The following is a 71,240-nucleotide window of genomic DNA, read 5'->3' as shown; positions in this document are numbered from 1 at the left end:
GTAAGGAGGTCATCAGGAACAAAATCCGTGCCATTGGCAAAATGGCCAAAATGTTCTCAGTGTTACGGTGAGTAGAGCTTGAGTGAAGACTGACTTACTGTATACTTCAGCATTAAGGTGCTTTTGAATCACTAGAGGAAGGAGATGCACACCAACATAACTCTATCAGCACCCTGAGCTGTGAGCCAACACGCCTTCAGATGGACACTGATTGGTCGGTTGAAGGGAGGTGTGTCTAATGATTAGTGAAGAGATGTTGTGAGGTTTATCCAGAGTTTCAGAGTAACATTGACATAAACTCTGTGACTCGCTCATGACGAGTGAGTGCTGATGTGCAACAAGATCCATCCATCCATCCATAATTCCATTTATCCTTCTACACAAGTTTGCTTACTGGTCATCCATCTATCCATCCATCATCCATCTGTATACACCTACTCACTATCTATCGCACCCGCTATCTGTGCATCATCTACACATATACTTATCTTCTTACTTTATTCTGAGAATCTTCTTACTCTATTCAAAATGAAAACTATGACTCACATTTGATAATCTTTTTTTTTTTTAATATTACATGAAATAATGTTTTGGCTCTAAAACGTTGTGGTAAACCAAACCGTAAAAGCACAGTACCGATCCGCTTAGTCGTCTCTATTCAAACGTCTATTCAGACTTTCATGAGATTTCATGAAGTATTTTAGGAAGATGTTATCCTCCGTGTGTGTGTGTGTGTGTGTGTGTGTGTGTGTGTGTGTGTGTGTGTGTGTGTGTGTGTGTGTGTGTGTGTGTCTGAGCTAACCTCTGTGCTTCTTCTCTTTACTGTAGTGAGGAGAGTGAGAACGTGTTGACTCTTAAGGGTCTGACTCCGACCGGCATGCTGCCCAGTGGAGTTCTTTCTGGGGGAAAACAGACTTTACAGAGCGGTGAGCAGAAAGAAAAACAACACTACTTCTGTTTTTATCTTTCACTTTCTAACACTTTCTCTTTCTCCCTAATCTTGCATATGTTGTTTTTGTTCTTGTTACTGAACAACTCTTTACATCACACTGTACAACTAACCGGCTAGCGGTGCTATCTGGCTAACGCTAACGGCTAAATATCCAGCCTCTGCGGCGGACTCACGGCGGCTCGTGCCGATTGCATGGCTGCCACAATAATGCTCCTCCTTTCACTCTCTCCGTCTGTGTGTCTCTCCGTCTTTCCGTGTGTCTGTCTCTGCTTTCTCAGCTACCATTGAGGCCATTGAAGCCATCGAGGCGGTTGAGGACAGTGAAGGTAATCACCAGCCGGCCTCGCTATCTGTGCTGCTCAGAGGTTGCATAGCCACCGATAAGTATGCGCTAGCTAGCTTGTTAATCTGCTAGCTAACATAGTTTGAGGTGGCTATGAAAGGTCAGGGGCTGTGACATCAGATATGATTGAAAATGACCAGAATCAGTAAAGGCTTGTTGCCTACAAACACACACACACACACACACACACACACACACACACACACACACACACACACACACACACACACACGTGTCTCAAATCACATACTTGTGTAATGTTCTAGATGCTTTTCACACTACAAATCAAACCCAGCTGGTGTAATATTTCTCTAAATGAACTGATCTATCCCATCATGCACCACAGAGCAAACAGTGAAGTGCTTGTAACAGACAAAAGATAACAAAATGTCTGCTCGCTTGTGTTGTTAACCTTTAACCTAATGTAACTTTGAGATGTTTAGCAAAAAAGCGAACATCAAGGAAGTGCATGTCGTAGCAGGGGGGAAATACATGACACTGAAAAATTAGCAGAAGTCGGATATCTACGAACGAACACCTGATCAACTACATGACAAACTTTAAAACATTTGTAAAGTTTTCTTAGTTTGTTTGCTAACTTTAAACTCACATCTTTAGAACTCCAATAATAATTAGATGATAATTACAAGTCTATAAACAGGTTTTAATACATGTACCTGAGCTACACCGTGCATTTTAATCCATTGTGTTTGAATAGTGTTTAAATTTGAACAAACATCTCGCTGGATATGCCATGTTTTAGACATGCTTTAGAATATTTCACAGTATAAGATGATTTGAGACACAGCAAGCCACCAGATCAAACATTCCTTATAACACAAATAGAAATATTTATATGAATATCGTCCATTTTATTTTTTAGCTATTAACTGTAAAACAGTAGAAGACCATTATCCAGCCCCGCCCCCGCCTCACAACTGCTGCCTCTGTGATTGGTCCCTTGTGAGCAGGTGACCTGCTGGGATCATGTGACCTCTCTGCCACTGGGGCATTCGAGACCTAAGAAACATGGAGAAAAAAAAATAAAAATACAGCTGCAGATTTTAAAAGAACTGCTGTGCTGTAAGTGAATCCCCTGTAGAGCATAGTTTCACATCATCTCTGCCGTGTTTCCATCAGAATAGATCTGTTGAGATCAAATGTCCGAAATATTGGGAGTAGATCCTGGTCTTGTTTTCTAATGGAAACATTGGTGTTTGTTTGAGTTCCTTGTGATTCAGAATGTTATTTTATATAGAAGGTCTGAATTTGTAACTTCCTCTCCCAGCTGTCATAAATTTCCCTATTGTGACATACAAAATGTGTGAATGAGTGATTGAGGATGCTTGTGTGTGTGTGTGTGTGTGTGTGTGTGTGTGTGTGTGTGTGTGTGTGTGTGTGTGTGTGTGTGTGTGTGTGTGTGTGTGTGTGTATGTGCGAGTTTTCCTGTCACTCTAGTTCATGTTTTTTGTGTCAGTTCTGTCACAAGTTGTACTTTTTTCTCTTTTCTGAGATTTCTGTGAATTAATTGTGTACGTTATCAGCCGCATCAGAATGCATGAACTCTGCACTGCTGAAAAATTCCAGTTTCTGGTGCTCACTTACAGCTGATCACACACACAGATCTAAACCACAGGATCCTTCTTAGGTTCTTGATCCACTGCAAATATTAATTTTTTCATCAGTGCCCTAATGCTATTGGGCTTTGGGTCAGAGAGAGTGATGTGCATTTTTGGGTCCAAGTACAATATTTTTCTGTGTGAAAATGTAATAAGTAAATGACTGAAATCATGTTATATTTTTTTACATGTTTTAGTGAAGAAGAAGAAAATTCATTATAGTCATTTTATTCCATCCCAAATTCTAAAAATGTCAGTTGGAGCAACTGTCTAACCAAATGTGCAGAATAACTATTCAATGTCTATCATTTCAAATTAAATAAAAATTTGAAATTCAATATTTCAATATTTGAATACAATTCTGGTTGGTCAATTGTGGCAGAGCATAACTGATAACAAAATACTTTAAATGAGAGAGTGGGAAGGTGTTAAAGAGAGAATGGGGGGGTGTTAGAGAGAGAGTGTGGGGGGTGTTAAAGAGAGAGTGTGGGGGGTGTTAAAGAGAGAGTGTGGGGGGTGTTAAAGAGAGAGTGTGGGGGGTGTTAAAGAGAGAGTGAGAGGGTGTTAGAGAATAGGAGGGTGTTAAAGGGAGAGTGTGAGGGTAATAGAGAGAGAATGCTACAGTGTTAGAGAGTGGGAGGTTGTTAGAGAAAGAGTGGAAGGGTGTTAGTAAGAGAGTGGGAGAGTGTTAGAGAGAGAGTGGGAGTATTAGAGAGTGGAAGGGTGTTAAGGAGAGAGTGGGAGGGTGTTAGAGAGTGGGAGAGTGTTAGAGAGTGGAAGGGTGTTAAGGAGAGAGTGGGAGGGTGTTAGAGAGTGGGAGAGTGTTGGAGAGTGGGAGGGTGTTAGTGAGTGGGAGGGTGTTAGTGAGAGAGTGGGAGAGTGTTAGTGAGAGAGTGGGAGAGTGTTAGTGAGAGAGTGGGAGAGTGTTAAAGAGAGAGTGGGAGAGTGTTAGAGAGTGGGAGGGTGTTAGTGAGAGAGTGGGAGAGTGTTAGTGAGAGAGTGGGAGAGTGTTGGAGAGTGGGAGGGTGTTAGTGAGTGGGAGGGTGTTAGTGAGAGAGTGGGAGAGTGTTAGTGAGAGAGTGGGAGAGTGTTAAAGAGAGAGTGGGAGAGTGTTAGAGAGTGGGAGAGTGTTAGAGAGTGGGAGGGTGTTAGTGAGAGAGTGGGAGAGTGTTAGTGAGAGAGTGGGAGAGTGTTAGTGAGAGAGTGGGAGAGTGTTAGAGAGTGGGAGGGTGTTAGTGAGAGAGTGGGAGAGTGTTAGAGAGTGGGAGGGTGTTAGTGAGAGAGTGGGAGAGTGTTAGTGAGAGAGTGGGAGAGTGTTAAAGAGAGAGTGGGAGAGTGTTAGTGAGAGAGTGGGAGAGTGTTAAAGAGAGAGTGGGAGAGTGTTAGAGAGAGAGTGGGAGAGTGTTAGAGAGTGGGAGGGTGTTAGTGAGAGAGTGGGAGAGTGTTAGTGAGAGAGTGGGAGAGTGGTAGTGCAAGAGAGTGGGAGAGTGTTAGTGAGAGAGAGAGTGTTAGTTGAGAGAGAGAGTGTTAGTTGAGAGAGAGAGTGTTAGTTGAGAGAGAGAGTGTTAGTTGAGAGAGAGTGTGTTAGTTGAGAGAGTGTGTTAGTTGAGAGAGAGAGAGAGAGAGAGAGAGAGAGAGTGTTAGTTGACAGAGAGTGTTAGTTGAGAGAGAGAGTGTTAGTTGAGAGAGAGAGTGTTAGTTGAGAGAGAGAGTGTTAGTTGAGAGAGAGAGTGTTAGTTGAGAGAGAGAGTGTTAGTTGAGAGAGAGTGTTAGTTGAGAGAGAGAGTGTTAGTTGAGAGAGAGAGTGTTAGTTGAGAGAGGAGAGTGTTAGTGAGAGAGAGAGTGTTAGTTGAGAGAGGAGAGTGTTAGTTGAGTGAGAGAGTGTTAGTTGAGAGAGAGAGTGTTAGTTGAGAGAGAGAGTGTTAGTTGAGAGAGAGAGTGTTAGTTGAGAGAGAGAGTGTTAGTTGAGAGAGAGAGTGTTAGTTGAGAGAGAGAGTGTTAGTTGAGAGAGAGAGTGTTAGTTGAGAGAGAGAGTGTTAGTTGAGAGAGAGAGAGTGTTAGTTGAGAGAGAGAGTGTTAGTTGAGAGAGAGAGTGTTAGTTGAGAGAGAGAGTGTTAGTTGAGAGAGAGAGTGTTAGTTGAGAGAGAGAGTGTTAGTTGAGAGAGAGAGTGTTAGTTGAGAGAGAGTGTGTTAGTTGAGAGAGAGAGTGTTAGTTGAGAGAGAGAGTGTTAGTTGAGAGAGAGAGTGTTAGTTGAGAGAGAGAGTGTTAGTTGAGAGAGAGAGTGTTAGTTGAGAGAGAGAGTGTTAGTTGAGAGAGAGAGTGTTAGTTGAGAGAGAGAGTGTGTTAGTTGAGAGAGAGAGTGTTAGTTGAGAGAGAGAGTGTTAGTTGAGAGAGAGTGTGTTAGTTGAGAGAGAGAGAGTGTTAGTTGAGAGAGAGAGTGTTAGTTGAGAGAGAGAGTGTTAGTTGAGAGAGAGAGTGTTAGTTGAGAGAGAGAGTGTTAGTTGAGAGAGAGAGTGTTAGTTGAGAGAGAGAGTGTTAGTTGAGAGAGAGAGTGTTAGTTGAGAGAGAGTGTTAGTTGAGAGAGAGAGTGTTAGTTGAGAGAGAGAGTGTTAGTTGAGAGAGAGAGTGTTAGTTGAGAGAGAGAGTGTTAGTTGAGAGAGAGAGTGTTAGTTGAGAGAGAGAGTGTTAGTTGAGAGAGAGAGTGTTAGTTGAGAGAGAGAGTGTTAGTTGAGAGAGAGAGTGTTAGTTGAGAGAGAGAGTGTTAGTTGAGAGAGAGAGTGTTAGTTGAGAGAGAGAGTGTTAGTTGAGAGAGAGAGTGTTAGTTGAGAGAGAGAGTGTTATTAGAGAGAGAGTGTTAGTTGAGAGAGAGAGTGTTAGTTGAGAGAGAGAGTGTTAGTTGAGAGAGAGAGTGTTAGTTGAGAGAGAGAGTGTTAGTTGAGAGAGAGAGTGTGTTAGTTGAGAGAGAGAGTGTTAGTTGAGAGAGAGAGTGTTAGTTGAGAGAGAGAGTGTTAGTTGAGAGAGAGAGTGTTAGTTGAGAGAGAGAGTGTTAGTTGAGAGAGAGAGTGTTAGTTGAGAGAGAGAGTGTTAGTTGAGAGAGAGAGTGTTAGTTGAGAGAGAGAGTGTTAGTTGAGAGAGAGAGTGTTAGTTGAGAGAGAGAGTGTTAGTTGAGAGAGAGAGTGTTAGTTGAGAGAGAGAGTGTGTTAGTTGAGAGAGAGAGTGTTAGTTGAGAGAGAGTGTTAGTTGAGAGAGAGAGTGTTAGTTGAGAGAGAGAGTGTTAGTTGAGAGAGAGAGTGTTAGTTGAGAGAGAGAGTGTTAGTTGAGAGAGAGAGTGTTAGTTGAGAGTTTGTTAGTTGAGAGAGAGAGTTAGTTGAGAGAGAGAGTGTTAGTTGAGAGAGAGAGTGTTAGTTGAGAGAGAGAGTGTTAGTTGAGAGAGAGAGTGTTAGTTGAGAGAGAGAGTGTTAGTTGAGAGAGAGAGTGTTAGTTGAGAGAGAGTGTGTTAGTTGAGAGAGAGAGTGTTAGTTGAGAGAGAGAGTGTTAGTTGAGAGAGAGAGTGTTAGTTGAGAGAGAGAGTGTTAGTTGAGAGAGAGAGTGTTAGTTGAGAGAGAGAGTGTGTTAGTTGAGAGAGAGAGTGTTAGTTGAGAGAGAGAGTGTTAGTTGAGAGAGAGAGTGTTAGTTGAGAGAGAGAGTGTTAGTTGAGAGAGAGAGAGTGTTAGTTGAGAGAGAGAGTGTTAGTTGAGAGAGAGAGTGTTAGTTGAGAGAGAGAGTGTTAGTTGAGAGAGAGAGTGTTAGTTGAGAGAGTGTGTTAGTTGAGAGAGAGAGTGTTAGTTGAGAGAGAGAGTGTTAGTTGAGAGAGAGAGAGTGTTAGTTGAGAGAGAGAGTGTTAGTTGAGAGAGAGAGTTAGTGGGAGGGTGTTAGTGAGAGAGTGGGAGAGTGTTAGTGAGAGAGTGGGAGGGTGTTAGAGAGTGGGAGGGTGTTAGTGAGAGAGTGTTAGAGAGTGGGAGGGTGTTAGTGAGAGAGTGGGAGAGTGTTAGTGAGTGGGAGGGTGTTAGTGAGAGAGTGGGAGAGTGTTAGTGAGAGAGTGGGAGGGTGTTAGAGAGTGGGAGGGTGTTAGTGAGAGAGTGTTAGAGAGTGGGAGGGTGTTAGAGAGAGTGTTAGAGAAAGAGTGGAAGGGTGTTAGAGAGTGGGAGGGTATTAAAGAGAGAGGAAGAGAGAGAGTGAGTGAGCGTGTGTTTGTGTGTGTGTGCATGCGCGTCTGTGTGTATGCAGAACAGAACATTGTTTAAACAGTAAAGATTCTTTATGCTTTGTCTTTTCCTCTCTTCTTATTTTCTTTGTCTCCCCCTCTATCTTTTTGTCCCTCCCCCTGTCTAATCTCATCTCTACATCCCTTCGTTTCTCTTTAATTCTTTCATCTCTCTGTCTTCTCTTTAACTTTCTTCTCCTTGTATCTCCTTATTTACGTTCCTTTCATCTCCCTTCCTTCTTTCTGCTTCTCTCATTTCCCTTGATTATTTCTTTCTCCCCCTCTCTTTCTCTCCCTCCATTTCTCCAGCTATCCGTGGTTTCTCCCCGCAGCATAAGATCAGAAGTTTTGAGGAGGCGAAGGGTCTGGACCGGATAAACGAGCGCATGCCTCCTCGCCGTGACGTGCTTAACAGTGTGGGTCTGTCTATGGGCCGCATGAACATGGCCGAGTCCAACGGCACCGACGACAACAGCAATCTCCAGTGACTCCTCATCTTTATCCTCCTCCCATTCCTACTCATCCCTGTCTGTGCCCTTGCTCTTCCTCATTTTATCCCCTCTATCCCTCCGTCTGCATTGCTGCACTTTTTCTCTTCACAGTGGAAGAGTGACTGTGATTTGAGACGCAGCCTACATGAACTACAGAAGAGCCAGGCTTATTTTTATTTGACTTTGAAAGGGAGGAGGTAAACAGCATGTGATGACGGGAGGAAGTGCCGGAGGAAGTAATTGAGGAAGTGCTGGAGGAAGTAATTAAGGAGGTAATTGAGGAAACACTGAATGATGTACTGGAGGAACTGCTGGAGGAAATTCTGGAGGTTTGCTTTTGTTTTAGTGAAGTGGAAGAGAGAGACGAGTGTGTGTGAGTTGTATAATGGCACATTAACTAGAAACTAATAATAGGATGTTGGGGTGCTGTTATCTTGGATTAGTTTGTGTGTGTGTGTGTGTGTGTGTGTGTGTGTGTGTGTGTGTGTGTGTGTGTGTGTGTGTGTGTGAGTGTGTGTGTGTGTGTGTGTGTGAGTGGTTGGTTGGTTGACTTGTGTAATTACTTTGTAAGGAAGTAAGGCTTTATCACAGAAGACTGTTCCTGCTGGAAACTGAATATTACGGCGTCTGCGATTTTAATTCACTGTCAGAGGAGTGTGTGTGTGTGTGTGTGTGTGTGTGTGTGTGTGTGTGTGTGTGTGTGTGTGTGTGTGTGTGTGTGTGTGTGTGTGTGTGTGTGTGTGTGTGTGTGTTTGGGCTTACCTTTTCATTTAAAAAACAAATATCTCTTATAGAATTATAAAATTTTTGAAATTTATTCCTTGATGTTTTATAGTCTCTTTCTTGGCTCACATGCTAATATTAAATTAATCTTTCATGTGGAGCATTTTTTAAACTCATATTCACTATCATCAACATTCTCATCATCATCATCCTCATCATCTGCGATTCGTGATTCCAATCTTGACACCTTTACCCGGTAAACAAAACACCAATCTATGAAGCATGAAGTTTTTCCATCATGCTAATTTTTTTTTTCTGTTTTTAGTCACTGTATATATGCTTACTACAAAGTGTACAAGAACACAAAACCATTGTAGACTCTACAGTATGTAGTGCACTATGTAATCTGTTGGACATGACTCTTTTTTTTTTTCATTTGCTATCAAGCATCAGTATATCACATTTTCAAAACTCTTCAGACTGTTTGCATTAGCAACATGACTCAAGTCACTGAAACACTTCATACATGTCTGAAAATAAAGGAACGAGCAAACGGCTTCAACATGTCCCCATCAGAAAGCATGCACTGTCACACTGTCACGCTGACTAAAAAACACTATCAACTGAGAGCAACACATGGTTTCATATTTAAAATGAAAAAAAAAAAAAAAAGAATAAAAGTACCGTATTTTCCGCACCATAAAGCGCACCGGATTATAAGGCACATGCTAAAACATACGGTATACAAAAAAATTTAACGGAAGCAAAACAGTGAGTTTGGTGGAACTTTATTCTACTATATAACATTACACACACATTATCAATCTCCCACAAATCCATCAAAGTCCTCACCTATTGGAGGCGTGGCGGAGGTGAGAAGTGTACGTACTGTACGTATTACGTAATGTTTTCTGATTGGTTTATCGCTGCAAGCGTACGTAATGTATGTATCCCAGCGGAGCGCTTACCAAAGTCCCACAACAATATTTTTTACAGATTTTGGAACTCAGTGCACACATAAGGCGCAAAAGATTATTAGGCGCATGTCTGATTTTTGAGAAAATTTAAGGCTTTTAGGTGCACCTTATATGCGTAAAATGCTATACTACTATAGTTGCTGTAGCAGTTTGGCCATGCCCACTTCACCTTTAAATCTGAATACATACAGAGTGGTGTTGTGTGATGCTGCTAATATTCGGCTTTTAATATGTGCGAATAAAGTTGGCTGTAAATGATGAGTTTTTAGCCGAGAAGTTTCAATTCATTTGTGGTTCAGTGACTTAAAACTAGACCATGAGATCCTTAACACTGAGACGTTCATCTTTTTTTTTCTTGTAAAATGTATTCAGACAGCCCTGTGTGTGTGTGTGTGTGTGTGTGTGTGTGTGTGTGTGTGTGTGTGTGTGTGTGTGTGTGTGTGTGTGTGTGGACTTTGACAAAACAAAAGACGTTCACAATGCAGATCTAGGAGGGTTTTTTTTCTTCGTTCATGTTTACTCGTCTGCTCTGTGCGATGTTAACGCTGCTGTCGCTGCATCTTACTGGAACCGCTATAAACAGCTGCCGGACTCAACAAGAGACGCCTTCACATCAACACGTTTCTATCTGTAACAGCAGAGGAGGACCGGTGCGATTAAAAGGTTCTGGTGTTTGTGGACATTCACACACCGACATTCTTTGTGCAAATATAGAACTCAAATACTGTATGGTCTCAATCAGGTCCTGGCATGTCCAGCTATAAAAGACTGATCCGGCTGCGCCGAACACGCCTTGGGATCTTGCTTTGTACATAAATTGACATTTTTTCACATTGATGTTTTTTTTTCTATTTAAGTGAACGATTTATTTATGTTTCTTTTATGTTTGATTTTTTTTTTAGCTCGTTTACCGTTTGCTGTACACTTCAGTGACAACGCTTGTGGTTTTATTATTTATATATATGAGATTTTCTTTTCCCTCTCATGTACATGATCATGTACAGAAGTCGTTCAGTTGAGTGAATGATCATATAACTGTTTGAAAAGCCACCCAGGCTGCATGACTGCATGGGAAATTCAACAATGTAAAGCAAATATGGATGCGCCTTCTGGTGTCCTGATGTTTTTAAAGAAGATATATTCCGCTCATCATTATTCTCGTCATTATTCTTCTTGTTTATTATAAAATTAGCTTTCTGCTGTTTCTGGCTTCACTTCTCGTTTGGTCCCTCATTGTGCTTTACTTTAAAACTGAAGCAGTTCATGAGTTGTTTGTGATTCTCTCTATCTTTCGTTCTCTCTATATATTTATCTCTCTCTATCTCTCCTCGTAATTTTCTTAGTTTTGCCATTCTGACTATTGATCTACACACAATGTACGCATGCCCCATGGGACAAATCTCTTTTTTTACTCTTGAATAAAATATGCATGGACCTTTCCTCGTCTTTGTATTTATTCCTAATGAACAAGCCTGAGGTGACTGAGGTGACTGTGACAAGGAAAAACAACATTAGACTGAAGAGGAAGAAACTTTGAGAGGAACCAGGCACAAAAGGGAACCTCATCCTCACTTGGGTGACACTGGAGGGTGTTATTATAAACATTTATGAACACCAGAAAGTGTTATTTTAAATGAATTCCTTCCTAAGATACAGTCTGACAACTGTGTATTGATTAAGGCCACATGTAGTTGTCATCTTCTCTTTGAATGTCTAAAATCTTTATGACGCAGAAGCCAACTGAAACTGGTACAATCTCTAGATGCCTCAGGATGGGTAGAAAAGGAGAAGCAATGGAGAGGAATTAGTGTAGCTGCTCTATAATATTATGCATACTATTAACCAGCACTAAATGATAATGTGCATGTGATCAGGTCTACTGGAGGACATGGCTATGGGAAGTTTTATGTGTATACCTGGCAAAAGAGATATGTCTTTAATTTACATTTAAACTGGGAGTGTGTCTGAGCCATGAACACTGTCAGGAAGACTATTCCAAAGTTTATGAGCTAAACACTAAAACGCTCTACTGCCTTTAGTGGACTTAATATGTGTGTATGAAGTAAAACAGGTTCTCCACACTGCAATCATTACACATTAACACACCCTAGAAACACACACGTTACTTAGAAATATTACAACTTACTTGAATAGGAAGGCACAGCAACTCCACACAAAGTAAAACTAGATTTTAAATGTATAATCTCTGGTTTAGAAAGATGGAGTGCTGTGTAATGGCTGACGCTATGGGACCATTCACATTTCTCAATCTTCTATCTGTCTGAAGGAAGCGTGAGTGGACACCAGGGGCCTCGTTCCCTTCTCAGGGAACCGGGTTACATACTTAACCTGATATAGTTCAATTTCGAGGGAACTCAATGTCAGTACCCTGTCACCTCAGATGAGAGGCCTGCCACTAGGAATTGCACCCCCTTGAAAGAAACCTGGGGGGCACGGTGGCTTAGTGGGTAGCACATTCACCTCACACCTCCAGGGTCGGGGTGTGTGCAGAGTGTTGCATGTTTGCGGTCCAAAGACATGCATGGTAGGTTGATTGGCATCTCTGGAAAAAAATTGTCCGTAGTATGAGAGTGTGTGTGTGTGTGTGTGTGTGTGTGTGCGCGCCCTGCGATGGGTTGGCACTCCGTCCAGGGTGTATCCTGCCTTGATGCCCGATGACGCCTGAGATAGGCACAGGCTCCCCGTGACCCGAGGTAGTTCGGATAAGCGGTAGAAAATGAGTGAGTGAGAGAGTGAAAGATCTGGTCTCTGCCCACAGCAGAATCTGCTGTACCAACCTGAACGGGGGTGTGAACGCAGATTGTCCTGATGATTGATATAGGAAACCACCTCAGTCTGTGACACATGGTGTTTCAATGCTAGAAACATGGCCTTCATCTCCAGGCAATCAAGGCCCTCATTGCCATCCAGGGCTGCTCCCCAGACCGAATGCGAGGCATCTGTTGAAATAGTCCTGTGAAAATGACACGCCCCTAGAGTGGGACCCAAGGGGGTCTTTTCCACATAAGAAGCCCATGGAGCTTAACCTTTGTTCTCATGTGAGGGTTAAGAATGGTCTCATGTGAAGCATACCCAAAGAGATAACATGGCTGATACCACCATGAGCACTTTCTGTGCCTTGCTGTCAGAAGTCTTTGTTCTAGCCAAATAGCTTTTACTGCTGATAAGATGGAAGCCACCCGAGCAGGAGACAGATGTGGTGGAGTCCCAAACTACCCCATAAAGGTGGTTCACCGAGAAGAAGAAAGCACACATATTTCTGGGTTTGACTTGAAGCATAGAGATATCATATGGGCATGCACAGCATCTGAATGACTGGCCATCATAGCCTTCGACTGGGTCAGAATGAGCCAGTTGTCCAGTTAATTCAGTTAACGGATGCCTTGGATGCCAGTGGCCTTAAGTAAGAACACAATAATTGTAATGCTCTGTGATGCAATAGCCTTGAGCATGAGCATCTTAAACTTGTAAGTCTTCAGAGTACAGTTCAGAGCCTGCAGGTCCAAAATTGGACTCCCCATATCTGGGAGGAGAAACATGTTCTATGGCCCCTTTCCTCAGGAGTGATAAAAGCTCCCCTTGGAGGAACACTGTCTGGGGTTCAGCAACTATTGAGAGCAACACACAACAAAACTGCAGGGTATGAGAGGTAAACTGTATCCTTTACCCTTTTACCATGACATCCAGCACTCACTAAGATGCCTGGAAGAACTGCCTGGTTGTCTGAGAGTGGTGTCAGCCTCGCACTGATTTCCTTGGTGCACTGAAACAGCACACTGCAGGTACTGACCCAGGATACAGACCTGTGCAAGGAAAAGGAGCGGCCACAGACCTCACTGCTTCCCAAAACACCAGAAGCAGCAAGGGAGAAAATAGGGGAAGCTTTCTTGAGAAGGACACACCTAGGACCCCTAGCCCTCAGGATTAGGCATCAGAATTCGTTTTTAACCCATCTGGCAGAGATGACGGGCCTAAGGTCCCCTATCACTAACGGGTCTTGGCCTGGGGATGTTGACCGGCCTCACGGCAGACAGCAACATGCTCTCTTCTGGTTTGGGAGAATTTGCCCTGTGAGCTCCCGAGAGAGTGGAGTCAGGGGAGAGGGCAAGATAAAGGGAAAAACCCCATGATCGATTCTGTTGTGCCACCTTGGCAGACATAGGACGCACAACGCCTGGCAGGAAAATACAGCCAAGCAGGAATGGAAAAGCTTCTCTCCCAAACAAACAACGCAAAAAGAGTGTGTTATCCTCTGTAATATAGCAGGGGCACATATGCTTGGAAACATCATACTTTCCTCCCTAACGCTTGAAATATTCTTTTTTTTTTCTGAACTAGACAGACAGGACAGACAATCGACATAGACAATGACATAGATGCCCTTATATGGACTTGCTGGCATGCAATCACTTCGTCATGGGTACTTTCTGAGTCATTAAAAAAGGACCCAGCTTCACTCAATAAGGGAAATCATTGTATAGAAGGCCCTCCATCTGAGATTTTATGGAGAGCAGCACAATAAAATTGTCACCCTTTTTACTCTTTCCCTTTCTTACCAGTTTGCTATTTACTCAAGACTTCCACTACTCCTTATTTACAAGAGACAAAAAAATTTCACCTGCTTTGTTGTGTCCATTTCATCTTTGAATATCTGTGATGTCACATTCCCCATTGGTGGTTAATATTTAGTAGACATTGAACGTCAGTGTACAAGTAGACATTGAACGTCAGTGTACTGTTCAAAAAAAAAGTTTAAAACACAAAACACACTAAGTTATTTTAAATATGAAGCTCATATGAAAGTAGAGATTTAAGAAGTGTTTCATAAGTAGTTTTGTTTTTATCTAGTCTACTAGGGAAAATATACATTCATAGAAAAGTTTCATAAAACTGGTAAGAGATTGTAAAGCGACAGAAAAACAAGATCTTACAGGATTTGAATCAAATGTCATCCTTCCAGACATGACATCATCCTCTTTTGTTCTAATACATAATCCTGTGCAGACATTGTCTAGTGCTGTGTTCTCACATGCATCCATAGATGTAGGCATGTCCATATCGGCGACATGAAACTCCTCATCTCAACATCTCTTCAAATGAACTCCTCTACTGAACATCTCTTTAAATCAACTCCTCTACTGAATGTCTCTTCAGACAAACTCCTCTACCGAACGTCTCTTAATATCAACTCCTCTACTGAACATCTCTTCAAATCAACTCCTCTACTGAATGTCTCTTAAAATCAACTCCTCATCTCAGCGTCTCTTCAAATCAACTTTTTATCTCAAACGTCTCTTCAAATCAACTCCAGAAATCTGCTGCTTTCAAATCTTGACCCACACCTAAAAATTAAATGAGCAAGTATGTGTATGCATGGATGTTTTTGGGTTTATTCTATGCACCAATGCAAATGTCTTGTACATGTAAAGCCCACAATACTTGGCAATAAAGCTGATTCTGATAGCTATACTGTTTATCCTACACTAGATAGGCCCTAATAAATATGAACACAGAATTAGATTTATTTTTCCCAAGATTGTATATATTAAAAAAATATATATTTTAATATGAATTCTATTTTGTTTATTTCTTTAAGGTTAGTATGTTGGGATTAAAATTGCTGGATAGAAAAAGAGAAACAGTAATAGTTTTAAAAATGTTTGTTGCCACTAAACAATTTATATGTACACAGCTTTCTAAAAATAAAAAGAACAGCTTGAATGCTGAGAAGTGTGTCATATGACTGAAAATGAAACTGAAACGTTGCGTTAGCACACTGTGTCCAATGAGTTCAGTATGCTGTGTGAAGACAAGGGAAGGGAAATAGAGGGTGTGGAGACACCGATTTAAGAGTACACAAAGAAAAAAAAAACAAGAAAGGAAAGACTGAAAGAGGACAGCAGAGAGAGAGAGAGCGAGAGAAAGAAAGAAAGAAAGAAAGAAAGAAAGAAAGAAAGAAAGAAAGAAAGAAAGAAAGAAAGAAAGAAAGAAAGAAAAAGAGAGACTACTCAGTGCTACAGGTAAGACTCTCTATTTCTAAGCTTTTGCTCTGCTACTGACATTTCTGCTGATGTAGTGTCTACACATTGCCACAGTTTTAGTGTCAACACAATGTGACAGTTTTCATCTGTTTGAATGAATTCAAAGATTTCCCTATTGTTGAATTGTTTTACCTCATGCAATCTGAGTAAGCATAAATGGCTTACTCAACTTATTATGCCCAGAATTTCATCATGAGCTTACTCTATCTAGAAGGAACAGGTTCACGGTCATGCCTGACTCATAATCCCGTTAGAGGTCAGTCGTCATGTTCACTCTATCAAAGCTAGACAAATAAATTTAAATCAAATTGAATTAAAACCTGCTACAGGAATTTCATCCCTTTATCCAAATCGCATGATGATTTGGCTATGACTTGCTATACAAAACACACATTTGGTATTGAAAATACCTGTTCAAAACACACACAAGAATGAATGGATTAGCAGAAAAAGTCTGTTTTTTTTTTTTTGTCTAGAAGACTGTGAGACACCAGATTAAAGACTTACCTTGTTATCAACACACCATCACACAACACAGAAAGAAAGTTTAATCAATTTATATATCCGGTATTTCAGTTTTAAACCGTGTAAGACGAGTCAATAAGTTTTGAACCTGGAGGGGGACCCCCCGGATGAGTTGCCATCACACACATCTACATACTACATACAATGTAGAGACACCAGTCAGCCTAAAACGTATGTCTTTGGACTGGAGATGAAACCAGAGTAGCTAGTTGCATTGATGTTTTTCAGTGAACTTAATTCTCATTGTGGTAGACGTCTCTACGTTATTTATGTATTTAATTTCTTTTCTCCACTATGCTGCTGTGTCTAACTCCTTCTGACTGTCAGTCAAGTTTAGTTAGCATGGGAACTCATAACTTTAATCCCCAACATTAAAAAAACTCAAGTCAATAGATTCGCGAAAAATCTCCCACAGTCAAAAGGAGAGAACTGTGATTTATTCACACACATTCATTTCTTATGCCCCATTTGAGCTCTATATTCTACCTTTACTTATTTATTCATTTATTTCCTGAAGCATTTTATTCCCAAAGTCGATTCCGGGAACACTGGACAAAAAACAGAAATACACCCTGGATTCACACATCCACACATCACACAAGCATTCATTAATTCAGGATTAATTTACTGGGCATGTTTTTCATACGTGAAAAAAGACAACCCAGGAAAATCCTATATGGAAACAAAAAGAACATGAGAAAAGTCTTATTTGTTTGATTTGTCCTCAGCCTGGAAACTCCCACCTTGACATTAATGAGATCAAAACAAAAAAAGACACTGCATTACATCGACAGGTTAGGAATTATCGTCTCATTCCAGACAACAGTTTACAAGTCTTTGCAAAACATGACCTATTCCTGTTATTTACACGAGTCTTAGCATGATTTGGGATTAATCATTGGGTTGTTGTTGTAGCCTTCATCAAATCATACAGGAACACTCCAGTTTCTTTGGTGCAAAATCCATTCAGTGAACATGGATATGACATAGACAGCAGTTAGCTTAATAACCAAATAAATTGCAATCATTCAAATAGTAATTAGGCTATAGAATGAAATTAAGTCAGAGAACTGACCAACAATGTTTCCATCAAAACTACAGACATCATCTTCCTAAACACAGGAAATAGCACACAGATGTTGGTTTCTAACCAGTGTGCTCTGGTTAATTCTAGTTAGAAAAAGAAAAATAGTGTTTGTCTTTTAAGGTACATGGCACATATAAAGCCTTGATTTATATTCATATGGCACACAATCGCACGATCGGACAGATCATTTCCAATAACGAGATGACGGTATTATGTGTGACACAAGCCTTAGGTTTGTAAAAGAAAAAAGAAATATGCTGCCTATCAGCAAGTCAAATTCTCACAGAGGAGACATGCAAATGCTACCGACATTAGCCTGAAAAGACCTTCAAATAATGTATGCGCTACTGAAATAGAAACATAACTAAAATGATGTAACTAAATAAATAAGATATTTTTGGTGCTAGAACTTGTTTTTGTCATGTTCTGTGCATATAACCCTCTCTTTGTTATGTATATTAACATATAAATTTGTACATTAATTTGCTATGCAGCTTGGAAACATCTGTGTTCAATGTAAATGATTAATTATACACACGGAAGGAAGATACAGACTAAACACACAGGGTTTATGTACAGTGCAGTACAGGGATAACATAATTACAAGTCAGGAAAGATCAGATCGTCTCAGTCTGTTAGTTAATTGCTGTATGCATGCTGTTTGTGTAGTTGGCTTCCGTGGCTGGTCCTCTGTCTTTAATAAGTCGCACAGATGTGAAGACGGGGAAGCGGAAACTGAGTAAATTGGGCCTCCTCTTCACTTATATCATACTCGACACTGACCATTGATTGTGATCTAAAAGACTTAACCTCCTACGACCTGGTGTCCACATACGTGGACATCACTGCATCTAAAATGCAAAGCCAAACCAAAGCTCGGGGCTTAGGAGGTTAAGGCACTATGTTGTAAAGCAATAGTCATAGATATTTTAATCTGAACACATATTACTTCATCATCTCTATACAATACAGATCTTGATAAAGACGTCTATTTTTAACTTATGACAATACAGTCCTGAAGAGCAGGTTGGTGTACAGTATATGTGGTTTGCTTAGCTTTTTCTGAGAAATGCTGTAGATCATTAAGTCCAAAACCTGCTTGACAGTTCTACCCAGATGGTGCAATATAAGCAACTCGTCACTTGAATTCAACATGAATAAACAGGGTTTTCCACATTCCTGCTCTTTCTGTAGCATGAAACATTTTGTTATGTTCTGACACAGGCCCTCACCATGGCGGAGAAGTGTGTGGTTCCAAGGCCTCGGGGCCGTGCACCGGCGGTGTGTGCTGTGGTGTTGAGCAGTCTTGCACTAGTGGTGGTTTGGCTGCTGGACTCCAGGCTGATGAGAGAGACAACAGGTCTTGTTGTAGTGGGTCTGAGTCTGGGTGTGACAGTCCACAGCCTATGCCTGCTTACTGAAGAGTGGCTGTTTCATTCACAACAGAGGTAAGATGTATGCTCAGGTTAAATTTTGAACCTGCCTGGTTTTAGAACCAGTATATTTTACATATTAACATGATAATGATAATGGATGAAATATAAAAAATATATATATATTGCATTTACTTATTGCAATTATTCACTTTCAATATTTCTGTCAAGATTCGCTATATATTGTACATACAGGGGGGTAGTTTCCAGAGGGGGGTGGTGGCTGAATGTAGGTTAAGTACTAGTTAATAAGGTAGTAATCAGCACTAACAGAAGAACTTTTATTTTGTAACATTATTGAAGTTCAGAATCACTTGTGAGCGTGTCATAATAAATCATATATAAATATTAAAACCCCCAATCTGTTGTTCAAGTTGGTATTTCCCAACGACTGCCTAGCAACAAAGCGATTAATTACTGCAGTTTGACTAGGAGATGAAGAGAATCGCTGCTCAGCAGAGTGTTTTACATTGCTGGAAGGAGTGTTAAACAAACAAACAAACAAACAAACAAACAAACAAATAAATAGGGAGCATGGTGGCTTAGTGGTTCGCACATTTGTCTTACACCTCCAGGGTTGGGGGTTCGATTTCCGCCTCCGCCTTGTGTGCGTGGAGTTTGCATGTTCTCCCCGTGCCTCTGGGGTTTCCTCTGGGTACACTCCGGTCTCCTCCCCCGTTCCAAAGACATGCATGGTAGGTTGATTGGCATCTCTGGAAAATTGTCCGTAGTGTGTGAGTGTGTGAGTGAATGAGAGTGTGTATGTGCCCTGTGATGGGTTGGCACTCCGTTCAGGATGTATTCTGCCTTGATGCCCGATGACGCCTGAGATAGGCACAGGCTCCCCGTGACCCGAGAAGTTCGGATAAGCGGTAGAAAATGAATGAATGAATGAATGAATGAATGAATGAATGAATGAATGAATGAATGAATGAACGAACGAATGAATGAATGAATGAATAAATAAAACTTGTACTCGAAATGGGGTAGGATAATATGGTGTAATCTAACTAACAATACAACACACACAGTATATTCTACAGTAGCTAGCATTCATTGCAATTTCACCATAATGGTCATTATAACAATCTAGCAAAAACAGCTTCGGCATTCTATTATGTTAACTAAATATTTTATTAGTTCCCATTATTATCACAGATAGAAACATTTGTGTAAAAAAATACTAACTGTTTTTGTTTTTTGGAACTATGAACATATGCCCCTAGTAAATCCCTGATTGTCTCCTTTCACATGAGTCATTAACCACCACTGTGGAGTGAGACATGACAAAGACATTCAAAGCTGAACATAAACACAACAACACAGTAGCCTTGAGGTTAAAAAACTGGTTGTGTTCTATAAATGCCACCATGGTTCTGTAGTGGACAGTTGTTGAGGTCAGTCTGTTGAAGACATCTATACTTGACTGCATACAGAAAGTATGCATGACAGATTAAAAGGAAAGGCCCTGCAGTGCTTTCAGGCATTCTGGATCTGTCTGTACCCTCTTTTCTCAGCAAATCTATTCAATTCTTGTTCATAATGCATGAATCTTATGAATCTTTCCACTCAATGATTCAGAAAAATATTACAGGAATTCTAGTATCATTCTGTTTGAGATCAGCATATATGAGATAATCGTCCTATGTGCTCTATGCTAAATGCTGGAGGGCTTAATTCATTCATTCATTCATTTTCTACCGCTTATCCGAACTTCTTGGGTCACGGGGAGCCTGTGCCTATCTCAGGCGTCATCGGGCATCAAGGCAGGATACACCCTGGACGGAGTGCCAACCCATCGCAGGGCACACACACACACTCTCATTCACTCACACACTCACACACAATTTGCAAGAGATGCCAATCAACCGGAAACCGGAGTACCCGGAGGAACCCCCCGAGGCACGGGGAGAACATGCAAACTCCACACACACAAGGCGGAGGCGGGAATCGAACCCCCGACCCTGGAGCTGTGAGGCAAACGTGCTAACCACTAAGCCACCGTGCCTCCCTAAGACTTAATTCATCTTGTGATAAACAGGTTTCTTTCAATGAGTGCATTCTGCCCTGGAGGTTGATGTATGCTACAGCTAACATTTTGTTATGGCAAGATTATGCATTATATATTAGTACATATTGTCCTTGGTGACAGCATATAAAATATCTCATGTATTCAGATAAGAGATCCAGATCATTTATATGAATCCCATTAACATGTTAGTCTTGACCTACTGGGTTGCTTCAGAAGTGACGCAGTCTGTAAGAAACTCTGGAATTTTCCAAAAGTATCTTGTATTAGGAGAACATTGTGAATTTTTGAAAGATGCAACGTTACTGCTCGTGTACATCTCATTGTGATCGCAAATAAGGTAAAGAGATGAAATCAGCAAAACCTCTCATTCTCACTAGCCTTAATGATAGTAACTAAATAGTTGAAAACCATTAGGTATCCATTGACAGGTGTGCATTAGAATGAGCCATAACTAAATATTCATCTATATACAACTGGACATTGAACTCTGTTAGTTTTAACATTTATCTCTTTTCTATACACAGAAAGATTACTCAGGTGTTTAGGGAAAATCTAAAACAGATATATGCAACAAAATCTGTTCAAAACATAGGAAATTGAGGGAGAAAACATCCTTGTGAGCTCTTTCCTGGTGAATGGGCCTGCACATGAACATTTTAAAACTGTATTTCATTTTTTCAACACTCTGAAAACAAGGAAATATCAGGAGTAAAATCTTTTTTATTTGTATTTTTTTAAGAAATAAGATATACCCTCAAGTACACATGAGCAGAACTGTTGTTGGTGCCAGTTAAAATGAATCAGTTAAAATACAATCCCGGGTTACTGTTTTGATTCTCCACCTGGTTGATATACCTGCAGATTGCTAAGCAGCCCATTGGGATAAGACCCTGTTTTTGGCAGCACAAAGACTGTGCTATAACCAAAGGTGGACCCCCAAGGGTGGAAAGGGAATGTCCCTACTGAATGAGAATTTGTCAGGAGGGAGAACCCCGACGATTCTTCAGGCCTTGGGAAATTGGAATAATTGGGGGTTTCTGTCAAAAAAAAAAAAAATAAATAAATCACCTCAGTTGCTTGCTGAGTGGGCAGAATTTAGATCCTTTGTACTTCCTCTTCTTGTTATCAAGTCTGCTATATCAGATTTTGCACTGCAAGATGCTCCCTCTTATCCTGTCACAGTGCTCCATGGGTCTCACCAACTCTCAGGGTAACAGGAATGAATGCATCGTGACTCTTTCCCATTCTGTCACCTACGTGGTGGAATGAACCTCCCCCATATCCGAACAGCTGAGACATTGGCTGTGTTCAAACAGCGGGTCTTAATGTTTGTGAATTTCCTTCCAACAGAGTCCTTGATTCTTAGTCCATTTATAGAGATTTCAAAATGTAAATAAATGATACATTAGAGTTACTGCTATACCAAAAAGAGACGGGCCTGATTCAGAGGATGCAAAGGTAATTTGATCAACCACTACCTAGGCCAAACCACAGGTACTGTAACAATCATCAGGTTGAAGGCTTCCTGTGAGACATAACAAGCCAGCCATTTTTCAGTCTGCTGCTTATGCTACATCACAAGGCAACTAAACACATTCAGAAGAAAGTACTGAAAGAATGAACTAACAATTGGCCATTAGATATTAGCTAGGGTTGTTCTGAGTGATGGGGAAGAGAGTAATGTCATTACTCCTTGCCCATATACTGTAGGAAAATAAATATTTTTGTAAAAATTGAGTTTTTGACTCAAACGGCAGAATTTTTAAAAGGTATCTAACTTTGTCCTATTTGCTGTCATTAGCTAAATTTGTCAGTTATGTCAAATTATGTATTTAAATTTCCAGTATGTGTATGCGTGTGTAAGAAGATAAACTCTTTTGTTCAATGCTCTTTGTCAGGTATGGTGGCAGCATCCAGCGGATGCTCTGGGCCTGTTTCAACAGTGCTACTCTAGGAGGTGTGTGTGTGGTCATTTTGCTGCTGTTGGTGGGAGGTTTTCAATGGACATATGGCCAGTGTGTCTTATGTGTCTTAACCAGCGCAGTCTTCCTACTTCTGAAGAACCTCAGAGTTCTGGTAAAGATTGCATTTTATCTTACACAAATCACACCAGCACTATACAAACTCCTCAGCAAACTTTCTTTAATATCACCTCCCCATGTCTATATTATATTATATTATATTATATTATATTATATTATATTATATTATATTATATTATATTATATTATATTATATTGCCGATGTATTTAACAGGCCCAAGCTCCTAGAGCTAGAAACCCTATTTTTGGCATAATATGCTAAACCTATTTTTTATGCAGTGTATACCATGAATTCCTGGTATATCTTCACAACACTGGTATTAAAAACTTATTAGAGTCTTTAGCTTCAAACTTATCCAAAATCAGCTAAGATTGGCAACAATATAATGTAAGAAATAAAAAAATGTGAGAAAATAAAACGATGAGGGTGAAGATCTTATTGAAGAACAAGAAGTTTATTCCAATGTAGCAGTGACAAATACACAAAGTACTTTGGGTTCATCAGAGTCAGTAAGAACCATGGACAAAGCGTTCTCAAGCATTTTATACTGTTTTTCCTCTTTGTAGTTCAAATGGGGTTTTCCTTTAAATGTGTATTGAGCCACATGGCACCAGGACACCCTAGGTCGGAAGTCAATGATCGACTTTGTGGTTGTTTCATCTGACCTCCGGCCGTATGTCTTGGACACTCAGATCATCAACTCTCAGAGTCAGAGTCTCCTGTAAGAGAGATCCGCCCTGAGTACCTTAAGTCTCTGGATATTGTGGGGCTGTCTTGGTTGACACGCCTCTGCAACATCGCGTGGCTTTGTGGATCTGGAGAAGGCATTCGACTGTGTCCCTCGTGGTGACCTGTGGGGGGTGCTCTGGGAGTATGGGATCCGGGGCACTCTGCTAAGGGCTGTCCGGTCCCTATATGACCGGAGCAGGAGTTTGGTTCGCATTGCCGGCAGTAAGTCAGACTTTTTCCCGGTGCATGTTGGACTCCGGCAGGGCTGCCCTTTGTCACCGGTCCTGTTCATTATTTATATGGACAAGATTTCTAGGCACAGTCGGGGGCCGGAGGGAGTCCGGTTTGGGGACCACAGGATTTCGTCTCTACTTTTTGCAGATGATGTTGTCCTGTTGGCTTCTTCAAATCAGGACCTTCAGTGTGCACTGGGATGGTTTGCAGCCGAGTGCGAAGCGGCGGGGATGAGAATCAGCACCTCCAAGTCCGCAGCCATGGTTCTCAGCCAGAAAAGGGTGGCTTGCCCCCTTCAGGTTGGTGGAGAGCTCCTGACTCAAGTGGAGGAGTTTAAGTATCTTGGGGTCCTGTTCACAAGTGAGGGAAGGATGGAGCGGGAGATCGACAGGTGGATCGATGTATCTTCTGCAGTGATGCGGTCGATATACCAATCTGTTGTGGTGAAGAAATTGCCACAACCAGTCGATCTACGTTCCTACCCTCACCTATGGTCATGACCGAAAGGACAAGATCCCAGATACAGGCAGCCGAAATGAGTTTCCTCCACAGGGTGGCTGGGCACTCCCTTAGAGATAGGGTGAGGAGCTCACTCACTCGGGAGGAGCTCAGAGTAGAGCCGCTGCTCCTCCACATCGAGAGGGGTCAGCTGAGGTGGCTTGGGCATCTGTTTCGAATGCCTCCTGGACGCCTCCCTGGGGAGGTGTTCCGGGCATGTCCAACCGGGAGGAGGCCCCGAGGAAGACCTAGGACACGCTGGAGGGACTATGTCTCTCGGCTGGCCTGGGAATGCCTCGGTATTCCCCCGGAAGAGCTGGAGGAAGTGTCTGGGGAGAGGGAAGTCTGGGTGTCCCTGCTTAGACTGCTGCCCACGCGACCCGGTCCCGGATAAGCGGTAGAAAATGGATGGATGGATGGATGGATGTGTATTGAGCATAAGAACTGAGTGTCTCCCAAATGGCTAGGCCAGGTTAATCATGGTCACATACACCTTGGCTTGATATTGTTACAGTTATCACCCAAATGGTCACTTTAAATGGTAGTCGAGGTCAAGTCAAGTCGTCAAGTCAAGTCACCTTTACACTTTTACAGGTCACGTAAACCCTTTGTTAGTGGCAGCCCTTGATGTCCTGCTGCCGCTCCCATACTAACAATTTAATCAAGTTTTATTCATTTAGAGTTCTAAACGTATTACCTTATGATATTTAAGCCTTTTTAGGAATGAGCTCGTTTGATGTGTATCTTGAAGTGGAATCTGGGTGCATGTATCTGTAATTTCTTACAATATCCACTTGCCAATCAATTCTAGCCAGAAATTAATTTTCTCAAAACGTCGTAACAGCAGACCACGTACTCAAAATATTTTATTTGGTGAAGGTTTTACAATGAAAGCCCCTTCTGATGCAACCCTACCATTCAATTCCCCCGCACAGGAATTTGAACCCTCGCCATGGCAATAAGAGGAAATATCATCATCATTTAAAAAACCAAGTGTTCTGTGCACTTTGCCAAAAAACATCCACATGAAATGAGACTCACTTTTTTCATTATATTTAAACCATATAAACAGAATGGTTTATACCAATTAAAAAGAAAAACAGACGGCTTTTTTATAAAGCATTCATAATCTCATCCAGAATGACTCCACCCACATCAATAGTGCACAATAGTGCACAATACTGTAGGTTCAATGTTTCCTGGAGAATGAAAATGATGTAAATCATATGCTATGGCCTTCATTGTTATCACATCTCAACACATTTGAACATCTATGAATAGTTGACGTTATATATAGCGGTATCCATAACCATAATTAAACTTAAATAGTGAACTAGCTTGCGATGTGGTAGCTTAGTGGCTAAGGTGTCGGAGGACTGATTGGAAGGTTATGAGTTCAAATCCAAGGTCCACTGCTAGGCCTTTAAACTTCAATTGCACAGATCTATAAAGAGACCTGTGCCAAAGTTTTCTGACAGCTCATCTTGGCTCAACACCTTAATAAAGAATGTTAGTTTGGTTTTTGTTTTTGTTTGTCAGCCATATGTATATAGGTGCTGTAGTTTTATTGTAGTCGCTTATGTTGATATGTTTGTATTTATACACCAATTTGTATCACTGTATAATTAAACATGTATGTCAGCATTATAGTATTTGAACATATATTGGTGTTGAAGGGAAATGACAGGAAGGGAAGAACAAAACAATTCTGGTCATGTATACAACAGAACAAGTCTTCTCATTAATTACAATGAGGGAAGTGAAAATTCAAGCCAAGCTGCAATGAGGGGAAATACATACAGTATTGAACTCGTCACCATTTTTCACAGTAAATATATTTATAGAGAAATATCCATCCATCCATCCATCCATCCATCCATCCATCCATCCATCCATCCATCCAGTGTGGCCAATAGTATGCACACCCTTGACCATCAAACCCATATGTGGTTCTTCCCCAAACTCTTACCACAAAAATCTAAAGCACACCATTGAATTTCTCTGTATGCTGTAGAATTCCCAAACTTGTTTCCAGCATATCAATGCCTCTGTGCACAAAGCGAGCTTCATGAAGACATGGTGTGTTAAGTTTGAAGTGGAAGAACTCGAGTGTCATGCACAGAGCCCTGACTCTGACTCAACCTCAGTGAACACCCCATTTTGGGGCCTCTTCACTCTTATACCAGTGTCTGATCTCTCTAATGCTCTTGTAGTTGAATTATCACAAATCCTACAAATAGTGGAAACCCTTCACGGAAGTGTGGAGGTTACTATAACAGCATAGAGAGAACTAAATCTATTATGAGATGTTCAACAAGCACATATCGGTGTGTTGGACGGGTGTCCACAAAAAGTTTCTAAATTGTCTGGATGCTTATTTCCCATCACTATATAGGAATCTGGGAACTGTGTGAGAACGCTGTCAATCTCAAATCATCCTTGAAGTCTATTGAAGATTTTTATTCTATCATTCAATAAATGTGATGTCTAGACAGCTTTTGTCTGTATGACTGACATGGATTGTAATCAACAAACGCCTTCCCCTTCCTGTTCCTCTGTTCCTTCTCTGTCCCCTAACACCCCCCACCCCTCTCTGTTTCTCAGGGCCCTGCACCAGTAGAGATCTCAGAGGTGTGTGAGAGAAGGCAGCTGAATGTAGCTCATGGCTTGGCCTGGTCCTTTTACCTAGGTTATCTGAAACTTGTAATACCAGGTACACACACACACACACACACACACACACACACACACACACACACACACACACACACACACACACACACACACACACACACACACACACACACACACACACACACACACACACACACACACACACACACACCTTTCCTGTGATGATAAATGACTATTTGGTGGTATCCCTAGAGGGCAGTAACACACTTAAAGAGCAAGACTATATACTGTAATTTTTCTAAGCTCCCTATCTGGTGTCACCTGAAAGAGGATACAGACTCTGTGGGTTTCTTTGCTTCCTCTTCCATCCTCTTACTTAATCATGACATTGTTTTGATGCGAAATTCATATAAAAAATAGTCTGATAAAAAAAGTTTTTTTTTCTATAATATATATATATATATATATATATATATATATATATATATATATATATATATATATATATATATATACACACACACACACAGGTAGAAATGACACTTTGCTAAAGTAGTGTAAAGTAGTGAGTGTACAGCTTGTTTAACAGTGTAAATTTGCTGTCGCCTCAAAATAACAACACACAGCCGTTAATGTCTAAACCACTGGCCACAAAAGTGAGTACACCCCTAAGTAAAAATGTCAAAACTGGGCCCAAAGTGTCAATATTTTGTGTGGACACCATTACTTTCCAGCACTGCCATGACCCTCTTGGGCATGGAGTTCACCAGAGTATCACAGGTTGCCACTGTAGTCTTGTGTCATTTCTTAAGTGTTGTCACATGAAAAGATATAAAATATTTGCAAAAATATGAGGGATGTACTCACTTCTGTGAGATACTGTATATATTTACACACATGCAAACACACAAGAAGAGGAAAGAATCTAGTGAGTAAGTGCACTGTACTCTTAGTGCACTGTATTTAAAGCAGCATCTTAGTGTACAGCAGGTTGATGTACGTAGTCTGTGTTGTGTGTGTGTGTGTGTCCACAGAGCTCGAGCAACAGATAAAGAAACACTACAACCAGACCGGAGAGATTCCCCATTCGTCCCGGCTTCACATTCTCCTCCCTCTGAGCGCAGTGGCCCCTGCAAAGATAGAGGAAGAAGATCATAATGTACTTTTCCATCAGAACCTCCCAGAAATGCAGCTCAACCGCGCCGGCGTCAGGAAGAGAGTTTACAAACACAGCATCTACAAAATCACTGACCACGAACAGGAGGTGAGAAGCAAAAGCTAAGAAAACTAATAAAAATCTTGTTAATCTACGTTACGACACACTGACTGGAGTTGGATCTGAGGTTTGATCTGAGGTTATGTTGGATATAAAATTTGCTGGCTTGAATACAAAGCTGTCCAGGTGTCTTTGTCGAGCAATATTCATTACTTTTATTGCAATATTCATAAATATAGCTCAAAATGTATGCTATATAAAAAATATACATGAAAGATAAATATTTGCATATACAGTATTTTCCACACCATAAGGCGCACCGGATTATAAGGCGCAGTCTCAATTACGGGGTCTATTTCTGTATTTAACCCATACATAAGGCGCACCATATTATAAGGCGCTAAAACATACGGTCCACAAAAAAAAGGTAACAGAAGCAAAACAGCGAGTTTAGTTGAACTTTATTCTACTATTTAATACACACACATTATTTTTTAATCAATCTTCTCCCACAAATCCATCAAAGTCCTTATCTACTGTGTTTTCTTAACTTGGCGCAGTACATTTTCTTGCTTCCTCCACTTCCGAACCATAGATACATTGATGTTGAATTCTTTCGCAGCTGCTCTATTCCCATTTACAACCTCGTAACTGATAGCCTGTAGTTTGTATTGTACAGAAGCGTATTGCATTCACTTGAGGGAATTAACGACTTAATTATCTCAAAATTGAGAATTTTTTTAAAGACATTTTTTCACTCTGTTTTTATGAATTAATGAGTTAATTCTCTCAGAATCTGATGCTAATCAGCCTGACCCTCCAACAACAACAGTGCCAGGCCTACAAGGGTTCAGTGCAGGTAAGATAGCTAAGTTATTATAGTTAGGCTACATGTTAATGCCAAATGATGTCCGCTAACTGTTCGCGTTACGACATGTAAAACGAGGTTAGAATAGCTGTTTATAAACGTATGATAACGGCATATTTTTTTACTAACTATTCTAACCTCGTTTTACATGTCGTAACGCGAACAGTTAGCAGTTGGAGGGTCAGACTGATTAGCATCAGCCGCTGTGGCCTGACGTTACTTCGTGCAGGTGAGAGCTTCTCGCAGGATTTTGAGGAATCTCGTTAATTCAGAAAAACAGAGCAAAATAATTTTTCATGAAGATTATTCTCATAATTCTGAGATAATTAACTCATTAATTCATAAAAACAGAGTGAAAAAAATGTTTTTCAAAAAAAAATTCTCATCATTTTGAAAATTAAGTCGTTAATACAGAAAAACAGAGTAGATTTTTTTTCCCTCAAGTGAATGCAATACGCTTCCGTAGAATTGTGCCTCGTAAGCATCTGATTTTTATTGGCGGATGGCAAACCTATTTAAGGTGTATTTACCGCCACCTACTGGACTGGAATGTGGAGCGCATAATGGTTAGGAAGAACCAAATGTTGTTTTGCTACATACCGGTAGTTATACTGTACCTACCGGAGGCGTGGCGGAGGTATTACGTAATGTTCTCTGATTGGTTTATCGCTGCCAGCGTACGTAGTGTATGTATCCCTGTGTCAATCAAGCGGAGCGCTTACTAAAGTCGCACAACAACATTTTGTACAGATTTTTGTAACTCGTTGCACACATAAGGCGCACCGGATTTTAAAATTTAAGGCTCTTAGGTGTGCCTTATAGTGCGGAAAATACTGTAACTAAAAATATAGGTTAAGTATTAAAAATAAAATATATTAAGTACATCAACTTTTCTTATTGTTACTAGGGTTGTATACAAGATTTGAGTTTCTATTTTTATCAGCATTTGTTTCGATTGCGTCCTTTTAAAAAAATAGATATTTTTAGGCATAAACTCACAACCAATTGTTAATAATCTAACACAATGTTTGAAATACACAAATAAGTCCTTCGACACTGTGATGGAAATTTTTACTAAGAAGTTCTGACCTTCTGTGTGGTTTTGATTAGAAATTGTTATTAGTAATAACAATTAATTGTTAATTGTTAAATAGGGTTCTTCTCTTCCATGCTAGGAGTGTTGGGACCTGTTACTGTGAAACCTTTTTACTCTTGCCCGTGCCAACCAGTGTGACACTTATACATTACATATCTCGAAACTCAAAACCTCTACAACAACACACACTTCATCTCTCCTCCACAAACGTTTGGTTTGAACCCTTTAGCTCAATAAGTGTCTTTTTTATATATAACAACATTCTAATTGTTAATGTTCAGTGTTTAACTTGGAATGTTGTGTGAGATGTTCTTGTTACAGAAACGTTATGTTTGTAACATTGCAGTAATGTTACATCTTGTTTTCCTTCGAATGCTCATCCTGGTGTCATGTCATGTTATGTCATGTCATTAACCGATTTCTCAAACCCCTCTGTGTCTCCATCCCCATCAGTATTACTGTGTGGTGGAATACGCCACACCTCTGCTCACCCTCTATCAGATGTCTCAGGACAGCACTGCAGGTTTGAGTGAGAATGACAGGAGACAGCAGGTCCTGCTCTTCTACAGAACTCTTAGCCACATCCTGGAATGTTCTCTAGAGTGTCGGAACCGTTACCGCCTTATCCTGATCGATGGTGAGTCTTATATTAAATCATACTTGCTGGAGATTGAACAATTAGTAAAAATGTATGCGTAAGTGAATGTATAGATAATGTGTTGGAAAATGTTGTAAAATTTTGTTGTGTTCATGTCACATTCCACGTTGGTGGTTGATGACTCGTATGAATGGAGACACAGGGCATTTGTAGTATTTGTATTTGTTTTGTTCCATAAGTATTTCTGTGTTTACCTATATGGCTAAGAGCAATATACTGTATTTCTATACATAATATATCTATCTTTAAAGAAAATGCTGATATCAAACCCATTTCTGCTTTCTGAGATAAACTAAGTGCTTGTTCTGCACTTGTTTGAAACTCAAAAAGTTAATGTTTTATGTCATCTTTGTCAAAACAAAACAAAAAACAAACAAACAAACAAACAATAAAATCCTAAAGAATTCCAGTATTAAATTTATACAGGATTTCCATTAGCATCTGGACCATTCTTACAGCTGGACAAGCAATAATATCAGACCAAGATCAAGCACTTCTACAATATTTTTTTTAATGGGGTCCATTTGGGTTCCTCTGTTGTATATGCTGTAACGTAACATGTAACACAATCTACATGTAACACCAGTATTGTATTTCTTTTTTTAATTTAGTTTATTGGCACACTCTTAGGAGACGTAGGATGGGTTTTCATTCACTTTATGAAAATGAAGGTGAAAGTACATGCCCAGATATTTATTGTAGTGCAAAAAATACAAACAATCCACAACACCTAAAGTTAAACACTTGGAGCAAGACCATAGCTGGAAAAATAGGGAATACTCCAGTTAATACTCCATAACAGTTGCTAGACAAAAAGGTGACTAATGAACAATACAAAACAGGGGGGAATGGAAAAACAAACAACAAAAACCAACCTAAAGAAGTTCAACTGATAAAAAAGGTTGCCCTCTAGTGGTCTATGGAGGATTTGCAATAGAGACCTCGAAATATTATATTCATGTCTGTATGGGAATTCAGAAAGACGCACGTTTCTACTGTCATTTTTTTTTCTTACAAAACAAATTGTACTCTTGAATTTGTCTTGTAATCTAATCTTGAAGAAATCTAGAATTCAATCAATTATTAACCTTTATGAATTATGAAATGATTAATAGATAGAGAGGATATTGTTGTTTTTATAATTAAATCTTATAATCAATTTTATAATTAAATGCAAATACAGATAAAGTGAGATTTGAAAACTCAAGTAAGATCCTACTGTACACTGAAATTTAACACATTTGCCAACAATTATTAGAGTTTGATTAGTTTTAGTTTTAACAACTACAATGTTTATCCCTTAACAGTACAGGCCACGGCAGACAATGCTTTAAACGTTTAACAAAGCTTTATCAGTGAAAAAGACAGTAATAAGAAGAAAGAGATGAAGATGCAGCTGGGGTTTAAATCAGAAATGGTGTGTGGGTTTGTCACTTTCACCTCAGGCCTCAAGACCGAAACTGACACAGATGAAGCTGTGAGAACTCATTTCCTGCTATAATGATACTTCTTTAAAAGGAGTTCTAAATCGTTCAGTAGAATTTGAAATGAATAGAAGTATATTTCACTCCAAAAGCCTCAGAAAATGTTTAGAAATGTGACCATGTGAAAAGTGGAATGTAGAAAATGATTTGAAAAACTCGAATGATTTCTTTTGAATTTTTTTGTTAAATACAGACCAGCAAGCTGCCGAAGAACCTCACTATCTGTCCAAGGAGATCATCAGACACTTACTGCAGCAGGAGCATGAGATCCCAATGGACCTGCTGGAGCCTGCTTCACAGCCTGTACTTGAACAGGGGGTGAATATGGCTCCACTTTATTTCCACCACCAGGAGAATGATCCACTTAGCTCTCTGCCCAGCCTGATGATTAGTGCACCACAATCTCTGAGATCAGAACCTGTGGAGAATACAGACTACACCCAAAACCACTACAACCACAATAGACACATATAAACTTATACCTCATGTACATAATACATTTTTATCTGACGTTGTTTGTATATTTACGTTTTATACATAACATATTATATATTACAATAAATGTATTTTCTATGTGAATTTTTTATTTTAAACCTTTGTACCTTTTTAATATGAAAAAGTGAATGTATTCCAAGTTTAAAGTAAAAGCTGAAACGCACTTGAATTGTTTGTGATGTTTATAGTGATTTTAACAATGATGGGTTGGATTTGTGTGAGAATTTTGCTTATTGATGGGAAGATTGGGATTCAGGTTTTAAAAAATTTCATAAAAAGGACCATTAAAGTAGCAATTTGTGTTTTGTTTAGATCTATAGTTTAGATTTTAAAATATTTTAAAATTAGAATTTTAGATAGTTTTGAAATTAAACTATTTCACAGTTTCTTCCCTTTGATACTGTAGAGTATTCTATTTGTATATTTTATTATTGTAACTATATTTTATTTTATCTGAACTTTGTTTTTATTGTACTTTTATGACACAGTGAAAACATTTCACTACATGTTGAATATCTAAATAAATAAATAAATAAATAAATAAAGTGACAGTGCATGTGGAAGAATGTGTAGTGACTCTGTAAAGTATATTCAAATGTCAAAAGAATCAAATGAATTAAATAGCATATGGCGATGATTTATTGTAAAAATAATATTCATGTCGTTATTAAGATTAAGATGGTTATCTTGAAGACAAGTTATGTCCGCTGTATTGTCTATGGAAGAGACCCTTTCGAATGAAATCCATGTGCGAGTGACACAGAGGATGTGCGGAACCATCACGCTGACACATGCATGTGTGTGATGTGGAGTTCAGACTGACATGTCTGGGTTTTTTAGACAGAAGTGGGAGACTCACATGCTTACAGACAATGACATCATCCTAAGCACCTATCCCTTTCTGGTGTATCTTTAATAACACTGTATAAATATTCCTGTCTGGTGAGTCACCACTAACCTGATTACCAGCTGTCTAGCTTGTAGATAACAAGTTTCCTATTTAGATTCATTTACTGAAAGGTTGTCATTAACACTGAGAGGACATTTGAAGTAATGGCTACAGTCAATAACACTGAAATCACCTTATTTTCTCATTTTGATGTTTGATATGAGCAATAAATGAGGCTCTTTGGATTAGCTTTTACTTTATATTAGCCGTATCAGCTTTTACTTTATTTCTTTTATACACGATTGGTCGATTAAACCAACATGTGTAAAGGTGTCTCTAATAAATTTGACTGTGAGTGTGTATAATATTATTTCTGGGCATGATATTATTCTAAAATGAATTTTAAGTTATTATCTATTTCTTCTTTATCTATATCTATTTCTATTTCAGGGTCTCTGTAACTCCTTACAATTTTTTTTCAAGTTAATAGCCTATTTAATAGCTGATTTGGATTATGAAGGTTTTAGTGCTTGAGTTAAAAGAAATACTGTGAGAGAAAAAAATTCTAATGAAAAAAAAAAGGATCTGGAAAGTGTTGCGTACAGACTCAGCTGATGACATCATGATGGCTCAACTGCATGAATCTGACTTTATTATCTGGAAATGTTTAACCAAAGAACCTAATTAGCTGACTTAGCTGAAGTATATATACATATATATATAAATATATATATATATATATTACATATATATATAAATATATATATATATATATTTTTTTTTAAAAAGTCCCTCATTTGCACATGTTTGTGTGTGTGTGTGTGTGTGTGTGTGTGTGTGTGTGTGTGTGTGTGTGTGTGTGTGTGTGTGTGTGTGTGTGTGTGTGTGTGTGTGTGTTTTGTTTTGTGATTTGTGATCTTATTTCTCTATATAGCATCTTGGAGGATATTTTCAAAAAACGCTGTTAGCAAAGGGCGAGGGGCATCATCAAAGATCCCTCTCACACCAACCACGGACTGTTTACACTTCTCCCACACCAACCACGGACTGTTTACACTTCTCCCTTCTCCCATTTTTAAGTATGATACAATCCTGTATCATACTTAAAAACCACACTATATAAACACTCATTCAGTTATATGTACATATTACTACACCTTCTGTATAACCTCATACCCTTATTTATTACACTGCCACTTGTAAATAAGCCATCTATGCACTTCTGGTTAGATGCTAACTGCATTTCATTGGCTCTGTACATGTACCTTGCACAATGACAATAAAGTTGAATCCAATCTAATCTAATCTAATCTAATCTAATCTAATCTAATCTAAACTATATGGATCTTATTTTATTTATCTACTGGATGCTTGAAATTCCTCTGGGATCAATAAAGCATCTATCTATCTATCTATCTATCTATCTATCTATCTATCTATCTATCTATCTATCTATCTATCTATCTATCTATCTGTCTGTCTGTCTGTCTGTCTGTCTGTCTGTCTGTCTGTCTGTCTGTCTGTCTGTCTGTCTGTCTATCTATCTAAACTAATGATATTTTGTACGAGATTAATTAGAAATGACTTTTAGACACTTCTATGTCTATCTGTCAATAGAAGTCAATAAAACAAGATTAATTCAAGCATGAATTTAGTTAAAATCTCAATTTTTTATATTAAGTTTGTTTATATCAAGAGGAAATCCGAGATACGTTTGGCTAGAATCAATATTTTCACATACCAAGAATGAGCCATATTTAATCATTTTGTTTAACTCTGAGACAGAAATCAGGCCATAAGTAAATACGTTTACAAAGTTATGTTTTCATGTGTAAATGAATGGTGAGGATATATTAGCACTCTGCTTAGAAGCCAACCCTTGTGAAGTCATATATTATGAGATGTTGATTATTTTTTAATAAGGTGTGAAAAATGGAATAATGTTTTTATCCTCAGATAAAGTTTCAGATAATTTTATCATAGTCTGTTTCTGGGTCAGGAATTTCTGCTTAGACAAACCAGGTAAGATTTACAGACATAGATTTAGACCACGGTTAAAATACAGAAAAGCCATATAGTTAAAACATAACACATTATACATCTGACCGGGATCATCAGAAATGAATCAGGACATTAATCAGGTGTTCAGGAACCTCGAAATCGATAAAAAAGGACTACATTACAATCTTAAAATCACTCATTTGAATTTATGGTGTTTGGCAGAGTTTGACTTTTATACAAATGAGAGGAAGAGGGTTAAAGGACCGTGTTCAATGATCCAGCAGTGTCAGATTGGTGGAGCTGGGATTTAAACTCACAAGCATCTGCTCAGAAGTCCAACATCAGCCAGCACGAATGAATCAATGAACATCTGGAGTTTAAATTAACTTAATAAATAAATAAATAAAGTTTTAAATAACCTTAAATAAACACAACCAACCAAGAACCAGGAAGACAAGTAATGGCAAAAATAATAGAAATACAAAATAGGCATTTCAGCCAAAACATGTGGGTCTGCTCCTCATCATTCCTTCTGTTTTTAAAAATACTGTATATCTATGAAATTTCTTTCTTAAACAATGAGCACTGTATCACCAGTTTTGTATTACAATCTTTTCGCAGCTAGAAGCTTGTACAAAACATACTTCATGAACTTAGATTAGAAGATTTCTTTATATTTATTTTTTCGAAGAAGAAGAAGAAGAAGAAGAAGAAGAAGAAGAAGAAGAAGAAGAAGAAGAAGCTTTTTTCACATATACATTGAAGCTCTTTAATTCTCTTGTTCTTATCTTACAAATTCATCAGGGTCGGAAAGCCAGCTCAGCTACAGTATGATATAAAGCAGAGAGGGTTATCTTTACACACCAAAACACTACTTAGATTTCTGTAGATTTTATAGGTTTTTAAAAAAAAGAGAACTATTTAATCTTCTCAAATTTACCTAGGATTTCACATTCCAAGATTCAACAAAGCAAATATTAAATAAGAAGACTAAAACCTAAAGGCATTTGTATTTATTAAATAATCTTGTTCTATTGGCATATTTTTCTAGAACAAAGCAACATAATCTTCCAAGATTTCTGGCAAGAAAAGAATAAGCTTGAAAAGACTAAACAAAAAAGGTCTAGGAATTGGTTTAATAACTGTTAAAAGAAATGTTATAACAGGAAATGCTAGAAGTTTCTGACTACATTTAAGATATTAGTATAGATAATAAGATGTACAGGTGTTGTTTTCAGTCATCTGTAGATCAGCTGACTAAGAGAACGTGTCTGTCCGGTTTACGATCTGAAATGATAAACTATCTGTCTCTTGTGGACAGCTCGTGATGCCATGTGATGGATCACAAGGTAGAGCAGTACGCTGTTTGAAATGAAGCATGTCGAGAAATATCTTCAGGAAGCACAAAGTTTGGTCTGAGCAGCTTCTTAACAGAAAGAGTTAATACAATAGAATTAAATTATCTTCATAATGGATATTGTTAGAGGGGAGCTTATAACAGAAATCAGGATGTAGATGTTGATCCCTAGTGTTTAAGCCAGAAGTGACAGAGAGGAGAAAACACCATGAGACGACATCAGGAAGAATCCTGGAAAGGAACCAGGCCTAAAAGAGGGAAAATATGACTTGTTAAAGTAAAGTGGTGTAGAGCAATGTCAAGCAATACTACATGTATTGAAATGATGTTCAGTATGACTTCTGGGATACTGACCACTGACCAGTTTGCTATCATAAAATAAGATTCTTGGAGGCCAAAAAATGGTGTGCTGTATTATTGTCCCTCAAGTTTATGCTTTAGGCCCTATATTGTTTTAAACACAATCACTTCCACTATGTCTGATCTGGCTGCTCCAAAAAGAGAACAATCAGTATCTCAGAATCAGAAGGGAAACTAGACACACCGGTTTGTCATGCATTATCTTTTTATCAATTCCAATGTATCCAGTTTCATGTATTTCAAATATGATTTCTATAAATAGAACAGTTAAGACTATCGTACTTATATTTTTCTCACAGCTTTTTAAAACTCATAATAAATGCTTTACACAAATTGTACATTGAAGAAATATTTATTAACTGATAGAAATCTAAAAGCACTTCCTGAATAAGATGTAAATGTAAATGTAAAAACATTTGTAAAACAACTTAAAGGAAACATTAACTCTGTTATACTCTAAGACACATTTAGCTGATGGTTTGACTATACTTGTCTTTTTAATTAATGGGAAGAGTCGATGAACAAATGGATACACAGTTCTTCTAACTGATCCGGGTGGGCATGGTTTCTTCCATGATGACCCCACCCCATTCACATGGTACACTAAACGCTTTAATGAGTTGAGGGAATATCTTTTAAAAGTTGGAGTTTATGAACCAGGACACTTCCAGAGACTCTGTGGCCAAGCAATACTTTCCTAAGAGTTGGTTCTAGTCTTTATGGCTGACAGGAACAAAGCACTGTACAGACTCAAATTTACTCCCTGTGGTTAAAAGCACTATTGAAGCACTACTTCCTTACTAACAAGTCTTTACAGATGGGCAATATGAAAAACATTTGGCAGTGGTACAGTAGTCTCTTTACACACATTCTGTGGTAAACCATTTCTTGTTCACACCCGGTAACTTCCTCAACTGGTTCCTGAAATGCCTTATTTCCTTATTACTGTGACTCTACACAGAACTCTTCACATAGCACGTTTCATTACACTAAAGAGCGTTCATGAGCAAATGTGACGTCACTGCTAAGGGGAAAAACACCAGAGTGATTCACCCACTGACAGAGAAACACACTCATTTTATGCATTATAGCCCACTGCTCACTGTCATTTCATTCATATACATGAATTCATGAATTCAATTTGTTTGAGGCTAAGTCAAGACTTAGGGAACAACTAGGGAATTAGAACAAGAAACAATTAGCAAGATGTCTAAGGACACATTTAACCTGTGTCCCTATACTACTAGCTTTGTCACACCTGCTCGTAAAAATGTTCTTTTCTATGTTCATCTAATAGGGAGACATTCATTCTATAAGCTTTAATTAAAATATATTTAATTAACACTTTAATGGTACAACACAAAAGTGTTAACAGTTGTCCTTTGACTGTTCCCTCTTCAGAATCATCCGATACTGAGCACTGAGAGTTAAAATTCACTGGCTGGGTTAGTTCTTTGACAAGGAGCTGAACCCTGGTTGTGTTGGTGAGACAGAACTTAATTCTAACTATTTTAAAATCAGGTGTAGGGCTAGTTATCTAGTTACCAGTTATAATAATCAATTATTTAATTATCACAATTTTTTTGTTAATATTTTCACCAACATGTTTCATAAGAGAGCTTTAGATAATCAACATTGTTGGACATATAATAAGGTCAAAGTCATCAGATTATTATATAATATAATATTATATCATATTATATTAGATTAGACTAGATTAGAGCATGAGTCATTTATTTCAAGTACTGATAATATATTGAGTAACTACAACCAGGAGTTGAATAAGTCTGAGTTTAAGGTACTATTTGAGGAAATTATACATTTCTACACCTTATTCGCCAAAAGCTCATTTTTACTTTTTAGTCTCTTCTGTAATTTGCTAGCAAACCTCAGATAAATCCAATATCATGATATGTTTCCGATATCATGACAAAGTCTTTCTAATATGGTAATGTGATTTTAGAATTCTTCAATAATATTTGACTAACAACCTGTGACACTTGAGATCGAGCCAGGACTTTCCCAGTGAGGTGAGTACAGTAAAAGGTGGCCTGATTCATTAATCTCAGCAGCAGGAAAAGCAAAGTCAGCATGAACAATGGTGAAATATTCAAAGTTCACTTCCCGTCTGCTCAGTCTGCTTACCTGTGGCTCACATCTGCCTCGTCAAATTACGCGGCTAAAGTCTGACTCACTGCTTTACTGACCTGTTTATGCCTGCACCTACATGTTAGCTTTTCCATGCCTGGGGTTGTAGCTGTGTACCACTCTGCATGTTTCTGTGAATTCAGAGCAACTCACTTACCCTCTCAATTCACTGCTCTCCATTATAGATATTTAAATTGCAAACATGAAGCCTGAAACTTCTGATGCAGTAGAAGTCTTGAAGTTATTTGTTCTTTGTGAGGTTCCTCCTGGTTCTCATGTGTTCTCTCACCTCAGAAACATCCCAGTTGGTTTACATTGCTGGTCTAAATCAAGAGCATGAATGAATTAACTATATATAGTATATCGTATATCTTTAAAACAGGTTCTATGTTCATGCAAAATAACATTGAATCAAACGTCAGGTCAGGTCCTGCTTCTGGACCGAACAAACATTACATAGTAGGCGAGTTCACCTGGATGAAAGAATAGGCTTTTGTGGTTTTGTTAGAAAATGGATTTAAGTTGGTGGTGATGGTATCATTGCTTACTTTTATTCAGTTTTTTTTATGTACCTTAAGCCAAACCATGGCTGCATTTTAACTGAAGCTCGATCTCTTCTCTGAGCACTCACTATAAAAATAAACTTGGCAAGCTGTACAGCTTGATCTAGGTAGAAAACTGACCAATGTTATTACCAATCACAAATGACAATAAAAGCTACTTGATTTGACTTGACTCTTGACCAATGTAATCTTGTCCAGGGCCAACAGACTTTCTGCTATACAGGGTCAGCCAAATTTAACCCAACACTGGTAGTGTTGATAAAAAAAATAGTGAGCACCTGAAATAGATATTGGGCAAAGATCAATTTGCTACCTGGAATAACAGACCATGAGCTCCAACTGAAACTGGTGGAGTCAGAGGTTCTCTAGATAAGGCTGTCTGCTGAAAGTATGGATATTTACTGCATTCTTTACATAATAGAAAGAGCCATTTTTCTTTTGTGTTCTCCACTCATCACACTTACACTCTTTGGCACTCATATAAAAGTAGACACGCATACCTTTACTGAATTTGAAGTTTTTCCCATAAGTATTTCTGTTTTTAAAAGCCTACTATGGGAAATATATTCATGCAAAAGGTATATAGTAATATAAAACCCATTTCTGTGCTTGTTCAAAAGCCTCTAAAATGGGTTGGTATTATCAATTATCAACATTACTGTGTAATGTTATCAACAGAGGGCAAAAGATACGTCTCACACTGAAAGTGTCCTGACTAATTTTATATCAGACTCAAAGTCAGTTTTCATTCTGCCATGAGGATGAACACCAGTGAATTGGAAAAAGGGTTAACTTGTGTTAATTTCTTAGACTCTGAGAGATATTGCACTAGTATGAAGACTTGATTATGGGTGTCTGCTTATTTACTGTATCATACAAGAAACTATTTCTCTCTTGTGTTCTTCACTCACCACACCCATACACTTACGCACTCATACATACACCATCGCTGACGCCTCCCTCCAGGATATTTACCTAACAAGAGCATCTCACTTCCAGATAAAACACTACTAATCTGTATCATTTACAATTGTCAAAGCTTGGATCATTTTAAATATGTCTTTAAATGTAGTGTCAATAAATGCTTCATCTACATATTTATTTAGTTAGTTTTTTTATTAACCCTGTATTCATTATTTAAAATATTATTAACTTTTAAGTACCTCCTGAAATTTCTATTCATTTACATACTTTAATCACCTGTGTGTGGATCAGCCTCGTGGAAGGGGATGTTTCCCTCACAATTGCTCATACATAGCCCGGACTTTCACAAATATAAAATGTTAATGCTAGACATTATCTAGCTAAATGTCTATTCTTAGCCTGAGTTATTTAGCTAGAGTTATGCAACAATGATCTACAGTATGTTTCTTCTTTGGTCTAAAGTTAGAGCAGTTCATAAAAATCACAGGAGTTTGTTGATCCATTTAAATGCCTAGAGGAAAGACATAAATATTGATCCTTTTGAAAACTCCAGCTTAATGACTTGCTTCCAGCTGTGACAACACAGGCTGAGCTGGTCAAGCTGGATTTTTCAACAGGGAAGTTAGTGGGCAAGACGTAATGAAGACTTAATAGTAACAGATGTGAAATAAAGGTTTCTGTTCTTCTCTCAGTTAAGGACGATTACATTCTTTGTAGCGTTTTGGTTCCTAGCACAGTCACGCTATTCTTTTTTGTTCCACGAACCCTGGTTTCAACGCCCAGTTTGTACAAACTGTAAATTCACTACACTATTTAACCACACGACAACCTCAGGCTACTGACAAATTCCCCCTCTGGATTCTACACTGTTTCACTATAACTAGCAGCTCTCTGTTTATAATACACTACATTACATTTTTTTAAATATTTGTATTTATGTCATATAAATATATTATAATATAATAATACTCAATATTTATATAATATTAAATAAATACTAGTATTTATTATTTATATAATTATTAATATAAATATATTATATTAATATTAATAATTGTATATATAGTAATTAATATATAATAAATATTCATATATTTATATAAATATTATATTTATATAGGATGAAGAAAAATAATTTTGAAATCTAAAGCTTTTAATTGAAACATTTCAGTTGGTTATTAATTTGTCAATTTATTAATACAATAATTAAAACTAAATAAACAAAATGATATCATGATAGACACAAAATGTCAGAAAAAGAGTCCTGATGTAATTTAGCACGATATTAATAATATTAATAATAGAACATGTAAAATCATTAATATGTAATAAATGGACAGGTAATAAAGTGTAGTTATATACAGCTGAGTGTAATGAGCTCTAAAGGTTGCGTGTAGCTAAAGCTGATCTAACTTCACCACAGTGTTGCGCAACCTGCCTCGTTTCTTAGCAACCTGTTGCCCTCCTACCACGCGCTAGAACACTCCGACCAATCAGCGCGCGGCGGCTTCCAGCTGATGCAAGCAACGGTGTATAAATACAGCGCGACGGTAACGAAAGCTCGCGCTCTAGTTTCTAGAATGTACGAGAACGAAGTGAAGAGACAGATTGTGGTCGAGGCGGCCGGAGAATCCTCAGAGTTTAGTGAAGAAACGTCGCTAAAATGGTCTATAGTCAGGCTTTGGTGTTTGGTTACGGCTTGTCCGCCGGTTCCGAAGAGGATAACCTAACCGAGATGTGGAGAAAAGTGCTGCAGCGCTTCAGAGCCCGTAAACAAACCGTCGGACGCCTCAGAAAAACCAGCAGCTCCATAAGTAAGTGAAACACTTATTGTTGATTATGTCATGTTAATACAGTCGTGTTTTTTATGCTGGTCAATACTTTATCGAACAAATTACAAACTGAAAGTATCTCCCGTTTATAGATAGATAATTAAGCCTTTTAAACGTTTAACGTTTTGACTTTTATTTATTTATTTTTATTAATGCCATAAATCAACAATACAATGAGATGCATTGTTTAAAGGACAAATACACAGCAACTAACATAAAAGAAATAACAACAATGCCAGAGGACAAGAACAAAATTATAACAAACAAAGCAAACAAATATATAACAAACAAAACGGGTGCTACCCTATACATCATATCTGCTATATTTTATAAATATAATATTATAAGCTCGAATTGCCTTTTTGCTTCGACATTTACACAGAACAGTAAAGATTGAAAGCCCTTTTAAAGCAAAAAAAATTGGGTTTGGAGTCAGATCATTTCATTTTATGGATGTGAAATTTTCCCATTAATATTAACAATTGTATGAAAAATGCCGATGATCATTATAGTGTATCATTTATATCGAGCCCGTTTAGCGTTTTGACGTTGTGAGGAAGTGTGCGTCTGACGTCACTAATGATGAACTCAGCTGATAACAGCGTGACACGGACACACACGCACGCACACACACGGTCATCTTATTAAATGTTAGTCAGCTGACTGGTTTAACTCGGTTTTATTTCGTTTGACAAAAAAAAAAAAATTTAAGGCAAATTGTTAGAAAATTAGCAGTAACTTGATTATTAAAACATGATCGTTCAGATTTAGCTCCAGAAAAAGTCCAGATTAAATTAGACATTTCTTGCAACATTATGCAGCAGTAAAGTCGTCTTTAGCTGTGATCTCAAATGCTGTCACCTTTTGCCTATTTAATATGAAAAGGATAAATCATGCTGACCTCTCAAGCGCTTCATCTCTACACACATGTTCATGCTTGAGGCGTGATGTGGAGAAAGTGTTAGACTTTTTCAACATGGAGGGATTGAGGATGTGGTCACTTAAAGTTTCTCATCATCTCATTCTCACAGGTCTGGAGTCAGAGTGCAGTATAGAGGACGATGACCTGGAAGCGAGTATCCAGCTGCAGCAGCAGGAGTTGGCTGTGCTGATTGAGAAGTGTCTTGTAAAGGCGAAAGCTTCCAGTTTGCACTGCAGCGAGCTGCTGGTTCCGACTCGCATGTGCACGCGTATAGCTGGAGACATTCTCCGTGCTTCTGAACATGAGCCCTGCGGTGTGAGAGGAGCGCTCATTCACCTGTTCACTGAGACCCAGGCCGGTTTACAAAAAGTGGGCACGGTGACACCAGAACACAGCCTCACACCCACCTTCGAGCTGTCCGTGGTGTTCCAAGTCCATCCTCAGCGCTGGCCGCCTTTAGAGCACCTGCTCGGGACAGAGAAAGTCCTGCGGCTCCGACCAGAGTATCGCCTCATCAAAAGGAAGCTGTACTCGTCCGCTAGCCCTACACTGATCGAGTTTTGAGTACAGGAGCCGTGTAAAAACGAGGGACTGAGTATGATCTGTATCACTGAGTTCAAGAAAACTGTTACAAACAATTTTGCACATTCCACTAATTTGCTGTTATTAAGAATTCCTTGCCTTTCCTACAGAAGATACAGGACCTCGTTACTGCTGACCTTTATTTTTGCAACCTTTGCACATTTCTGTACTGTTTACAGCATGTATGAATGTTATTTCCATTAACAGAACTTCTGTTTTAGGTATGTTTTCAGATGCACTGTGGGGGTTGGGGGTTTTTTATATCTCCCTGGAAAACATCATTTCAAACAGACGGGTTTATCTTTGGTATTAAATTTGTTCCTGATCCTTAGATAATTTATTTTTCCATATGTTAAAGGAGCTAAGCTGGATTTGTCTCCTTTTTTTGTGCATTTAAACTTTTCCCCTCAGGATTAAAGAAAAATAAAATCTTTGCACTGTGTTCAAATCTCAAATTGCCTCTTGCTCATTAATTAATTAACTTTATTCTTCAAAGATGCACTACGCAGGGGTTAACGTTTTAAATTGACCTAACATAATTTAACACTAAATATAATGCTTGGCATAGACAGAAGCTCAAACTGACCATGTAACTAATGTAACATCTGAACATTGTGCTTAATTGATCAGTATCACTTCTGAATTAATTTTTTTCTGAAGTCAGAAAACTTCACTTTAAAACTTTGTCACATGTTTAAAATTTTCATTATTACACAATGTCACGTTACATAAATCGGCTGAGCATTTTCTCTAGAAAGAGGCTGTGTCACAAAGATTTATTTGAGTTTTGCATTGTCAGTGTTTGGAAACGATTGTTAATATATATGTAATATAAAGGTTATTACTTTACAAGAACAAATACATTTAATAGATTATGTATGAACACAAGAATTCAAACTCTAAAGCAAAAAAAAAAAATGGTTTCTAAGGTTTTATTAACTCACATAAATTAAAACAAGTAGAAAAAAGGTTCATTTACATTTTTTTAATACAGAAAGTTCCTTCAGCTACTTTTGACCTGTTTTAGGAATTTATTTTTTCCACAAGTCATCATTTGACAGCCCATTGACATTTGCACACCTAATGAAGTTTAAACCAAGTACATTAAAGGTTTCATTAAACAAATTTACACTGTTCTCTTCACCCCAGTCAGCCAAAACATGCTCAACATCCAACATCAGATTTGTTCATTTTTCACTGGAGTAAAAACTAATGTTATTAGAAAACACCTGTACATTCATGCAGTTATTTAATCAACCAATCGTGTGGCTGCAGCACAAAGTGAATGGTGTGTACATGCAGATAGAGGTAAAGAGCTTCGGTTAATATTCACATCAAACATCAGGTTTGGGGAAACCTGTGATCTTGGACACAGACTTTGATGTTGCTACCAGATGGTTTGAGTATTTGAGAAACTGCTGATCTGAGATTTTCACACACCACAGTCTCTAGAGTTTACACAAAATAGTTCAAAAGTGAGCAGCTCTATGGGTGGAAACACTTTGTTGAGAGATCAGAGGAGAACAACCAGATGCTCAAACAATTACTCTTTACAACCTCAGTGAGCAGCAAAGCATCACAGAACACATGTCAAACCTTGAGGTGGACAAGCTCCAAAGAGCAAATCACATCAGACTCTTATTTAGTCCTTTACTGGACAGCTTGTTTTTTTTTTCTACCATTAACTAAAGCTCTTGATCCCGATTTGATTGGTTATACTGTTGCCACGGACTGGATGAATGCACAAGTGCACGAACGCTCCTAATACACGGGCTGGTGAATGAATATATTGCTACTCATCATCAGCAATGCTATCTTGTATTTACAAATGCAATGGAATGATAAGTGATTCCAGTTGTAAAAGATGGCAGTGTTCAGCTACACCGTGTACTTTTTAAAAAAAAAAATGTTTACAGTGAGTCACACTGTGTCCTAAACAACACTGAAAAGCTACTGCGGCTTTGTTGTAAAACCTTGGACACCAAATACCGATCATCTGGCTTATCTCAATGTTTTTTGCCAACCATTTAGTGGGGTATTTAGGTCTTCTCTGGCTCAGTTTAGTTCTGATTCAGCAAATAAATAATGCTGACTTCTAAAGAGACCATGAGACTCTGTGTCCTCGTCTCACACACACACACGGAAAATATAAACATGCGAGTGACTTGCTTGCTAGTGTGAAGGTAGGACACAGAGAGAGAGAAAGAGTGAAAGAGAGAGAGAGAGATCCTAAATGTTGTGGACTTGCTGTTCATTTCTTCATCTTCATATCAGCCTCGATAGCACTGCGGCGACCACGGGTGCCTCCATCCTAGAAGGAGAGAAAAAGCAGGGATAGAAGGGAGGTGTGAGCAGGAACACAAGCTTCTCTGTAGGCAAAATAACTTTCTGTTAGCCATGACATAGTAGACTGTATACACTGAATCCTACAAAGAAATATTTTCGTGTTTGAAATCAAACATGACCAACTGCTTACTTCTGTTACAAGTATGACAAAGAATAGTATAAAATTCAAGAAATATATCAGGTATGTGATCCTAGCACATCTCTATCCAGTCCTACTACAAGAGGAGAAAATGCTTGTGTGTGTGTGTGTGTGTGTGTGTGTGTGTGTGTGTGTGTGGGGTGTACATGTGTGTTTGTATGTGTAGCAGAAAGGCAGGCCTTAAGGGGGCAGAAAGAAAAGCTCTGAGCTGGATACTTACAAAGAGAGAGAGAAGAAAAGCAGGAGAGGCCATGGGGAGACTGTCCTGTAGGAGGACAAACAGCAGTGAGAAAGAGAGTCTCACACACACTCACACACACTCTTCTAAGCAACTCGCAACAGACAGAGATTTATAACTACGGACACACAAGCAGATTTCCAGACAGACAGTTGAAGCACATATAAAAGCTTTTAGAGCAACAAGGAGCTTTTCTGTTTGTAGGAAAAATGTTAAGCCTTCACAGGGCAATATATTTTGTATGACTTCTACTTTCAGAAGCTACTGGGAGAGGAGCTTTGCATGTTGTGCAAAAATCACAATGTGATTAAAAAATTAGGTCACAAGCATCAGTCACAATCCCATCAGCAAGCTGGACTGATTCCATATCACTTGTTCTTGCGCTGAAGTGTACACCGAATACACTCAAGACAGTAAGACGGTCTGACCCTTATCTCGTCCGTGTTCAAGTCAGAGCCAGATCTCTAACTGTAGAGTCACTCCAGAGGTCTTTTTAGCTGTTGTCACGTCCCCTCTTTCGAGCTGCCTCAATTTTACAGCGAAAATTAAAAATGGAACGAGGAAATGGAGAAATCCTTTAATTCCGGGGAAGGATTATGTTCATGAGGGCATTTGTGCATGTTTTCCCACATCAAAGACAAGACATGGAACCATAACCCAACACTTGAACTCAACACCATTTAGATAAAAATTTTGATTTGAGTTGCGAGTACCTGGATGATGCACTTATTCAACCTAAACAGCAAAGTGTGGAACGTTGGACAGAGCTCCACTTACATGACAAAAAAGGGCGGGGCTACAATGCACCGACAATGGACGAGAACTTTTTTTCAAGATGGCTGACGACAATCCGTTTAAATAATCATCATCATCCAAATGTCTTTTCAATTAGTCTAGGTTGAGAGATTTATTTGTAAAATAACATAATTCAAGCCAACAGCAATGCATTACATTAGTTTAGACATAATTGGCCATTGACTAGGACACGACTAATGCTCCTTATAGTAAAATTCATAGTATGAATTTATAGCATGTCATTTGAGATGCTACGTTTATTTCAACAAGTTAATAAACTTTATTTGATAACAAAAGGTTTAAAATAAACTAAGCGTCCCTTACAGACTGTATTTAATTCTGAACAGTGAGAAAGCACCTTAATGATGCTCCGAACTTCAGTAATGAAAGTGTGAACTGAAAAGCTTGGCATGCTCAATAGACTAAAGAAATATTAAGTGTTTGCTTCTGGAAAAGATTCTTTTGGGTTGATGTTCGATGTGACTGAAAACGCTTATAAAAAAATTTAAACCGTCAAAAGGAATATGGAAACACATGGAGACAGTTACCCACCAAGACAACGGAGTTAACTGCCATGGTATTTTCTCAGAATGTGAATTCCCAGTGTTTCCCAGTTATCTGCTTACTAAACCTCTCAGCAACTCCTGATTTCTGTGTTGGTGATCTTCAGTGATCTCTCACTAGTGAAGCTTTGCTAATCGGATTAACCAGATATTCCAGATTATGATATTCCAAAGGTGCATTTTGAGAGCGTGGGACAGAATAAGCTTGGTCCCTGTAATGATCACGTCACCACAGTGTACTCAGCACTCAAATAAAACCAATCGTCATCTGCGTTTGTGTAAAAACACACAACTAATATAACGTGAATTAAAAAAAAGTTGTGTGCAAATCATAGGATAAGCTCTTTAAGGACCAGTCACGGTTCTCGCCGTATAGAACAGGAAGTGCACAGCTCTTATTCGGGAGATTTCCACAACTATCCCCACAGGTTATAGACTAGTAAAGATGGATATGAAGATGAGATTGGTAACTTTCAGGAACTTTGAACATTTTGCCTGAAAGCAAAGGAAGTAACAAAACATACACAAGACAAAGCGTTGTACAATCAAATATACAAACTAAGAGCAGAAGAAAGCTCACACAGATTATTACACACACACACACACACACACACACACACACACAAGCTCAGTGAAGCCGGGATGGAAATGAAAGCGAAAGAGGGAAACAGTGTGTTTCAGTGCTCTTTTTTTGTTGTCACGCCCTCGTTGATGCCGTGTACGCTAAAATTAAGCAGGGACACACTCCCCTGTTTTACACACTCACAAGCTCTCACACACACTCGCTCACACTCACTCTCCTACTATATCTCTACAGTTTGTGTCAATTTTAAGGAGATGAAAGAGAGACACAAATGTAACCTTCAAATCAAATCGTATACTTCATAAATTATTCATAAATTATTCCATTAAACCCTGTCAGTTCATATTAGTTCCATGATTACAAAAGAAAGGTATAAATGAAATGTCTATCCTTTCAATTAGGAGGAAAGTAATGGCACCTGTGTGTCTGCATCGGAGTTGAACTGCTGGAAGATTTTACTTGCACCGCACTTATGAGCTCTCGTTTACTGTTTAGTTAGTTTGTCGTTTTCAGCGATGAGGTTTTTGCCTTTTATGGAGTTTTGTGGGCGTCGCTAAACGAAAAGCAGCTGCACTGTGAACGAGGATACTTCTATCACTGGCCTTTATCACATTGCAAGTTAGAGACCACGGTTACAGAAATGTTTGTAAATCTAGCAAAATTGTTTTTACAGTTTGGCCTGTAAAAAAAGATTTACACAGATTTATTCAAAGAATTCTATAAAAAAAAAACTGTCAGATCGACATCTGGAGGTTTTTGCTGATGTAGAGCCAGTTTCCATGGCCTTCGTCTAACAAAGTTGATTTCCGCTCAAAAGTAGGGAAAACTAATGAAGGAACATAGACAGAGACAAGAAATTGAGAAAGAGGGGAAAACTGTGAAGGAAAATCAACAAGGGCGTGTTAAAAAGAGTACTGAAATTTGGAGAAGTCATGGATGCGTGTTTCGTCTGAGATGCAGCTGAGAAAGAAGACAGATCAGTGCTTGATAGACAGACTGTGTGACAGATGGCTGATGAGCGACTGTGTTGTGTGTGTGTGTGGGGTGAGCGTGGGTTTGAAGTGATACGTGTGATTTGACAAGCATGCATTGAGAGGATGAGGTAAAACATCCTTAATGTGTCTATGTGGATGTGGGTGTGGAGCTTTCACAATTACTACAAAGCTGTAAACAGTGACACATATAAAATACAGAAATAAATAAAATAATAAATCGGGCCAAGTTTCCCAAAATCCTTGCAGTGCGGAAAACCTACTGACGCCTAATTACATTTTTAAAGCAGTTTTTCGTTTTTGAAGCGTTTAACGTGTGGTGTACGATTGTGAGGTTTCGATGTCAGGAGATTTGATGGTCTCGCTGGCTGCAGATGGAGCCACTACGCTCTCTAATATACAGGTCGTACCACCTAGAAGTATAGAAGTCAAGACTTAAGGAGTAAGATGCACGATCTCTTTATTAAATATTATTAAACATCCTCATATTTCTCTTATATACAAATGTGATGTATTATTACATTTATTTTTTATGTGACTAAAATAATAAGGTGTAAAAAAATAAACAGTAAACGGTAACAAACAGTAATCTTTAGATTTTATTTTTAAAAGGTTAGCAGAACTTAACTAACTGTCCTATCATACATCATGACTATGGCGATCCAGAACTGCTGGAGAAGCACCGAGCAGAACGCCGTGCAAGCGGCCCATTGCTTTTCAGCTGATATTAAACTAATTCACCAGCTGTAATGATGATTATGATGAAGACTGAATCGCAGCTGTGTCTCATGGTGGAAAAGAAACTTAGAAGATTTTTAGATTTTTGTCCCAAATCACATGCTTATATCCTAATTCTGTGCCACTGTATGGTATAAATAGTGAGAGAAGTGTGTTTAAGCCAGCCAGAGAGAACTGCACTTCGAGTACCCAATGACGCACTCAACGGTCGCAGCTTTGCTTATGTAGAGAAAAAGGGGCGGAGCTACCGGCTACCGATGCTGAACCTGAAACATTTTCTCAAGACGACTGGCATCGACTCCAGTGGACAAGTAATCTTATGATATCTTATTAATGTCTGGTGCATGTTGCAAATGCATGATCATTTGGATCACAGATTAAATAGTGTTTGCTCTGCTACAAAACTCTTCTGGTTTTGAGAAACCTAGACCCTCAGTGAGCCATTTGTTCACTACACCACATTATGCAGTTTATTTCAACTGAAATAAATACACAAGGCAGGAATGACAATGCGAATGGGGACATAATGGGTTTGCTTCAGGCGTTTTTAAGTTACAGATACTTTGGTGTTCACCTGACTGGAGAGCAGTCATGCATATGAAACAGGTTCATGCAGACGGTGCAGCCACAAACCGTCACCGACGCGTTTGCGTACTGCTTAACGACCACGATAAAATCTCACCAGAGAAGGTTTATGTTGGATTTTTTCAATTTAGAGTAGGACAGTGTTCATGTGCAAGCGTCGGAATACATTAATGATGAGGGTTTATTAAATCTAAACTGTTCTCAAATGACGATTATCCCTACTCATGTTTTAGCTGAACGTGATGAAGACTTACCATCAGATGATCTTTCTAGAAATTCACGACAGCTGAGCGTTTAGTCGTTCCGATCGTCTTTATGATTGACGATTCTTGCTCCCAGGGATGTCCAAGACCACATTTACACCTGGCATTCTCATGTAACTGCTATCTGATATGTCTTCAGTTAAAAATCAGATGGATGTGTGATGGATTATATGCAGAAATCACCTCGTAACTCTTCGATCACCGACTCCCCATGTCGTCCCTCATAAAGAACATGGAGTTCTGGAGTTAAAGTTTGATCTGTTTATAGCTAGTATGCTTGGGACAGAACTTTGATATTCATATAGAAATTGGTGCAAAGAGGTTTTGTACTTCTCTGTGGAGTGTGTTTTATTCAGTGGAAAATAAAAACAATCCCTAAGCATATTGTGATAATTGAGTGAATCTTCCATACATCATGTTGTGTATGGAGGAAATGGATGTGTGATGAGATTTTTGTGAGAGGTTTACACTATGTCGACACTCTGGAGACAGCGATCGGATTTACATGCGTGTTAAATAAGCTTTATTTATTTCGTATGCGAGTTGCATGAATCTGCCAGGTGTAAACAGGTTCTGTGTGTATGCAAATGTTTAATCTCACTGACCTGTTTGTTAGTATCTTGTTTGGAGTTGTTCCTTTTCCTTCGGGGCATGGCAGCTGGTTCTGGCTCTAAATGTGCATCTTTGTGTGCTGGGCTCAGGCTCTAAGTATATGAGACTGTGGGTTAGCGGGTGTAACCCTATCCTTATTGACAAGGGCCTTTAGCAGGCTTGGGTATTGTTTCTCCAGCCATGATTAAATGAATTTGGGATTCTGACTGCTCTCCCTTCCACCACAATCAGCGTGTTTGGTGTGCGCATCTCACCTTGTCATTAGGGTCTTGTTTACGGTTGGCCTCTCGCCCACGAAGGCTCTTGGCGCTGATGCCTGATTCAGAAGTCTGCATGATGAGCTGAGTGGCCAGGAACTGCTGGATCTGTTCCAGGACATCACGCTGCATCTCCAGGGCCATGTGGTAGACGTCGTGGTCCGAGCTGTTGTACATGACCGCGTTCTGAAACATTAGCATGATGTCTCGCTGGAACTCGGCTGTCGTGCGGATCTGCCCTGTCTCAATGTTCTTCTTGATTGCGGACAGGTCCATGGGCCTGAACGTGGGGGCAGGAGGAACGAGTGAGACTTTAAAACAGTTCTGGAAAGGATTTATGATACTTCGAATCTGTTCGACAAATCACAAATTCCCTGAAAACAAAACCTTTCTTTAAAATCTGTACACTCTGTAAAGTCTCTCCTAGAAACACCAGAAATGAATGCAAATTTACTGCTTATTTTAATTAGGATAGAAAATGGGGGGTGAAATACTGGTTCAGTGCTTGCTCTTAAAATATGACCTCTACATCACACCTTTGCTCTAGTACCTGTGTACGATGCTGTGGTAGCCAGGAGCGATGTCGTCAGATACAGGCTGCAGAAAGACACTCGCATACCTGCACATATAAACAAACAAAGCTCAAATCACCAACGGGAAATGAATAAATTATGAAACAATCGGACATATTATCTCACCGCTAACCTGTGATTGGCTGCTGCACGCCACACCAGCATGATGGCCTTCTTCCAGATTTTTTGGGCCTGCAAAGCCTCCTGGTCCTCACTACACATCGAACTGGCACACAGACAGAGGGACAAAGAAAGGTGATAAATTATATAGTGTGCTTGATATTTGCCACGTTATCAATTCCTTTCTTGCTTAAACTCTGCAAACACTCACACACTACTCACAACTGGGAGGATGCAGGGCTGCTGGCGGTGGAGTCTGCGGTGGTGTAGCGCTGGGAGTTCGTACCGTACCCATCCTCGCTCTCGCTGGCTGGTGGGTCCACCTCTGAAAGATACGGCCCCTCTCCGCATTCCTTCATCTCCATCACTTCATCTGCATCCACCTCACTCCCTCCATCTTCATCCTTCACCTCCTAGAGTGAGAGTGTGAGAGAGAGAGAGAGAGAGAGATATTTAACAGAAGTGTAATATTCACATGTCTACTTTACCCCGTACTATGACAAAAGCCATATATGTCAGCAACGGTTTGTGTAACCATGGAAACCTGATCCTAGGCTCTATTTTTTTTTTACTCATTTTCAAATCATATTAAAAATCTCATACCTTTGGGTCTCTCCCGGAGGCAGAGCTGTCCTCTGAGTCAAGGCAGGGCGTCTCAGCTTCTGGTTGTGTCCACTCCTCACTCTCACACTTCACAGAAGGACTGGGCGTTCTGTTCTCCGTCTGCTCCTCCTCCTGTGCTCCGTCCTCCTCGCCGTCCCTCTCATCATCAGCTACCGTCTCAGGCTCGTGTGCATTCCCGGGAACTGCTGGAGGAACAGAATCAGGGTCCTCGGTCGGCATCACGGACACTCCGGTTTGTGCTACCTCTTCCACCATCACAGATTCCACCACGATAGCAGCGGATGCCGGTGAGGAAGAGATAAGCTGTGGGCCGGTGAAAACTCTGGTCTCTGGCTCAGGTGCTTTAAAAGGCTGGGATTCCCAGGGATCTGAGAGGGGGTGGCCCCCTGCCACTGCTTCTTCACAAAGAGAGAGTGCAGCCTCCACTGTTGCTGCATCCAACACCTCCACTGAATCATCCACCTGAGAGAGAAAGAGAGACAGAGAAAGAGAGAGAGAGACAGAGAGAGAGAGACAGATAAAGAGAGAGAGACAGTGAGAGAGAGACAGATAAAGAGAGAGAGACAAGAGAGAGAGAGACAGATAAAGAGAGAGAGACAAGAGAGAGAGACAGATAAAGAGAGAGAGACAGATAAAGAGAGAGAGACAGAGAGAGAGGGAGACAGAGAAAGAGAGAGACAGAGAAAGAGAGAGAGAGAGAGAGAGAGAGAGAGAGAGAGAGAGAGAGAGAGCATTGCAGAGTTGTTAAGAAGGAAAATTGTCAGTAATTTCATCCATAAACTCCCCATATCTCACGAGAGAAAAGAACACCACCATCATCTTGGCCAATCTGGACTAAATAATACATTAAACTGTCATAAAAAGACTGAGCGCCTCCAAATGATTGCGTGTCTCTGGGTCTGTTATTTGTACCTTTTCTTCAATAATGGCTATAATGTCCCCCACTGTCTCCAGGTCCAATTCGTCCTCCATGTAAGACACGGCCACCAGGTCCTCCACCAGCTCTCCCTCTCTCCCCTCCGTCTGCTCCGGCCCAGACTGTACTGCTAGCACTGACTCTGCCCCTGAACATTCTGCCCCTTCACACACACACACACACACACACACACACACACACTTATTTCAGTATCAGCATCAAGAACATCAACAGAAAGTTTACAAAATGTCCATCACTGTGATATCTAGAAGTTTTCTTTAAATCTTTCATTTTGTAGTCACATTAAATAAATACTGCATCTGTATTGTACGTGACAGTTCCATATGGGTCACGATAAAACCATTTTATTTTGATTCTCTACACTCTATAAGGATTCCTTTTCGAATTTTGCTTATGTAAATGCCTTATAAACTGACAGACAGAAAAGCAAAGCTGCAGAGAGGTGTAATAAAGAGAGAGAGCAGCAGAGACCTGTGGTGGGTATAAAGTGGTGTCCGGAAGCAGGAGGGGCTACAGTGGGGGGGTTAGAGGGCTCGGCGCTGGTGGGCATCTGGACTGGGGGAGTGACTTCCAACAAACGCGATAATGTTGGTGCATCTGACACACACACACACACACACACACACACACACACACACACACACACACACACACACACACAGATATAGCGCTAAAGACACACATACACAATAAAGGAGCAGATTCACTTCTAGGGCCAGGAAAAATAATCCAGCTTCGGATGCAGCACGATGCTATTCCGGACTTTCCAAATCGAACATTTCTGATTTGAAAAAGTCCCACAGTCTGTAGGGATGGACAAATGAGAGACTAAGCATAAGAAAGTTCCAGTGTACATGACTAGACACATGGAAACCTAACGCTGCCAATAAGTCTAGCCCATCTATTTGTGTACGAGAAACACCCTTAAAATATCCTTCACACAGGAAGGGAGCTAATGGACAACAACTATCGGACATTTGAGCTAGCTGTAATCTTGTCTGGATCAATTCCAATCCTAATCAGATTGTTTGCTGGAGCTATAAATCCTATAAGAAATCGCCGGGTCCGTTATAAGAAACCATGCTAATCATATCTCAGACAAACTACACGAAAACACTCTGCCTTCAGCACTCAGTAACAGAGGCAAGCAAACAATAAAAGAAAGGTGTTAGAGCTAAGGTCATATAATAACATTCAGCATGATAGCAGATTAAGACATTGTCTTCGTCCTCTCTGGATCAATTTTACGACGTACGACCTTTAACAGTCACCAAGTCGTTGGCAGACATTTCAAACTTCCATCACAAATATCAGGAACGTGGCTAGTGTCTATTTTCAAGAACCAGTTATTACGTTTAACTGCGAGGTGATGCGCCGTGTGCAGTTTGCATGCAATTCATTTTTTTCTTATTTCCCTCATTTGGTCAGAATTTCCAGTTTTGTAAAAATATGTTCCATCATCCACATACGCTAATTAAAATGACTGGAAAAGATCGTATCGCAAAACCTCTTTTAAACGAATGCAGTTAGGAAGTAGAGCTAGCTTATTTATTTAAGCTGATTGTGTGCGAATAAAAAAAAAATTTATTAGTTTAGACAAGTGATTTGTCCACCTCTACATTCTAGGGCTGCATTCACATTTCAAAATATTTAGTCATTTGATATTAGATCTTGCACTTTTCCCATGACAGACAAAGCAAACATTAGAACTCCACAGTATACCTTCATGCCAATAATTCAGAGCACTTTTGTTCCCCAAAATCAAGAAACACAAGGATTATTTGTCAAGAAAGTTTAACCCTAGTGTCTTTTTGACTTGGAAGAAAAAAAGTTAATGATGATTTTAAACAATATCATTTGTGGAGGTTTTTTTTCATCCTTTCTAAAAGCTCAAATGGAAGCATAATCATTTAAAAAAATATATCCCAACATAACACTGTTTTGCAAGCTTTGCTTAGCATAGAATTGTTAAAATGTGCACATTAAGCACAGAAACAGTGGGTTAGACACAGCATGAGATTGCACGGTAAGGCGCGTTGTGACGGAGAGAGCGTTTACCTGATGAGACATCGTGGCTGGTTGAATGAACGGTTGCAGGGACGTGAATGTCCACACCGTGAGCACCATTACTGAGAGCTGCAGCCACCTCACCCTCCACCACCTGAGCACAACACACAGCTTTTATCAACACAACTACCTACAGGATACATGAGGTAACTAAATTTAAAAGATTTCAAATTAAGACCGACCTGAAGTGCTGATGTAGTATTTATGCCACTGCAATGAACTATAGCACGGCTGCAGTGAGTCATAGTTGCACAAAGCTTTTATATCCTCAAACATACTGTAGCTCAAAAACTAAAAGAGTGGTTTAAAGTAGTGGTCCCCAACCTTTTTTTCGCCGCGGACCGGTCAATGTTTGATAATTTTACCGCGGCCCGCTGGGGGTGGGGGGTGGCGGCTATACAATTAAATTAAAATTAATCATTTTAATTTAATTCTATTTAATCATGCCTTTTTAACTCACTACAGCGCTAAATCAATGAGAACCCTGAGCTTGTTTCTTTGCAACGAGACGGTTCCTTCTGGGGTAATAGGAGACAATGACACCCGAAGTGTGTTGCTTATGTCCAGTTTATTCCGTTGTTTTGTTTTGGTTGCCGTCACTGCAGAAATCCCCGCTTCACACAGATAGCATGTTCGGAAATGGCAATAGGGATTTAAGTGCTGTGGTGACAATCTCAGGGTATTCCGCCATGACTTTAATCCAGAACACCGGCAGAGTTTCTAACTTTCTAACGACATCTGTTTCGTGCTCATTTTTGCTAATTTGTGGGTTAAATTTGAGCAAACACAATATACACGTACACCAAGCACTGTTAAACATGAGAAAGTACCGGTGAACAGAGAGAAGAGCGATACACACCTTCTCTCTCCACCAAAGCTACAACACCACTGCCGCTTGCAGCTGCTCAGCTCCAGACGTCACCTAAACCCGGCCCGATATCATGATATTTTGCGCATGCGCCGTATTGGTGCGGCTTTAGGTGACGTCTCTCAGCTCCCGGTTAACCTCTTGTCCATGGAAAGTCGCACAAACCCGAGAGAAATACACCACAGTAAATAAAATGGAAATAATTTAATGTTCCTTGGGCGGCCCGGTACCATTTGGTCCACGGCCCGGGGGTTGGGGACCACTGGTTTAAAGTAGCTCACTAACAAGCTGGGATATGACAATGTTTATGTAAAAAAATAACACTCGTCTTGTCCACCGAAGTCTCGTTGACGATTTTAATTTTTCTTATCTGCCCCTTCCATTATGTAAGCGAAGCCGTGTGTCCCCAACATTCCACACACACTTCTTATTATTGAGGAGGTAAAAAAAAAAAACACCACCACATTTTTCAGGCTTCTACCCAGATTTGATAAGTTTTCCCCAGATGAGTGTAAAAAATAGAGGGTCTCAGAGTCGTGATGCTTACCAATCTAGGGCTGGCTGATAGGAGGCTTCCTTTCTTCAGCAGCTCAGACAGCAAAGGTGAAGGTGGGGGCGTGGCTTTCTGATTTGGGTGCTTCTTCTGTGGGGATTCGTCTATCAGAGCACTCAAACTTCCCTCTTTATGGACTGGGCCAGCTGCCTCAGACACTGGTATGAATACTGGTACACCCTGAGTCTGAGCAGAACAGACAATGATTATTATGATGATTAGATAGTCCAAGGTTCTGCACTAGTGGTCAAGTTGCAACCACCACAAAGTGAACGCTTAACCCCTGACCTGTTCAGCAGATTGGATCTAATTCTTCCTCAAGAGAAACGTATAAATATAATGTAATGCATCATGCGATGACTTTTAAAACTTTATAGAGACCTCTAGATAAGGGCATGGGACTCACCATAGGACTGGGACAGGACTCGTCTGTCATTTGCTGAGGGGTGTCAGGTTGTGGGACGTCCATGCTGGGAGAACTGGCTCCTAATGGAGAGCGGACAGTGACGCTCGGGTGCCTCTTTGTGTTTTTAGCGGCTTGCCGTGCTGGAGACATGAGAAGAAGAAGAAAAAATATGTGACATCGAAAGTTTTCCAGTTAAAAACGCAATAGAAGTTTCACGTCTGAAAGTCTTAACTCACCGTAGTTTAAAAACACGACAGTGCTTTTGAGTGTAGTTTCTGAAATTCTGCACTTACCCTGATAGGCTGTCTCGGTAGCTCTCCTCTTCTGTTCAGCCTCCTCCTCCTCCTGTTTCCTTTTTCTGTCAGATTCATTCACAACACGAAATTGTATCAAAAACCATTTTATAGAATAATTTATAAACCACATAATTAGGGGTTCCTTTCAAAATGGCCAGTGAGTCTATGTAAAATACTCATGTTTATGGTCTCGCTCAGCAGAACTTATTTATGTTTACTTTATAGTGAACTGAATTACTGCTGCAGACGATGTCCTTATACTCACACTGTCAGGAGCATGGCGTGGCGGGTCAGTAAAAAACTGTACTTACTGTTCAATCTCTCCCCATAGCTCCTCCAGCTTGGAGTCCATGTGTCCTGTCTGAATCAAATCCACCTCCTTCTTCAGCTTCCTGCAAGTGACAAAAACAAACAGAGAATTCAATTAGTAACTGGAAAAAAAAAGTGTTTACAGTTTCCATATCCACAGCAGATTTTCTGCAGGTTTGGGCCGAGAAACGTGTTAATAAATGCCCGTTATATTAATTCTATTTACATTCGTTAATTTAATTTGATGACTTGACACTGATATCTTCTGTGTGCCATTCAGTCTATTCAATTCTATTCAAGTTTATTTGTATAGCGCTTTTTACAATTGACATTGTCTCAAAGCAGCTTTACAGAACATAAACATAGACCAAAAGGTTATTATAAAAAATAATATAAAGATTAATAGAATACAAATTTCAAGATTAATGTTAGATAGATTTAAATGTGTTTGTATTTATCCCCAATGAGCAAGTCTGAGGTGACTCAGGCAGCAGTGGCAAGTCAACCAGTCGACCTCATCTCAGTGGAGGTCCAAAATCTTCATGGCACAGAAGACAATCGGAGCTGGTACAATTTCTGGATGCCTCGGGATGGGTAGAAAGTCTATACAGTTAGCAGAGATGATGAGTGGAGGAAAGGTCAGAACAGGCACCTGTATTTCTCCTGGGTGTCTTTGAGGAGTCTTTTGAGTTCGTCTATCCTCTCTGCTGTGAGCCTGCGCACGATCACATCCTCGATGGTCTCTACCACTTCTCCCTTTTCACCACGCTTCCGCCTAGAGAAGAACACATCTTAAGCATTTAGAAAATGCTCAACCCAGTCAAACAGCATCTTCTAAAGCCATGTGTCAGACAACCTTGTGTGTACTGCAGCAGATAAGGACATACAGTAAAGCACAGTGTAGGACAGAGAAGCAGGACATTTCAAACCAAAGACCTTTGGCCTTTAGTCGCCCAATGCAAGTGTGAATTAAAAAAAAAGTTCTATTTGGGCAGACGGTAAATCGCTAAAAGGTGACAGGCCTAACAATAATACAATTAAACAGATTCCCATTTAGCATTAATTCTTATTCTTTTTTGGGGTTAATGTGTAAGAAAATCCCAACAATTACAATATTACTACAAGGAAACCTCTTTAATATTCGCATACACCAAATTAGTCTTTAACGCAACAGATCTTTGTGTTAAAAAATCAGTGAATTGTGTGCATGAAGCCGGTTATAACACTCACTTTGGGGCCTCTGTGGTCTCTAGCAGCTCTGAATACTGGGAAGCGCAGTGCTGTTCACAAGGACGAGAAATGTGTGGTAATCTCGAGAAACAATTCGTCTCAGGTCTGTACGTCTTGCAAAGAGTCTTTTCCAATAAACTACACGCACAAAGTTTAAACATTTGCTGCTTTTAGCTTTAAGATGTTTGGATACCTTTTGAGAAAACCAGTCTGGAGGACGGCCTGACTCAGAAAAAGGTTTGATGGCTCTGCTTACTGACACCCTGTAAGAAGAACAACAAATTTACCACTAAACTGGAAATGTTCAGTCAGTGCTAAGATAAAACAAATATTTGATTGTTTTAAAGCAAACAGTATTTAAAAAGGGAGGGTTACTTTTTTTTTTTGTTTTGTTTTTTTACTTTGTTTAGTCAGGTATTGAAAACACCATAACAAAGAAGACCTTTTTCCCATCATCAGAGCTTCCCTGATGTACTAAATCATACAAAAATTACGCCAGAACAGAAAAAAGAGAGAACCGCAGCGATTTCAGTATAGAGGTCATGTGTTATGGTGTAACGTATCTAAAGAGGTCTACCATGTGTGATTTTTTTGGACTAATGAACGCTTTTCCGAGACCTCATAATCATAATCATATTTTAGGATAATCAGGATAATCATATTTTATCCTTTTTAAGACATTAAATCCCTGACATAACCCTGAACCTCCGGATAAACGAAACAAGGTCGGTGTCTCCATGAGACACGTGTTGATAATCTGAGTTCCTCACCAGTTCTGATCTCCGCTCCTCATCACTGATGACGCCAGGCACAGCTTCTCCCGGATGGACCACGGCTCTGTCGGCCCGAGAGCCAGCATCTTATGTTCTACACAACCAAAAAAAACAATATATACAATTGAGTTGTTTTTACGGTACAACACTCAACCCCATATCAAATAGTCAAGTCAAGAAGCTTGTCGTTTCAACCATATATAGCTGTTGCAGTACACAGTGAAATGAAAAGACAGAAGTAAGGACTTAGTAAGTTAGTCCAAGATACATAAAGTGTATCAGTGCAACCTGGTGTACACAGTGCAGGACAAAACAAGACAAAAAAAAGAAAGAGCAGGACAAAAGACAGTGCAAACCAACAATACAAGACATTACATAAAAGAATATCATATCATTTATATATAAACATTAGTAAGTGTTAGTTATCTAAACATTTAACAGGAGCTCAAAAAACAACTCATATATGATTTAGCTATGAAGGAAATGACAGAATCTAAGTCAAGCTAAATAGACAGCCTAAAGCTAAGGCTATTTAGCCTAGCTAATTAGCCTAGCTAGCTCTTAATACAAGTCAGGCTTGTCTTTTATGTATCTGTTGGCTAAACTAAAAGCAGCAGAAACACACATTTAGTATGTAATCCATATCTATTACACTGTAAAGATAATAATATTAGATCTAACTAGCGCGTTAGCTAGCTAGTTTTTTTTTTGTTAGCTAGCCTCAAGCTAGCCCCAAGCTAGCAAGACCAAACATAACAGTTTGTTTATTTCAAATGGCAGACAACTGGATAGAAATCAAAGGCTTTAGGTTTACTCTCTGCTCTGTTGTGTGCATCGGTAACATACAGCATAAGGAAATAAATATTATCGTCACTTACTCCCCACTCCGGTGGACATTTTGAGCCGCACTCGGCGCACATTTACGTCTATTTACGACCCTCTGTACGCACTTCCGTCTGAGACACAGGATGGCGTGCTGATGAATTTATAGTCGCTGCGTCAAGGTTTTGCTTGACGGGGGATTAGCTCAAATGGTAGAGCGCTCGCTTAGCATGCGAGAGGTAGCGGGATCGATGCCCGCATCCTCCACTCGCTTTTCTGTTACATCACTAGGAGAAATATATTTTGTCACAATATAGTCTATTATCTATTAAATAGACAGAATAATTCAGGTAATGTTCACGTCAACCACCATAATATAGAATAATATAATTGTGTTTGTTGGGGCCAGATGGTCTGTTTTGTGTATTTTTATAACTGCTGATTTCTTACTCAGTGTTACATTTTATATTTATTTTATTTACTGTCCAATGTTATCCAAATGAGGATGTTCTGGTCTGTCTGGTTCCTCTCACAGTTTCGTCCTCACCCCATTTTGTGGCTGTTGTACACTATCTGGGGGATTAGCTCAAATGGTAGAGCGCTCGCTTAGCATGCGAGAGGTAGCGGGATCGATGCCCGCATCCTCCACTCGCCTTTCTGTTACGTCACTAGGAGAAATACTTTTGTCACAATAGTTTTCAATTCAATTCAAGTTTATTTGTATAGCGCTTTTTACAATAGACATTGTCTCAAAGCAGCTTTACAGGACATAAACATAGAGCAGAAGGTAAACATAATTAATGATAAAGGAAATAAAGAATAATAAAAGAAATAAGAATTAACAGAATAAAAATTCTAGATTATTATTAGATATATATAGTTCACAATGTGTATGTATTTATTCCCCTATGAGCAAGTCTGAGGTGACTCAGGCAGCAGTGGCAAGGAAAAACTCCCTTAAATTGGTAAAGGAAGAAACCTTGAGAGGAACCAGACTCAAGGGGGAACCCATCCTCATATGGGTGACACTGGGGGTGTGATTGTAATATACAGTCAGTTATATACAGTCTGTATTGGTGTAAGGATCATGGACTTCGAATCTCCTTAGTATCACAGAGTCTAACTGGAGATGTCTCAGGATTCTTAGAGTCGGCCTCGGCTCAGTGGACGTTCAAAGGCTTCGTCCCACAGAGGACGTTGGGAGCTGGTACAGTGTCTGGATGCCTCGGGATAGGTACAAAGAGAGAAGCAGTGGAAAGGGATTAACAAATCTGCTGTTCATAAAAATGTGCAGGTCTGATGTACTAGTGCATGATACGATAGGATGTATTATGTGTACGCCTGACTAAAGAGATGAGTTTTTAATCTACATTTAAACTGGGAAAGTGTGTCTGCGCCCCGAACACTATCAGGAAGACTATTCCAAAGTTTGGGAGCTAGCTTTGTGATCTCAGAGAGTGTGAAGGATTGTAACGTGTTAGAAGACTAGTTAGATATATGGGAGCTAAACCATTAAGAGCCTTGTACGTAAGTAGCAGCAGCTTGTAATCAATTCTAAACTTAACAGGTAGCCAGTGTAGAGATGGTAAAATTGGGGTTATATAGTCATACTTTCTTGTCCTAGTGAGAACTCTGGCAGCTGCATTTAGGACTAACTGTAGCCTTTTTATTAAAGATGCAGGACAACCACCTAGTAATGCATTACAATAGTCCAGTCTAGAGGTCATGAAGGCATGAACTAGCTTCTCAGCATCAGATACAGACAGGATGTTTCTCAGCTTGGCAATGTTTCTAAGGTGGGAGAACGCTGTTTTGGTAGTATGAGCGATATGATTTTTAAAAGACAAGTTACTGTCTAATATAACACCGAGGTCTTTCACTGTCAAGCTACTAGTGACAGTACATCCCTCTAAATGGAAGTTAAGTTGTGAGAGTTTCTGTGCACTGGTTTTTGGACCTATGGGTAGTATTTCTGTCTTATCGGAGTTTAACAATAGAAAGTTGCAGCTCATCCAGTCTTTTATCTCTCTAAGGCATTGAGTTAATTTGGACACTGTGGCTATTTCATCTGGTTTTGATGAGATATATAACTGTGTGTCATCAGCATAACAATGGAAACTAAACATGTCTTCTAATAATGTTCCCTAATGGAAGCATGTATATAGAGAAAAGCAGAGGTCCTAGAACTGATCCTTGAAGGACCCCATAATTAATTGGTAATAAACTGGAGGATTCACCATTTAATTCTACAAAATGGTATCGCTCTGACAGGTAGGATCTAAACCAACTTAAAGCCTGACCATGAATACCTGTGTAATTTTGTAAGCGATCTAGAAGAATGTTGTGGTCTATAGTGTCAAATGCAGCAAGGTCAAGTAGAACTAATAGTGACATACAGTCTTGGTCCGAAGCTAAGAACAAGTCGTTTGTAACTTTAACAAGTGCAGTTTCTGTGCTATGATGATATAATATAGTCTACAATATAGTCTATTATCTATTAAATAGACAGAATAATTCAGGTAATGTTCACATCAACCACCATAATATAGAATAATATAATTGTGTTTGTTGGGGCCAAATGGTCTGTTTTGTGTATTTTTATAACTGCTGATTTCTTACTCAGTGTTACATTTTATATTTATTTTATTTACCGTCCAATGTTTCCAAATGAGGATGTTCTGGTCTGTCTGGTTCCTCTCACAGTTTCGTCCTCACCCCATTTTGTGGCTGTTATACACTAACAGGGGGATTAGCTCAAATGGTAGAGCGCTCGCTTAGCATGCGAGAGGTAGCGGGATCGATGCCCGCATCCTCCAATGTATAGTTTGTTTTCAGTGTACGTATGTATGTTCAAGTTATTCATCCGAATTTGAGAAAATATGACCAAACACCACATTAACCTATTTTCATTCAATTAACTAATTAGACAACCCAGTAGCTGTCTCTCTCTCTATATAACATACAATCATGTATTTTCAATATTTGTAATAAAATTCCACATATAAATAAATTAAGAAAAGCTTTATTTTGTAAGCGTAAAGATTTTCTGTGAAATATATTTATTTCCTCTCTTTGTGTTTCTTCTGTCGTGACTGGGGGATTCGCTCACTTATATCTATAAATGAAGGTGAAGTTGGGTAAAGAGCTATGGGGTTGTCTAATTAGTTAATTGCATGAAGAAAAAGGTTTATGTGGTGTTTGTAATGAGGTAGTTAGGTCATATTTTCTCAAATTTGGTATTGTTCTGCTGCAGTATGATTTTGATTAGAGAATGAATGAGAATATGTACTTATGTACGTCGCTCTGGATAAGGGCGTCTGCCAAATGCTGTAAATGTAGAATATAACGCACATTGAAAACAAACTGTACATTGGAGGATGCGGGCATCGATCCCGCTACCTCTCGCATGCTAAGCGAGCGCTCTACCATTTGAGCTAATCCCCCAGCCGTGGTACAACCCACACACACTGGGGTGAGGAAGGAACAGTGAGAGGAACCAGCCTCAGACCAAAACTCATCCTCATTTGGATGATACTGGACAGTAAATAATGTAAATGTAAAATGTAATACTGGGTAAGAAATCAGCAGTTTCAAAAATACACAAAACTGCTACTACAAATGAAATATGGTTTAATAACTTTAAATAACGTCTGGCCACTAGATGGTGACATTGCTCTGCTTAAAAAAACAACAACATACAATTGTCACTTCGTTTTCATCGGACAGGAAAACCAGAGATAATTTCATACAGAAAACTGGAACATATAGAACTTGCAAGCAATTTGTCTACAATGTCTTGCATCGTAATAGTCACATATACAGTAATTTCATATTACACCGGTAATTAAGACTGTTGTAATGGGGGATTAGCTCAAATGGTAGAGCGCTCGCTTAGCATGCGAGAGGTAGCGGGATCGATGCCCGCATCCTCCAAAGCTTTTTCTTGTGCAAGGGCTCAGGAACAAAATATTGTCTTTATAACCTACATTATTGTAGTTTTTATCCAAGATGCATTCACAGTGATTGACAGTATGTCAAGACTGACATTACAATAACAGATTAGCTATACAAAGCTTACAAATTTTCCACAATGTGAACTATAGAAGATCTTTGATTTTAATATTCAGTACAAAGTCTAAGATTTTTACTGGTTAGTCATTTTGCAATACTTCTAAACATATATTTTCAGAGTAAAAGCACTGTTTTGAGCAGTACATGATAAACATTAACAGCAAAAAAAATTGGGAACCCTTTGCCTTTACTTCATACAAATGAGAAGCAAAGTAAAGCAATTTTCTGCCACCAATAAGAGAGTGAGGAGGTTTAACACTTCTCTTTCCACCTGCTGTGAAACATTTCCTGTGTTTATTGGTTCCATATATTGTTCACGACTCCTGAACCAGCAGGTCATAATCACGGTGTTCTACAAGCTTGAAGAGTTTGATGTGCTTTAAATAGATCATAAAGAGAAAACATTTTTGCTTCATTCCTCTACAACAGGTCAGGGGTCTTTATATAAAATCTGTGAAGGCTCAACAAATAATATTAATTACTTCCAAAACGCTAGGATAAACAGCTGACATGACTGAGTAACGACAAGTCGTATTAATGCCTGAAAATCTGTTCATTAATTGCATCATTAAAGATTGTGTACATTAGATTAATGTTCAGCGATTCAGAAACTGGTTTCAAGCCTGTATGTTTGGTAGCACTGACACACCTGAAGACCTGATTTCAATTTCTACAGTTCTGCTACTACAATAAGATTTGGTTTAGCTTCCTTTCATTGATATGTGATCAACTTTGTTCAATGATGACGTAAAGAAAGAATATATTAAAAGGGTTTTGCTCAAATCATGTTACTACCTAACCTATTCAGTGTTCAAATCTATGCTTTTATAATAAGATCATTGTTCAAGAATATTCAATTTATAGTCATTATCAATAATTATACACACCATTCAATTCCAATTATTAAGTAAGAACTAAATAGATAGATAGATAGATAGATAGATAGATAGATAGATAGATAGATAGATAGATAGATAGATAGAACTTTATTGTCATTGCATAGTACAGGTACACAGCAATAAAAAGCAGTTTGGCATCTACCAGAAGTGCAAAGAGTAGCAACTGTGCAAATAGACAGAGCGCAGATATGTACAGCATGTAATATATATGTAAACATGTACAGCATGTAATATACATACATATATATATATATATATATATATATATATATATATATATATATATATATATATATATATATATATAGGTATCAAGGGTGCCTCTAGCAATTTTGGGCCCTATGAAAGAAAATGAGACTGGGCCCCTACCACACCCATTTTGCACCAAACATACAAGCCTCTGGGGGCCCCAAAAGTGCGTGAGCCTTTAGGATCGTCCTAACTTTTCCCCAGCAGTACAGAGATGTGTGGACACTGTTACACAGGAATAACAAGTAGAAGGTTATAAGGTTATGGCCTTAAAAAATGTACAAACTGAATAAACAAGTCCACTAAAAGTCCTTTCTATGTTTTAGCAAAATGACAAACGGCACCTTTAAATATCGCATCAGTCCTGACAGATTGGGGTTTTATACTTTTCTCAGCTCAGCGTTTTGTTAAACATGGACACGGTCCGTTTCTGTTACACCCGGAAATCTGCCACGCGCCCACGCGGGCCGCCACGCTCGCGCGCCGTTTCCTCATTTTAATAAACTCGGTCCATAAATACGGAACCCTGCGGCGGATACAGCAGCTGCGTTCAGTCGAATCGATCCTTTTGGTTCATTTAATTGATCGCCTCATCTTATTCGGTGTAGCGAAGAAAGTGCCCGAGGCACAATGGCAGAAGCAGGTGGCTGCTTTTTCGTGATGGCAGCGATTCTCGGGCGCGGGTTGCCAGATTGAAGCGTCTATTTTAATCCTAAATATTCTGTAGCAGTGAATCTATAGACCACTTGTGATGGATTCTACAGACTCTCTCTCTCTCTCTCTCTCTCTCTCTAGCTCTCTCTCTCTCTCTCTCTCTCTCTCTCTCTCTCTCTCTCTCTCTCTCTCTGTATCTGTCTGTCTCTCTCTTTCTCTGTCTCTCTCTCACTCTCTTTCTCTCTCTCTCTCTCTCTCTCTCTCTCTCTCTCTCTCTCTCTCACTCACACACACACACACACACACACACACACACACACACACACACACACACACACACACACACACACACACACACACACACACACAGAGTTTTTTTTTACAGGAAACCTGGGTAATCGATTGTAATACATAGCTATTCAATTGAACATAGTGTAATATTTACAAAGTATAAATAACAATAACAAACCCTTATTCGTTTGGCTAATGACATGACTCAAGATGTTGTACAAGGACACAACTAAGGCAGTTTAATTAAAGGAGCAGGGATTTGAGCACACAAACGTCTGAACAAAAGAATTTATCACTAAGCCGCAACAACTACCCGGAGAAGCAAAAACTTTTTAAAAAATGATCTCACAGGTCTCAATCATGACAATTAAAAAAAAAAGCTTTTGTAGATATCAAATAATCAAACAAATCTTCTTAAATTGGAACAATAATGTATTTCTTCCAGTTGTTCACAGATCATGTGACATCCACGCAGCTTTACATGACAAAACACTATGAGTAATGTATAATGGCTCATCATCATTTTCAAAGCAGCCCCACTGATGGTAATGTCCATCATAATAACATGCCTTTGCTAAATTTCTGGAAACAGGTAGCTAATTAGCTCAGGTACTAATGTGACTACTACTACTAATGTGACTGTGTACTACTGTCTTTAAAAACAAACAACATTAAAAAGTAAGTTATTTCTAAAAATGAAAACACACTGTTTCCTTGTTTGTCTATAAATGAATAAATGTTACAGTCTCTTGAAATTGAAGGGGAGTAAAAGCTAAAGTTGAAAGAATCACTAATTCATTCATTCATTCATTCATTCATTCATTCATTCATTCATTCATTCATTCATTTACTACCGCTTATCCGAACTTCTCGGGTCACAGTGAGCCTGTGCCTATCTCAGGCGTCATTGGGCATCAAGGCAGGATACACCCTGGATGGAGTGCCAACCCATCGCAGGGCACACACACTCTCATTCACTCACGCATTGGAAGAATCATCTACACAAAATCAAGATCTGGAATGGATTAAACTCTTAATTATTTCTGCTGTGTCATTACACCTGAGGAAATGAACACTGAACAAGTGAAGTGAGTGGCTAAAATGGCTCTAAAGTACTGAACAGCTTAGTTCTAGAATACTCAACAGCTTACCAGCTCCGATTGTCTTCTGTGTCATGAAGAGTTTGGACCTTCACTGAGATGAGGCCAGCCATGTGAGGATCCTGAGACATCTAAAGATTTACCAGCTCCAGTTGGACTCAGCTTCATGAAATATTCTGACATAATAAGAGGAGATACCGACTCCATGTGCTCTTTGAGGACAACAACCTCCTCATCAATACAACATTTGTCGGACTTTATATTTATAATCACACCCTTGGTGTCACCCAAATGAGGTCTGTTCCTCTCAAGGTTTCTTCCTCTTCCATCTAAGGGATTTTTTCCTCCCCTCAGTCACCTCAGACTTGCTCATTGAGGATAAATACAAACACATTTAAATTTGTCTAATATTAATCTTGAACATTTTGTATAATGTTAATCTTTATATTAAAGTTTGTTTTATGTTTATCTTCTGTAAAGCTGCTTTGAGGCAATGTCTAATGTTAAAAGCGCTATACAAATACATTTGAAATCGAATATGAATTTACGGAGTCATAGAATTCAAAATAGCTGAAATAGTTCCAGAACAGTGAACAGATAAAATTGCGGAAAATACAGAGCAGCTTAAATGACTTTTCAGGGTTTCCTGAAAAGCTGAAGTTGTCCTAGAATACTGAGCAGCTAAAATAGTTCTAGAACTATGCCTAGATAAAAACTAGTTAGGATAAAAGTTAGCATACTTATGAGCTAAAATAGTTGTAGAACACAATCATTCTAGAATACTTGGACGGTTAAAATAGTTTAAAAACTAAAATACTTTTAAAACACTGAAGAACTAAAATAGTCCTAGAGCACTGAAGGGCTGTGGCAGTTCCAGATTTCTGTCTGGCTAAAATAGTTTTTGATAGAATACCGAGCAGCTGAATCATTTCTAAATTACTGTCTGGTTGTAGAAGTGGACACGAGTTGCCGAATCCCAACCAGCCTGTGAAACATAACCGGTTGTGTGACATCATCAAAATGAAACTGCATAGCAACAAGAAGCTAATTGGACATTAGGCAATTATGTCATTTTCTTAAAAAAATGATATTGATATAATAGTTTATAATGTAGAATCCAGTCTGTCCAAATTTGTCAGCAATCAAATAAATATTTGTTGGATAGTGTTAATTTTATTTTAAATAAAAGGGAGGGAATGGTACACACAGAGACTGTTAATACTTTTGCCTCATACCTCCGGGGTATAGGGGGATCTAGTTATTTCTAATATGTGTGTGTGTGGAGTTTGCATTTTCTCTCTGTGCTTTCAGGATTCCATAGTACAAAAGCATGCGTTGTAAGATGACTGGCATCTTTAAATTGTGTGTGTGTGTGTGTGTGTGTGTGTGTGTGTATGTGTGTGTGTGTGTGTGTGTGTGTGTGTGTGTGTGTGTGTGTGTGTGTGTGTGTGTGTGTGTGTGTGTGTGTGTTAGTGTGCGTGCTATTGTACTATTGTACTATGCAGTGAGTTGGTTTCATGGTGTCATACACACACACACCCTGCTAGTGCCCAGAGTCCCCTGGAATAGTCTCCAGGTTCTGTTTAACCCCTTGTAGCAGGGGTACAAAAATGGCTGGATGGCTGGATGGATGGATGGATAGATATTTACACTGATCATTTACACTGATTAACCAGGCCAAAATGTTTTTTCCCATTACAAAAAAAACTTTAATAAATAATCAACAAAAGTATCACAATTATATCCACAGCTCCAAGTTATTTTGTTTCAACCCAGTAGAAAAGAAACTCATTTGGGAGGGAAAGCACCCAATCTGGCATCGTGTCCCCCATAGCTGAAATGGCCTTTGAAGTGCAAGGTCTGGTTCTGTGAGAAGGCTCAGGGTGCAGCTGGACTCGGGCTGCTGTCGCTGAAGCGTAGCAGACGTTGCACTGGGAAACCTCTGAGAATGAGGGAGGGAGGGAACGAGGGATGTGTGAGAGAAGTGTGTGAGGGAGAGTGACAGATAAAGAAATGGGATATTGAAGAACAGCTCCAAGACACACACGTGAGCGGCACAAGGATGTTTTCTGAAACTAGGCAACGTTCTACTCGTTATTGACCCATTTTTTGTGTTTCTATTAAGTGAGGCCTACAGAGATACCCCAGTCTCTCTCTCTCTCTCTCTCTCTCTCTCTCTCTCTCTCTCTCTCTCTCTCTCTCTCTCTCCCTCTCTCATACACACACACACATATCTAGGAGAGGAAGAGGAGGTGGAGGCTGGACAG

At 39.2% G+C, this 71,240-nt stretch overlaps 4 protein-coding genes and 5 non-coding genes across 19 annotated transcripts in view; 7 read left to right on the top strand and 2 right to left on the bottom strand.

Moving 5' to 3' along the window:
* Positions 1 to 10,788, top strand: part of ppp3cb (protein phosphatase 3, catalytic subunit, beta isozyme) — a 57,471-nt gene extending 46,683 nt beyond the window's left edge. For 7 of the 10 annotated variants that reach the window (XM_047819237.1, XM_047819234.1, XM_047819236.1 and 4 more), the window contains 4 exons: positions 1 to 67; positions 829 to 926; positions 1,231 to 1,278; positions 7,468 to 10,788. The exon at positions 1 to 67 is cut by the window's left edge. In XM_047819237.1, the coding sequence (XP_047675193.1) occupies positions 1 to 67; positions 829 to 926; positions 1,231 to 1,278; positions 7,468 to 7,646 (392 nt within the window). In that variant the 3' untranslated portion in view covers positions 7,647 to 10,788. The remainder of the gene's footprint in view (positions 68 to 828; positions 927 to 1,230; positions 1,279 to 7,467) is intronic. The other 3 variants (XM_047819241.1, XM_047819243.1, XM_047819242.1) reach the window with 1 other exon arrangement.
* A 4,367-nt stretch (positions 10,789 to 15,155) lies between these two features.
* sting1 (stimulator of interferon response cGAMP interactor 1) lies at positions 15,156 to 33,692 on the top strand. Its single transcript, XM_027165273.2, has 7 exons — positions 15,156 to 15,390; positions 18,248 to 18,471; positions 22,387 to 22,564; positions 26,597 to 26,705; positions 27,661 to 27,890; positions 30,260 to 30,443; positions 32,142 to 33,692. Exons 2-7 carry the CDS (start codon positions 18,257 to 18,259, stop codon positions 32,420 to 32,422), a joined length of 1,197 nt encoding a protein of 398 aa, XP_027021074.1. The 5' UTR covers positions 15,156 to 15,390; positions 18,248 to 18,256; the 3' UTR covers positions 32,423 to 33,692.
* An 8,542-nt stretch (positions 33,693 to 42,234) lies between these two features.
* Positions 42,235 to 44,476, top strand: si:ch211-39i2.2 (DNA damage-inducible transcript 4-like protein-like). Its single transcript, XM_027165171.2, has 2 exons — positions 42,235 to 42,499; positions 43,549 to 44,476. Exons 1-2 carry the CDS (start codon positions 42,349 to 42,351, stop codon positions 44,001 to 44,003), a joined length of 606 nt encoding a protein of 201 aa, XP_027020972.1. The 5' UTR covers positions 42,235 to 42,348; the 3' UTR covers positions 44,004 to 44,476.
* Positions 44,477 to 44,939: 463 nt separating this feature from the next.
* brd8b (bromodomain containing 8b) lies at positions 44,940 to 61,911 on the bottom strand. 2 transcript variants are annotated; one of them, XM_047819367.1, is made up of 19 exons: positions 61,766 to 61,911; positions 60,885 to 60,981; positions 60,308 to 60,377; positions 60,115 to 60,227; positions 59,537 to 59,659; positions 58,887 to 58,967; positions 58,573 to 58,637; positions 58,280 to 58,419; positions 57,868 to 58,059; positions 56,444 to 56,546; positions 54,857 to 54,982; positions 54,361 to 54,527; positions 53,428 to 53,910; positions 53,047 to 53,237; positions 52,838 to 52,930; positions 52,683 to 52,751; positions 52,130 to 52,412; positions 51,869 to 51,967; positions 44,940 to 46,332 (listed from the first exon to the last, which is right to left on the bottom strand). In XM_047819367.1, the coding sequence occupies exons 1-19, from the start codon at positions 61,782 to 61,784 to the stop codon at positions 46,273 to 46,275; spliced, it is 2,574 nt and encodes an 857-aa protein (XP_047675323.1). In that variant the 5' UTR covers positions 61,785 to 61,911; the 3' UTR covers positions 44,940 to 46,272. The 2 variants fall into 2 exon arrangements, with proteins under 2 accessions (XP_047675323.1, XP_047675324.1); XM_047819368.1 differs by lacking the exon at positions 61,766 to 61,911 and adding an exon at positions 61,702 to 61,743 and having other exon boundaries at positions 60,115 to 60,164.
* trnaa-agc lies at positions 61,904 to 61,976 on the top strand. Its single transcript has one exon. It is a non-coding gene; the product is annotated as a tRNA-Ala (tRNA).
* A 308-nt stretch (positions 61,977 to 62,284) lies between these two features.
* On the top strand, positions 62,285 to 62,357 carry trnaa-agc. The gene has a single exon. It is a non-coding gene; the product is annotated as a tRNA-Ala (tRNA).
* A 2,095-nt stretch (positions 62,358 to 64,452) lies between these two features.
* Positions 64,453 to 64,525, top strand: trnaa-agc. The gene has a single exon. It is a non-coding gene; the product is annotated as a tRNA-Ala (tRNA).
* Positions 64,526 to 65,080: 555 nt separating this feature from the next.
* Positions 65,081 to 65,153, bottom strand: trnaa-agc. Its single transcript has one exon. It is a non-coding gene; the product is annotated as a tRNA-Ala (tRNA).
* Positions 65,154 to 65,569: 416 nt separating this feature from the next.
* trnaa-agc lies at positions 65,570 to 65,642 on the top strand. Its single transcript has one exon. It is a non-coding gene; the product is annotated as a tRNA-Ala (tRNA).
* The last annotated feature ends 5,598 nt before the right edge of the window (positions 65,643 to 71,240 follow it).

The sequence above is a fragment of the Tachysurus fulvidraco genome, chromosome 10, assembly GCF_022655615.1.
Source record: "Tachysurus fulvidraco isolate hzauxx_2018 chromosome 10, HZAU_PFXX_2.0, whole genome shotgun sequence".
Classification (NCBI taxonomy): Eukaryota; Metazoa; Chordata; class Actinopteri; order Siluriformes; family Bagridae; genus Tachysurus; species Tachysurus fulvidraco.
This window is presented reverse-complemented; position numbering and strand designations above follow the sequence as displayed.

Excerpts from the sequence above, each read along its gene's own strand:
- sting1 (XM_027165273.2), top strand. The coding sequence starts at position 18,257 with ATGGCGGAGAAGTGTGTGGTTCCAAGGCCTCGGGGCCGTGCACCGGCG. Across the intron at positions 18,472-22,386 it reads CTGTTTCATTCACAACAGAG|GTATGGTGGCAGCATCCAGC; the intron begins GTAAGATGTATG and ends GCTCTTTGTCAG. Across the intron at positions 26,706-27,660 it reads TCTGAAACTTGTAATACCAG|AGCTCGAGCAACAGATAAAG; the intron begins GTACACACACAC and ends GTGTGTCCACAG.
- brd8b (XM_047819367.1), bottom strand. Across the intron at positions 53,911-54,360 it reads TAGCCATTATTGAAGAAAAG|GTGGATGATTCAGTGGAGGT; the intron begins GTACAAATAACA and ends TTTCTCTCTCAG. Across the intron at positions 53,238-53,427 it reads CCTCCGGGAGAGACCCAAAG|GAGGTGAAGGATGAAGATGG; the intron begins GTATGAGATTTT and ends CTCTCACTCTAG.
- si:ch211-39i2.2 (XM_027165171.2), top strand. The coding sequence starts at position 42,349 with ATGGTCTATAGTCAGGCTTTGGTGTTTGGTTACGGCTTGTCCGCCGGT. Across the intron at positions 42,500-43,548 it reads AAAAACCAGCAGCTCCATAA|GTCTGGAGTCAGAGTGCAGT; the intron begins GTAAGTGAAACA and ends TCATTCTCACAG.